Source organism: Nicotiana sylvestris, chromosome 2 (genome assembly GCF_000393655.2).
Source record: "Nicotiana sylvestris chromosome 2, ASM39365v2, whole genome shotgun sequence".
Classification (NCBI taxonomy): domain Eukaryota; kingdom Viridiplantae; phylum Streptophyta; class Magnoliopsida; order Solanales; family Solanaceae; genus Nicotiana; species Nicotiana sylvestris.
In genome coordinates this window covers 82,698,577-82,770,665 of record NC_091058.1, presented here as the reverse complement: position 1 = coordinate 82,770,665, position 72,089 = coordinate 82,698,577, and the positions used below count along the sequence as shown (strand labels likewise).

The 72,089-nt window shown below is 38.2% G+C and overlaps 2 protein-coding genes across 3 annotated transcripts; one reads left to right on the top strand and one right to left on the bottom strand.

The window, feature by feature from the left end:
- The first annotated feature begins 24,250 nt into the window (after positions 1-24,250).
- LOC104216385 (uncharacterized) lies at positions 24,251-37,478 on the top strand. 2 transcript variants are annotated; one of them, XM_009766413.2, is made up of 13 exons: positions 24,251-24,427; positions 24,576-24,734; positions 25,215-25,466; positions 25,570-25,689; positions 25,925-26,005; positions 27,461-27,556; positions 28,080-28,175; positions 33,701-33,754; positions 33,841-34,044; positions 35,007-35,132; positions 35,385-35,450; positions 36,127-36,426; positions 36,613-37,478. In XM_009766413.2, exons 1-13 carry the CDS (start codon positions 24,365-24,367, stop codon positions 37,087-37,089), a joined length of 2,094 nt encoding a protein of 697 aa, XP_009764715.1. In that variant the 5' UTR covers positions 24,251-24,364; the 3' UTR covers positions 37,090-37,478. The 2 variants fall into 2 exon arrangements, with proteins under 2 accessions (XP_009764715.1, XP_070024123.1); XM_070168022.1 differs by having other exon boundaries at positions 24,290-24,427; positions 25,315-25,466.
- Positions 37,479-38,271: 793 nt separating this feature from the next.
- Positions 38,272-41,099, bottom strand: LOC104216391 (serpin-ZX-like). Its single transcript, XM_070166060.1, has 3 exons — positions 40,600-41,099; positions 40,305-40,311; positions 38,272-38,758 (listed from the first exon to the last, which is right to left on the bottom strand). Exons 1-3 carry the CDS (start codon positions 41,038-41,040, stop codon positions 38,433-38,435), a joined length of 774 nt encoding a protein of 257 aa, XP_070022161.1. The 5' UTR covers positions 41,041-41,099; the 3' UTR covers positions 38,272-38,432.
- Positions 41,100-72,089: the final 30,990 nt, after the last annotated feature.

The window sequence follows — 72,089 nt, the reverse complement described above, 5'->3', positions numbered from 1 at the left end:
GTATGCGTCGACTATCGCAATCTCAACAAAGCAAGTCCAAAGGATAATTTCCCATTACCCAATATCCATATTTTGATCGACAATTGTGCCAAGCATGATATAGGGTCTTTCGTGGATTGTTATGCCGGGTATCATCAAATTCTAATGGATGAAGAAGATGCAGAAAAGACGGCATTCATCACACCATGGGGAACTTATTGCTACCGGGTAATGCCATTCGGTTTGAAGAACGCCGGAGCAACCTACATGAGAGCGATGACCACAGTGTTTCATGATATGATACACAAGGAGATTGAGGTATACGTGGACGATGTGATCATAAAATCAAAGCATCAGGCCGACCACGTTGGGGATTTGAGGAAATTTTTCTTAAGACTTCGCAGGTACAACCTCAAGCTTAACCCTGCCAAATGCGCATTTGGAGTTCCATCTAGAAAATTGCTGGGATTCATAGTCAGTCGGCGAGGCATCGAGCTAGACCCATCAAAAATCAAAGCCATCCAAGAATTGCCACCTCCAAAGAACAAAACTGAAGTAATGAGTTTGTTGGGAAGGTTAAATTACATCAGCAGGTTTATTGCTCAGCTCACAACAACCTGTGAGCCAATTTTCAAATTGTTGAAAAAGGATGCTGCGGTCAAATGGACCGATGAGTGTCAAGAAGCGTTCGATAAGATAAAAGGGTACTTATTGAACCCACCCGTGTTGGTCCCGCCAGAGCTAGGAAGACCTTTGATTCTTTACTTGACGGTCTTGGAAAATTCATTTGGTTGTGTATTGGGGCAACATGACCTCACTGGCAGAAAAGAACAGGCCATCTACTACCTTAGCAAGAAATTCACAGCTTATGAGGTTAAGTATACTCATCTGGAGAAGACATGTTGCGCCCTGACTTGGGTAGCTCAAAAATTGAAACACTACTTGTCATCCTACACTACTTACCTCATTTCTCGTCTGGATCCATTGAAATATATTTTTCAAAAGCCTATGCCAACGGGAAGACTTGCAAAGTGGCAGATATTGCTCACAGAATTTGACATCATCTATGTGACTCGAACTGCAATGAAGGCCCAAGCACTGGCCGATCATTTAGCCGAAAACCCGGTCGATGAGGAATACGAACCATTGAAAACCTATTTTCCTGATGAAGAAATAATGCACATCGACGAGGTGGAGCGAATTGAAAAACCTGGCTGGAAACTTTTCTTTGATGGAGCCGCTAACATGAAAGGAGTCGGGATAGGAGCTGTAATCATCTCTGAAACAGGGCATCACTATCCTGTTACGGCTCAACTGCGATTTTATTGCACCAATAATATGGCTGAATATGAAGCTTGTATTATGGGTTTAAGGCTAGCCGCAGACATGGGTATCCAAGAAATCTTAGTCATGGGAGATTCGGATCTTCTGGTACATCAAATTCAAGGAGAATGGGAAACCCGAGACTTAAAGCTCATACCATACCGACAATGTCTACATGATCTTTGTCAGCGGTTTCAATCAGTGGAATTCCGGCATATTCCAAGGATTCATAATGAGGTTGCCGATGCATTGGCTACTTTGGCATCAATGTTGCACCATCCAGACAAAGCTTATGTGGATCCACTACATATTCGAGTCCACGATCAGCACGCTTATTGCAATATGGTTGAAGAAGAATTTGATGGTGAACCATGGTTCCACGACATCAAGGAGTATATCAGGATGGGGATATATCCCGCACAAGCCACAGGAGATCAAAAGAGGACCATTAGGCGATTGGCAAATGGATTCTTCTTAAGCGGAGGAGTTTTGTATAAAAGAACACCAGATCTTGGATTATTAAGATGCATAGATGCCAGACAAGCTACAGCTGTCATGTCTGAAGTACATTCGGGAGTTTGCGGACCCCACATGAGTGGATATGTGTTGGCAAAGAAAATCCTCCGAGCTGGTTACTATTGGCTTACCATGGAGCGAGATTGTATCAGTTTTGTGCGCAAGTGTCATCAATGCCAAATACACGGAGATTTGATTCATTCTCCACCATCCGAGTTGCACACAATGTCGGCACCATGGCCCTTCGTTGCCTGGGGCATGGATGTGATTGGACCAATTGAGCCTGCAGCATCCAATGGGCACAGGTTCATTCTGGTAGCCATTGATTATTTTACCAAATGGGTTGAGGCCAAGACATTCAAATCAGTGACCAAGAAAGCTGTGGTCGATTTTGTCCACTCAAATATCATATGTCGATTCGGAATCCCAAAGGTGATCATCACAGATAACGGTGCTAATCTTAACAGCAACTTAATGAAGGAAGTATGTCAACAGTTTAAGATTACGCATCGCAACTCTACCCCATATCGGCCCAAGGCGAATGGAGCAGTCGAGGCAGCCAACAAAAACATAAAGAAGATACTTCGGAAAATGGTAGAAGGTTCAAGACAATGGCACGAAAAACTACCATTTGCGTTATTGGGATATCGCACTACTGTTCGCACTTCAGTAGGAGCAACTCCTTATTTGTTGGTATATGGCACTGAAGCAGTAATTCCTGCAGAAGTTGAGATTCCTTCCCTTCGGATCATCGCCGAAGCAAAGATTGATGATGATGAATGGGTCAAAACCCGTCTAGAACAGTTAAACTTGATTGATGAAAAATGATTGGCCGCAGTATGTCATGGTCAATTATATCAAAGAAGAATAGCAAGAGCATACAACAAAAAAGTGCGTCCACGGAAGTTTGAAGTGGGTCAACATGTGCTGAAACGTATTCTTCCACATCAGGTTGAGGCAAAAGGCAAATTTGCCCCGAATTGGCAAGGACCATTCATTGTGACCAGAGTATTATCGAATGGTGCACTATGCTTAACAGATATTGAAGGCAAATGCATAGACATGGCGATCAATTCTGACGCGGTAAAGAGATATTATGCATAACTTTTTGAATGTTTGTATTTAGCATTATTTCGAAGATTGGAATGACAAAGGCAATTTATTCTGCTATCCAAACACTATACCCTTTGTTTCCCCTTCGAGCCATATTTGTTTCTTTCTTACCCTCTCTTGGAATCAATGAAAATCAAATATGTAATAAAAAAAATCACTATTATTTAGTGAACTACGTTTGAATTGATTCCTCAAAGAAGGATACGTAGGCGCCTCACGGCTCGGTCATAGGGTGCACAATATGCATAATATGCACAAAAGAAACATCAAGAGACCCCAATCAAGAAAACTGGGGCAGGAGTTGTATTGGAAATAAGAAAAAGATTCCAAGAGTTGTAACTTTAAACCCATACCAAAACTGTTTAGTTTTTGATACTTTTCCATTTCCCACCACATACCAAAAAGACCTTTCGACCAATCTTAGAAAAATGCTGAGTCAAGCAAATGAAGATGGTTCATAACACTCTGGTACAAACAAGAAAAGAAAGTAAAAATGAGAGAGTCTTATAGGTGAAAACCCACACGGGCACCATAAGGCGACGGAAGTTGAGAGAAAAGTAAAATGAGAGAGTCTTATTGGTGAAAACCTTCGTAGGCACCATAAGGCGAAAAGGAAGTGAGAAATGAACAAATGAGGAAGGTTTATCGGTGAAAACTCTTTGAGATATTGCAAGTCCAACAGGTCTGTGAAATGAAAAATGAAGTTGGATTATGGAAATTTTGGGGAAAACGAAAATAAGACAATTGAGAGGAGATTGATTAAAAGACTGGGTTGATTAATCCGAAATGCATACCCTGATCATTGGCGCCAGTAACTCCAATCAGATAAGTTTTTATTCCTTCTCCAACAGTCATCCAAATTTGGATTATTTTTCTTTTCATTCTATAATTGTCGAAATCAGCGTGTTTCGTCACTAATAATCTTACTTTTCTAAAGTTTTGAGATAAGTTTTATTCCAAACAAATAAGAAGGAATGTCGAGGTATACTACCAAGATTCAAGGTTACATAATGCAAAATAAGGCCATGAAAGGCGGGAGATAAAAATAATAAGATATGGGAGGAAGAAAAGTGAAATCAAAAGTGGATCAACAATGTCAGGAGAGACATATGATTACGGTTAAAAGGGTTTGAAGGAAAACATACAGAGGGGAATCCCATAGTCAAGGATCAATTACAAGGACAAAACGGTCTTTTTCAACCATTCCAAGGCAATAAAAAAGAGACGAAGAGAAGCCTCACCATCGGCAAGAATACCCCAGTTAACCACCCTGCTTTAAACTAACGAAGTTTTCTTTGATTTAAAACAGGGGCAAAGACAATATTTGTGTCAGGAAATACTTGGTAAAGAAGGAAAAGCAGAAGTCAGGCGTCCACCTGGAGAATGAGGACAAAGAATTGAAGAAGTCAGACGTCCACCTGGAGAATGAGGATAAGAATTGAAGAAGTCAGGTGTCCACCTGGAGAATGAGGATGAAGAAATTAAAAAGAAGTCAGGCGTCCACCTGGAGAATGAGGATGAAAAAAAAGAAGAAATCAGGCGTCCACCTGGAGAATGAGGATGAGAAAAGAAGAAGTCAGGCGTCCACCTGGAGAATGAGGACAAAGAATTGAAGAAGTCAGGCGTCCACCTGGAGAATGAGGATGAGAATTAAAGAAGTCAGGCGTCCACCTGGAGAATGAGGATAAAGAAGGAAAAGAAGAAGTTAGGCGTCCACCTGGAGAATGAGGACAAAGAATTGAAGAAGTCAGGCATCCACCTGGAGAACGAGGATAAGAATTAAGGAAGTCAGGCGTCCACCTGGAGAATGAGGATGAAGAATTAAAGAAATTAGGCGTCCACCTGGAGAACGAGGACAAAGAATTAAAGAAATCAGGCGTCCACCTGGAGAATGAGGATAAAGAAGTTAAGAAGGAGTCAGGCGTCCACCTGGAGAATGATGATGAAAAAAGAAGAAATCAGGCGTCCACCTGGAGAATGAGGATGAGAAAGGAAGAAGTCAAGCGTCCACCTGGAGAACGAGGATGAAGAATTAAAAGAAGTCAGGCGTCCACCTGGAGAATGAGGACAAAGAGTTGAAGAAATCAGGCGTCCACCTGGAGAATAAGGACAAAGAATTAAAAGAAATCAGGCGTCCACCTGGAGAACGAGGACAAAGAATTAAAGAAATCAGGCGTCCACCTGGAGAATGAGGATAAAGAAGTTAAGAAGGAGTCAGGCGTCCACCTGGAGAATAAGGACAATGAGAAGAAGAAATCAGGCGTCCACCTGGAGAATGAGGATAGGAATTGAAGAAGTCAGGCGTCCACCTGGAGAATGAGGACAAAGAATTGAAGAAGTCAGGCGTCCACCTGGAGAATGAGGATGAAGAAGTTAAAAGAAGTCAGGCGTCCACCTGGAGAATGAGGATAAGAATTGAAGAAGTCAGGCGTCCACCTGGAGAATGAAGATGAAGAATGAAAAGAAGCAGTCAGGCACCCACTTGGAAAACAAGGGAATACAATTGAAGTGTTGGAATAAAAAACCCGCTCATATGAGAAAGGAGCACATTTAGAGTCAATAAAGCAGAAGAGTCCAACAAAGTCCCCAGCAGGAAACAACAAGAATCCCAAACAGATAAAGAAAATACGGGACATAATGAAAAGGAATACGGAATAAGCCAAATGCCCAAGAGTCACCAAGATATCAAGACAACAAGAAACGCAAGGGCATGATCTAGATAAGATTTTATAATTCATGTACCGTAGTCTAGTTTAGCTTTTTGTATTACCTTTGAAGTAAGGTGTAATAAGGAGGTCAGCAAGCAGTAAAAACAGCACGAAGCAGCAGTAACATCACAGTCCCATGGTAGTCCCAGCTACCCAAAACTTCCCGAACTACATTGACCTGATTCCTTTATAGCCAAGGATATGTAGGAAACCTTTGAAGCAGAGGTTCGGTCAAATCTTTCAAAAAATGCTTCCCACGGAGTATTTGAACGGGCAAAAATCGCTCGTATCCGCTCACTTTATCTTTGCACGAAAACTCTTCGAGTTTCCGCACAAAGAGGGGCAGCTGTGAGCACGTGATTTTTGCCTCACGAAAAACTACTCCAAAATAAATCAAAAATAAAATAAATTTCTTTTACTGTGCAATTTTTGAATTTTTGCGTGATGTTTGTTAAAAATTTGTCTTATATCCGTAAATGTTTACTTTGTCATAACAAAATAAAAATAAAATAAAAATATATGTTTCATGCATATCTAGGATTTAATTATGCATTTAATAATTGATTCAAAATAAAATCACAAAAATATGCATTTTTATTTTTATTTTTCGTCATATTAATTGTGTCATTGTGTGATTAATGTTTTATCTACGTGTTAATGGTTATTAAAAGGTAATTAGTATTATTGTAATGATAATTTTGTTTTTATAATTTTGATTAGGATTTTATTAATTAAGAATAAATTTAGGAAATAAAAAATAGGTTGAAAACATAAAAAATATCGGACCTGGATTAAAATCCAGGCCCAAACCAAGTTACCCCCCCACAGCCCAAATCAAACGAGCCCAGGTCCGGTCCAGTCCAAAGGAGTCAAAACGACAACGTTTGGTCATAGTTTATCATGGACCGTTGGATCAAATCCAACCAACGGATAAGATCTCATCACCCTAACCCATAATCCTTACCCGATCCAATACCCGGTTCAACCCGTCCCCCCAAACTTAAGCCAAACGACACCGTTTGGTTAAGTGGATAAATCCTGGCCTTCCATTCTGCTAGATCTAACGGTCAGAATCAACCCACCCCGTCCCTATATAAGGCCAAACCCCTACCCCGGCCCCCTAACTAAACACCCCCCTCCTCTCACTGTTCATCATCGTCCTCAGACCCACCCCTAACCCTAGCCGCCCTAACATCCCATCGCCTGAAACCCGGCGGCATCAACACCGCCGGTCACCAAAATAACACCCTAGAACCCCCTGAACATCCTCTATCCAGATATGCTAGCCACTTGGCTCGAATCTTCCTGAAGGTTCTCGAATTTTCATTTGAAGATTCGAGCCGAGCGTAGATCTAAACCAAACAACCCCTAGTTAACACCATAGTACCCCCTAGCATGCCTCGTTATGGATCTGGTGTTTGTTTGGCTCGAATCATTTCAAAGCTTCTCGAATCTTCTTTTGAAGATTCGAGCCAAACAAGAACAAACTCAGATCTGTTCTAAACTGACACCAAATCACCCCTAGGTTTCCCTCACCCTTGTGTCATTGTTGGTTCCCCTCGAATCTAACCAGAAATGGTTAAACCCCAAATCGAACCTTCAGAAACCCTAAATTTTCCAAGATTGGAATCTTTTTCACTTCAGATGAAAGATTGAGGTTTAATCGACCTTAGTCAAAGCATTTTCAGTAGAAAATACTTCGACTAAGGTCTGTTTGATTTCAAAAAAAGCCCGAACCCAAGTTGAGTTTCAGTCCGGTTGAATTTGAAGGTTCAGAGGTAATTTTTCTGTTTTCTTATGTGTATTCTACATGTATTCTATGTTTGTTTCATTAGTCTGATTAATTTTTCATAATTTTCTAGTCAATTCTGTTATACTGTCTCATACCCGTCTATATGATCAAAATATGAAACTGTTTCTGTTGGTTGTGATTATTTACAATGTGAGTAATCGACTCGATTAAGTTCGTCGATTAGTTATATTATGAATTCTCATTTATGATAATGCTGATTGAAACAGTCTGTTTCTATTGTTTTAGACTGATTATGGACCAATGTTGTAAATAGTCAACTGATTAATACTCGTCAATTAAATCATGTTTGTTTACAAATCAGTAAATTCAAATGAATGTTGTGTACATATATTGTTTTCTGAACAGGGCATTGTCAGTATATTGACAATGTTCCTGTGTGTGTTTGATCTTGGTTCAATGTTGAAGTTCAGTCTGAATTGTTATAATAATTTCAGTGATATGTTGTTATGATGTTAGTTCTGAATTCAAGTTTACAAAGGTTGGGTAAATACAATTGTATTAGGAGGTTAATCCTAGGACTGTTTATAACTGTTAAAACAGACTTTAAAATATGTTTTGTAACAGCTTATGATTTTTAGTTTAAAGGCTGTAATTACAGTAGGATTTCAGGGTTATTTTGGAATGAAACAGTAGGGTAATGAGATAGTGTGCTTATAATGGAATGTTAGTGGCTATAATTTAAGTAATAATGGGGAACAAGGGATAATGGGGCTGCTTAAAATCAGGATAAGATCATTTAAAGTATTCAAAAGCAGTTGTTAATGGAACTTTCTGATTTTAAAAGAAAAAAGGGTCCAGACAACACTTAAAAAAGATGGGGCAGACCTGTATAAAAGAGGGGATTGGGACTGACTTGAGAGAGAGTTTTTCAGACTGAAAGGAAAGAGAGAAAGAAAAAATCTGATTTGGAGGACAGATTTTAAAACTGAAGAGAGGAAAAATCAAAAGGAAATTAGGATAAAAGATCTGATTTTAAGGGAAGAAAACAGATTTTAGAGGAGGAGAAAGATCGGTTTTCAGAGAGATACATTTGAGAAAAACAGAAAGAAAGAAAGAGATAGAAATAAAATCAGAAACAAAAATTCAAAAAGAAAAAGAAACAAAAAAGGGAATACACACTCACAGTGGAGCTGAAACAGAGAATAGAAAAGAAAAGAAAATCCGAAACCTTGTTTTTCTTTTTGGAATCTGTCCGGATCTGCGTATTGATACTATTTGGTTTTAAAATCTGAAATTCTTTAAGAAGCTTTGCTCTTGTGAATCTGGGTTTCTCGGGCTCTGAATTATTGCTCAAATCTGTGGAAATACTGGTATTCTGTGGATTTTATTACTGCTGCAACTGCTGAAACTTACTTCTTCTACCTTCATTTCCAGGTACTTATCTTCTAAATTCTATGTTGGGAAGAGATTCAGCATGACAATAAATAAAGTTTGAATTATAATACTATCTTCTATTCATTTGAGTTCTTTAGTTAAAAATTTCAGCTTTGGTTTCATGTTGGTTAACCAGTAGTGAGTTCGACTCGATGGTTACAAGTTAATTGTCTCATTTTGAAATTCATATAAAACTTTGTAATAATGTTATCCATGTCAAAATTTCATTATTTTAGTTACCTTGAGTTGTGTAAATAGGAAGCAGAGCAGAAAGTTGGCTTTATTTACTCTATATGGTATTGTTAGCTAGGTATAGCATAACATGGAAATATCAAGGAAAAATACGCTATTAGCTTATTTTGTTAGTTAGTTAGTTAGTTGTTGTTTAAAGCTAGATGATGTTGGTTGCAATTTGTTATCTTTTGGCACAACCTTGGTTGTGTTTATAATCAATGGTTGAAAGACACGTTAGTACAATCCGCTATGTTCACGATGTCAAATATGGTGAGTAATATTGTATGCAATATCATTTTATTAAGTCAACAGGTAGACTTGTTCTCTTTCTTAATAATAAAGGGCCTAGGAACTTATACAATGTGAAAGTTAATGTTTATCAATAATTCATATAGATTGAGAATCAAATTGGCTTGATTATATATATATATATATATATATATATATATATATATATATATATATATATATATATATATCCCAACTCAATCATAAGCATTAAGTAAAATAATTTCGCCTATTAGATTAAAAATAAGTATATGAGAATAAGTTGAAATATACATGCACAAATTGCAACACTTTATATCAATGGTAATTAGAAATAGAATTTGCACTAAATAAATAATGAAAAATTATTCAAAAAATACGTCTTCCCTTCATAAATCATTTTTGTTAGTTTCATATACAATTCATTCTTTGGCATATATATATATATGTTGTATTTGCTAAAAATCCAATTTTTTTTTATTTTATTCTTTTCTTTGAATTTGAATAGTTGGGATGAATATAATTTATACTTGGAAATTATAACCGACGGGCAATATTTAATAAGTTGTGAATTCTTGAAAAGAATTTAAAGGCATCCCTTAAATGTGAATTTTTCAGGATTTTCATATAAAATGTGTAGATATAATAAACAATTTGTGGAAAATCCATAATATTATTACAAAGATTTTGCGCAATTAGGGATGCGTTCGCGCACCCTGATTATTTTAAAAAAAAAAATCAAATTCGGATTGTGCGTATGCGCAATTTCGAGCGAATATTTAATAAAAGGATTTCTCCAAAAATGTTAAAATAATTTCATATAACCCGGGATGTGCAGTTCACTGTTTAAATATAAGGGTGGTGACGTTCATAATTTTATTTTAAATCACGAACATATGAATTTGTAATAAGGGATATAATATGATCAATTATATTGCGTACACTTATGCGTGACATGATCCCCGTAATTATGAAAGGTATATAATACGAATATACGTACGCGTAATTCGTTTATATAATTGTAAAAAATAAGTAAAAGCGGTAGTAAAATCATGCAATAAAAACGTATTTAGTAAAATCAAGATAATTAAGCCAATAATAAAAACAGTTGAGCGACCGTGCTAGAACCACGGAATTCGGAAATGCCTAACACCTTCTTCCGGATTAACAGAATTCCTTACTCAGGATTTCTGGTTCGCAGAATAATAAACAGAGTCATATTCTCCTCGATTCAGGGATTAAAACCGGTGACTTGGGACGCCTTAAAATTCCCAGGTGGCGACTCTGAAATAATTAAATAAATCCCGTTTCGACTATCCTTCAATTGGAGAAAACTCCCCACGCGCCCCGCGAGCGCGGTATAAAAGGAGGTGCGACACCCGGTTGTTATCTTTGTGCTGAGCTGTGTTTCTTTCTGTGTTTACTTGGCTTCTATGGTAGTTGTTGTTGTCCTTCACATCCTGTGCTACTTTTACCATTACACTTACTTATACTATTTTTGTTTTAAACTATTGAACCTTATATTATATTTAACCTCAGTAGGGCTCTGACCTTCCTCGTCACTACCCGACCGAGGTTAGGCTTGGCACTTACTGAGTACTATTGTGGTATACTCATGCCCTTTCTGCGCATGTTTTTCATGTGTAGATCCAGGTACTTCGACTCTGTCCTATCACCCTTGAGGTGAGGCGACTTTCCCAGAGACTTCGAGGTATATCTGTCACGTCCGCAGACTGAGGAGTCCCTGTCAATTTTCTCTTTACGTTTAGCCCTTCTGTACTTATTTTTGTTAGACATTCTAGAGTTAGATACTTGTAGACATTCAATGGCTTGTGATCATGAGATTCTGGGTTTTGGGAAATGTATTTAAATTTTCAAGAGTTGTTATTGTTATGCCGAGAGTCACTTTTAAACACTATTTTATTTCACTATTTCATTTTTATTATTTCTTCAGCAAATTGGTTTATTTCCCGCATTGTTAGGCTTACCTAGTCATAGAGACTAGGTTCCGTCACGATGGTTTACGGAAAGTGAATCGGGGTCATGACAACATATTTTGTTTAATCATATAAGATATTACAGTGATAAAAGAAGAATATGAATTTTAATGTGTGAAAATTTGAAAGGATAAATCAAACAAAAAAAGAAATAAAAGAAAAAGTACCTAATTAATACGCAAAAAGTGACACCTGACATGCTCATCTCTCGTGGGCGTCTAGTTCTAGGGGAAAAAAGAAAAAACAATAAGATTTGACCTTGCAACCTCACTTAGAGAGGTAGACCCAGTAACTATCACATCATATAATACTTTGAGCATAGGTGCACACACATATATTTAAGTACTTTTGGAAAAACTATAACATTACTATACATGATTTGGGGGGGCATGGGTTCACATGCCCCATGGAACCCCCCTAAATACACCTCTGACTGGTCAATGTGCTTCTAAGTATGCGTTCATCCTCAAATTTAACTTTCGTCTTCCGAAACTAAAGAATATCCTTTTAAATTTGTGTAAAAATAATTTCAGTGAATTTATGTTTTGTAGAAATAATAAATAAAGCGCAAGGACAGACATCCTAAATATTGGACTATATTTATAACAATATATTTTCTTAGACGAATAACTATATGTTATACTTATCAATATCGACAACAAGAATTCTGGTTCTAATAGAGCAACCAAAGCATTAGAAGGAAACATATACAAAAAAACATCGTTTATAAAGAAGTGTTCGGTAAGATACCATCACATTAGATACCTTGTAACGACCCGACCGACCGTTTTGATTTTTAGAACCCTGTTCCCTTAAATAATACTTCTTGTACTTGCTTTTACTGATTTATGACTTGATGGGATGGTTAGTTCAGGATTTGGAAGAGCTCGGGTTGAAATCGAAATATTAGAATCCTTAAGGCTAGCTTAAAAGATTAAGTTTGACTTTGGTCAACCTTTTCAGTAAACAACCTCGAAATCAGGATTTGATGGTTTCAATAGGTTCATATGATTATTTCGTACTTGGTCATATGTTCGGAGCGGGTTTTTGACGACCCGGGAGCATTTCGGTACCTAATAGTGAAAGTTGGCCTTTTGAGCAAATTCCATAAGTTTGGGTTGAGATGGATTTATACATTCTAGATGTCCGTTTGGGATTCCGATCCTGGGAATAGCTCCGTAAGGTGATTCTGGACTTAGAAGCGCGTCCAAAAGTGGATTCGGAGGTCCGTATGTCATTTCGAAATCATTTGGTGAAATTTGGAAAGTTTGTCCGAGGGTGGACTTTTTGATATCTCGTTCGGATTTCAGTTCCGGAAGTTGGAGTAGTCTCATAATATCATTTAAGACTTGAACGCAAAGTTTGGTGTTATTCCGAGTTGATTTGATAGGAATCGGATGTGCGGAAGTGTTTTAGAAGTTTTTGGAGTTCATGAGTAATTTCAGGCGTTTTGGCATCCAATTCGTGGTTTTGATGTTATTTTACTGTTCATATAGCGTGAGCAAATTTGTATGATGTTTCTAGACTTGTGTGGGTGATTGGTATGGAGCCCCAAGGGCTCAGATGAGTTTTGGACGTTTGAAAGGGATGAAAAACACACGAGATTTCTGGTGTTTCTTGGCATCAGTTGTAGGTCTAGCAAATGCAAGAAATAGTTCACAAATGCGAACATCGCATTTGCGAGAAGAGCTTCGCAATTGCGAAGAAGCTCGACTGGGGAATTGTTCGCATTTGCGACACCTCACCCTTAATTGCGACCTCAACAATGATCGCATTTGCGACGGAGCAGCTGAAGCCAAGCTTCGCATTTGCGAACCTGGTGTCGCAAATGTGACATCAGAGGCATGTGTCCATATCTTTTACTGCGGGACTTAGGCCATTTATTTCATCTCACTTCATCTCTTGGGCGATTTTTGGAGCTTTTGGAAGAGGGTTTTCACCTAGCACTTTGAGGTAAGTAATTTTTACACAACATGAGTTAAATACATAAATTATGGGTAAAATAACATGTAAAAATTAGTGAAAATCAAGGGTTTAGATAAAAACCTAGGTTTTTGATAAAAATGAGATTTGATCACGAAATTGGTTATGGAACTTAGGAAAAATCATATATTTATGTTCCTAAGGTTATGTGTAACAACTTTCTTCAAAGATTTCCTGGATCCGGGCATGTGGGCCCGGGGGTAAATTTTAGGAATCTTACGATTTGGGTTGGGTAATAAATTTAATAGTGGGAGTATGAACTTTTGAACATATATTGATTATTTTTACACTATTTGAATAGTTTTGGATTGATTCTGCTCCGATTTGAGGGTTTGAGCACATTCTTAAATTTGGAAGTGGGCTTTGAGACGAGGTAAGTCTCTTTTCTAACCTTGTAAGAGGGAAATTTCTCCATAGGTGAATTTAATTAATATGTGATTATTTGTGGGCGCTACGTACGCACGAAGTGACGAGAGTGCGTACGTAGCTACTACTCCTGTTATGTCCGGGTAGTTTTAGGCTTACACCACGCATTGTGGACACCGTTATCTGATCATATTTGTTGATTTGCATTAAACGGAACTAAGTTGAGCGTTTTAAGATTTCAAAGGTTTCAAGTAAATTCTTATTTGAAAAGAATTGAGAAAAGTTATGTTATATTTATATTTAACCGCGCCGCAAGTATATTCCGCGAATGGGGTGACTATTTCCACTACTCTCATGGGAGCGAGCCATTCGCCTCTGCAGGTTAATAGATACATCTATGGTTTGCGTTGTTCGAGCCTCGGCAGTGCACCATTTACATTTTTTGTTGGATCGGGCCGAACGTCCTTGGTGGAATTTGTGTGCGATAATAGAACTGGAAGCCCCTTTTTATAATTGGTATAAATTTATTGTTTTAGAGATCATTTGCTTTAAATGAAGGAAATATTTTGGGTTCTTAAATATGATGAAAGAATTGTTCAGTTATTTCTTGTTATGAGTTTATTATTAGCTCTATATATCATGCTTAATTAAAATCACATATTATATTGTTGGCCCTAGTAAGTGTCGGAATCGACCCCTCGTCGCTACTTCTTCGAGGTTAGACTAGATACTTATTAGGTACATATTTTTATGTGCTTACACTACACTTCTGTACTTGATTGTACAGTATTTGAGACAAGTGCATCTAGCCACCAGTCCGGTGCATAGATTTGATTCCCCAGCTTGAGACATCTTGGTAAGCTGCCCCTTTTGAGCTGTTCTATAGCAGCTGGAGTCTCTCTTATGCTTTATTTTCTGTCTATTTCTTTTTAGACAATAGGCTAGCATTCTTTTGTATATTCTACTAGATTGCCCACATACTTGTGACATCATGTCTTGGCCCACACACTAGTAGGCTTCTGATTTTGGTTTGTTTACAAAATTTTGATTTGTACTCATTGCTCCCATTTATTTATGTTACACTTGCAAATTTCTAAATCTTTTAACAAATAAGAAAAAGTTAGCACGTACTAATTTATTTAAACGGGAAATCACTAGTTTGATCAGTGTTAGGTGCCATCTTAACCTATAATAGAATTGGGTCGTGACAACATGGTATTAGAACACTAGGTTCACGTAAGTCTTACAAGTTATGGGCAAACCCGGTAGAGTTTTGCGGATCGGTACGGAGACGTCTGTACTTACCTTTGAGAGGCTATAGGGTGTTAGAAAACTACTCTTTATTCATCATATATCGTGCAGTTGATGGTATACTAAGTTCTTTTCTCTTATTCTCTCACAGATGGTGAGAACGCATGCTGTAGACATTTCAGACACGGGAGGAGCTGCTCCCCCATTACTAGAGGCGGAGGTAGAGGCTGGGGGAGGGCACCGACCCGAGGTAGGGGACGAGGACGTCCCAAAGTTGCCACGGTTACACAACCAACGGATCTTGTAGATGACCCCATTATTGAGGAGCAGGGTGAGGTGCCCGCAGTAGAGCCTGCCCTGGTAGATTTCATGACAACACTGGGTTTCCAAGAGGTTATGGGCTGTATGTTGCGGTTCATTGATTCTATGATCCAGGCTGGTTTATTTCCAACAGACCCAGCCACATCCCAGACGGGAGGGGGAGCACATACCCCTACTACTCAGGCTCTTGGGCATGCAGATGCATCGTATTAGACTCTGGGTACATTACCCATAGACGATCCCCAGCCAGTTGTAGCGATTGTACGTTAGCCTAGACCAGCTGCGATCGATGAGCCGCAGAATCTCTTGGACATATGGATTAGGCTACACCCTCTTATCTTCGGAGGTGAGCAACATGAGGACCCCCAGGACTTCATTGATAGGTGCAGGGACAGACTGCACAACATAAGGATATTAGAGTCGCATGGGGTGGATTTCACTACTTTTAGTTGGAGGGCGCCCCGCAGATGGTGGCAATGTTATCTTCTCGGTAGGCCAGTGGGTTCTCCTCCCATGACTTAGGACCAGTTTACATGGCTTTTCTTGGATAGGTATATTCCACCTTCTCAGAGAGAAGAGTTGCGGTGCCAATTTGAGCAGCTCGAGCAGGGTCAAATGTCTATGACCGATTATGAGGCAAGATTTTCTGAGTTGTTTCGCCATGTACTCATGATACTTCTTACGGACGCAGAGAGGGTGTGGAGATTTGTTGTGGGGTTACACCCTAATATTCGGGCTAGCATGGCCAGAAAGGTTGAGATAGGTACTGATTATCAGCTAATGGTAGAGATTGCCCGGAGGATAGAGGGCTATCGCCAGAGGGGTAGAGAACAGATGCATCAGGACAAAAGGACCCGATTCTCTAGAGAGTTTAGAGGCGCCACAGCTAGGGGCAGAGGTCAGTTTGGGAGGGATTAGCCTAGTAGGCCTAGATATCCAGCACCACCTCCTCCTCGGGGTGCTCCGTGCGACCCTATTCCAGTGCTATGTCCGAGAGTTCTAATCGCCCACTAATTCATCAAGGTTCATCTGATGCCTATTTCAGTTCCATGCCGGAGAGTTCATACTGCCCACTAGCCATCTAGGGTCCTCCCATTGGGTATTCAGGCCATCAGGGTCAGACTTTGGGGCAACAGTCTATGGCACCGAGGGGTTGTTACGAGTGTAGGGATCTGGGTCACATGAAGAGATTTTGTCCCAGACTTCGGGGCAAGGTAGTATAGTAGGGTTATCAGCCCATGATTGCAGCACTAGTTATTCGACCACCTAGAGGTAGATGGTAGGCAGGTAGAGGTTGTCCTAGATGTGGAAGCTAGGTAGGGGGAGGTAAGCCAACGACTGTTCAGTTAGGCGGAGGCCAGCCAGCCGACGCTCCAGCTAGATTCTATGCTTTTTCGGCCAGACCAGATGCAATGGCCTTAGATGTTGTGATCACAGGTATTATTTCTGTCTGTGGTAGGGATGCCTCGGTACTATTTGATCTAGGGTCTACCTATTCATATGTATCATCTCTGTTTTCTCATTTCCTGGATATTCCTCGTTTGTCCTTGGGTACTCATATTTATGTGTCCACTCTTGTGGGCGATTATGTAGTTGTGGATCGGATCTACCGGTCGTGTGTGGTCACATTCTGTGGTTACAAGACTAGGGTGGACCTTCTATTACTTGATATGATCGACTTTGAGGTCATATTGGGCATGGACTGGTTATCCTCGTATCACGCCATCCTTGATTGTCATGCCAAGACTATTACTTTAGTGATGCCAGAGTTGCCGAGATTGGAGTGGAAGGGCTCCTCCGTTAGTATAGCTAGTCGGGTCATCTCTTTTCTAAAGGCTCGACATATGGTCGAGAAAAGGGTTGTTTGGGTTATTTATCTTATGTTTGGGACACTACCGTAGAGTCCCCAATGATTGATTCAGTGCCAGTAGTCTGAGAATTTGCCGATGTGTTTCCTTCTAACCTTCTAGGCATGCCACCATATCGCGACATTGATTTCTATATTGACTTGTCTCCAGGTACCCAGCCTATATCTATCCTACCATAATGTACGACTCTGAAGGAGTTGAAGAAGCAGCTTGAGGAGTTACCAGCAAAGGGGTTTGTCAGGCCGAGTATATCACCTTAGGGTACACCAGGTGCTACGAAGATGTATCGTGATCTGAGGAAGCATTATTGGTGGTGGCGGATGAAGAAAGACATAGTTGAGTATGTGGCTAGGTACTTAAATTGCCAACAGGTTAAGTATGAGCACCAGAGGCCAGGTGGCATACTTCAGCAGATGACTATACCTGAGTGGAAAGGGGAACGCATTACTATGGACTTCGTAGTTGGATTGTCGCGCACCTTGCGGAAGTTTGATGCAATTTGGGTCATTATCGGCAGGTTGACCAAGTCGGCACACTTCATTCCAGTTGTGACTACATATACTTCAGAGAAGTTTTGCCAAGATTTATATCTGGGAGATAGTTCGGTTGCACGATGTGCCTATTTCCATCATATTAGATAAAGGACGTCAGTTCACTTCACATTTATGGAGATTCGTACAGAGTGAGTTGGGGACCCGTGTAGAGCTCAGCACAACATTTCATCCACAAACTAATGGGCAGTCAAAGCAGACAGTTCAGATCCTAGAGGACATGCTTATAGCATGTGCGATTTACGTTTGAGGGTAGTGGGATCAGTTCTTGCCTTTAGCCAAGTTTACTTACAACAACAGCTATCAGTCTAGCATTGAGATGACTCCATTTGAGGCTTTATATGGTCGGTAATGTCGTTATCTCATTGGGTGGTTTGAGCCCGACGAGGCTAAGTTATATGGTATTGATTTGGTAAAGGATGCCTTGGAAATGGTAAAGTTGATCCAGGAGCGACTTCGCATAGCATAGTCCAGACAGAAGAGTTACGCGGATCACAAGGCACGTGATGTATCATTTATGGTCGGCGAGAAGGTTCTCTTGAAAGTCTCATCGATGAAGGGTATCATGAGATTCGGAAAGAAGGGTAAGTTTAGCCCAAGGTTTATAGGCCCATTTGAGGTGTTGAGGCGAGTTGGGGAGGTTTCTTATGAGCTTGCTTTACCTCCAAGCCTATCAGAGGTTCATCCAGTTTTTCATGTGTCTATGCTCCCGAGATACCACGCCGACTTGTCATATGTGTTAGACTTCAGCACTATTCAGCTAGACGAGAGCTTGGGTTATGAAGATGAGCCAGTTGCTATTGTTGCTAGGCAGGATCACCAGTTGATATCAAAGAGGATTTCTATGGTAAAGGTTCAGTGGAGGGGCCAACTAGTCGAGGAGGCGACCTGGAAGTCCGAAGAGGACATGTGGAGCACATATCCACACTTATTCAGTACTTTACGTATGAATCTAAACCCGTTCGAGGACGAACATTTGTTTAATAAGTGGAGAATGTAACGACTCGATCGGTCATTTTGCGTTTTAGAACCCCGTTCCCTTAAATAAAACTTCTCGTACTTGCTTTTACTGATTTATAGCTTGATGGGATGGTTAGTTCGGGATTTGGAAGAGTTCGGGTTGAAATCGGAACATTTGGTTCCTTAAGGTTGGCTTAAAAGACCAAGTTTGACTTTGGTCAACCTTTTTAGTAAACGACCTTGGGATCAGAATTTTACGGTTCCAGTAGGTTAATATGATGATTTCGAACTTGGGCATATGTTCGGAGCGGGTTTTGGACGACCCGGGAACATTTCAGCGCTTAATAGTAAAAGTTGGCCTATTGAGCAAATTCCATAAGTTTGGGTTGAGATGGATTTTTACATTCTAGATGTCCGTTTGGGATTCCGAGCCTGAAATAGCTATGTATGTTGATTCTAGACTTAGGAACGCGTCTGAAAGTGGATTCAAAGGTCTGTAGGTCATTTCAGAGTCAATTGGCGAAAGTTAGAACTTGAAGTTTTTGGAAAGTTTGACCGAGGGTGGACTTTTTGATATCGGGTTTGGATTTCAGTTCCAGAAGTTGGAGTAGGCCCATAATGTCATTTAAGACTTTCACGCAAAGTTTGGCGTCATTCCGAGTTGACTTGATAGGAATCAGACGCGCGGAAGTGTTTTAGAAGTTTTTGGAGTTCATGAGTAAATTCATGAGTTTTGGCATCCAATTCGTGGATTTGATGTTATTTTAGTGTTCCGATCGCACGAGCAACTTTGTATGATGTTACTAGACTTATGTGGGCGATTGGTGTGGAGCCCCAAGGGCTCGGGTGAGTTTTGGACGTTCGAAAGGGATGAAAATCACATGAGATTTCTAGTGTTTCTTGGCATCAGTTGCAGGTCTCGCAAATGCGAGAAATAGTTCGCAAATGCGAACCTCGCATTTGCTAGAAGAGCTTCACAATTGTGAAGAAGCTCGACTGGGGCATTGTTCACATTTGCGACACTTGAGCCACAATTGCGACATCAGTAGTGATCGTATTTGCGACCCCTGCGTCACATTTGCGACCTGAGCAGTTGAAGCCAGGCTTCGCATTTGCGAGTGTTTTGTCGCATTTGCGAACCTAGTGTCGCAAATGCGACATTAGAGGCCTATGCCCAGCTCTTAATGTGGGACTTAGGCCATTTAATTCATTCACTTCATCTCTTGGGCGATTTTTGGAGCTTTTGGAAGAAGATTTTCACCTAGCATTTTGAGGTAAGTAATGTCTACACAACATGAGTTAAATACATATAGATTATAGGTGGATCAACATGTAAAATTAGTGAAAATCAAGGGGTTAAATAAAAACCTAGGTTTTTGATAAAAATAAGATTTGACCACGAAATTGGTTATGGAACTTAGTAAAAGTCATATATTTATGTTCCTATGATTATGGGTAATAATTTTCGTCAAAGATTTTCGGGATACGGGCATGTGGGCCCGGGGATAAATTTTAGGAATCTTGCGATTTGGGTTGGGTAATCACTTTAATAGTGGGAATATGAACTTTTGAACATATATTGATTTTTTACACTATTTGAATAGTTTTGGATTGATTCGGCTCCGATTTGAGGGTTTGAGCGCATTCTTGAATTTGGAAGTGGGCTTTGAGACGAGTTAAATCTCTTTTCTAACCATGTAAGAGGGAAATTTTCCCATAGGTGAATTTAATTAATATGTGATTATTTGTGGGGCTACATATGCATGAAGTGATGAGACTCCGTACGTAGCTACTATTTTTGTTATATCCGGGTAGTTTTAGGCTTATACTATGCTTTGTGAACATCGTCTAATCATATTTGTTGATTTGTATTGAACGAAACTAAGTTGAGAATTTTAAGATTTCAAAGGTTTCAAGTAAATTCTTATTTTGAAAAGAATTGAGAAAAGTTACGTTATATTTATATTTAACCACGTCGCAAGTATATTTCGCGAGCGGGGTGACTATTTCCACTACTCTTATGGGAGCGGGCCGTTCACCTTGGCAGGTTAATAGATGCATCTATGGTTCGTGCCGTTCGACCCTCGACAATGCACATTTTATCTTTTTGCTGGATCGGGCCGAACGTCCTCGGTGAAATTTGTGTGCGATAATAGAACTGGAAGCCCCTTTTGTAATTGGTATAAATTTACTGTTTTAGAGATCATTTGCTTTAAATGAAGGAAGTGTTTTGAGTTCTTAAATATGATGAAAGAATTGTTCAGTTATTTCTTGTTCCGAGTTTATTGTTAGCTCTATATATCGTGCTTAATTAAAATCACATAGTAAGTATCAGAGTCGACCCCTCACCACTACTTCTTTGAGGTTAGACTAGATACTTACTGGGTACATATTTTTATGTACTCACGCTACACTTTTATACTTGATTGTACGGAGTTTGAGGCAGGTGCATCTGGCCACCAGTCTGGCGGGTAGATTTGACTCCCCAACTCGAGACTTCCCGATGAGCTGCCCCTTTTGAGCCGTTCTGCAGCAGCTAGAGTCTCTCTTATGCTTTATTTTCTGTCTATTTCTTTTCAGATAGTAAGTTAGCATTCTTTTGTATATTCTATAAGATTGCCCACATACTTGTGACATCAGGTCTTGGCACACACACTAGTAGACTTATGATTTTGATTTGCTTATAAAATTTCGATTTGTACTCATTGCTCCCATTTATTTATGTTACACTTTCAAATTTCTAAATCTTTTAACAAATAAGGAAAAGTTACCACTTAATAATTTATTTAAACGGGAAATCACTAGTTTGATCAGTGTTAGCTTGCCTAATAACGGTGTTGAGCGCCATCACGACCTATAATGGAATTAGGTCGTGACATACCTTTAAACTACACCACATAATTATCTACTTAAGATGAATAAAATTGATCATTTATATAAGTTCTGATGATGTCCTTTCATTTTGAATTCACGTATTATGCTAATGTAATAATAATTTTCGGCATTTAGATGATTATTGTAATATTAAATATAAAAATTCTCTCATTAATTAAAATTTATTTGTTCCTTCATATAAATAAATATTTAAACTATCATGTACCATTATTAACGTGTAACACACGTTTATAGATACTATTTTGTGAAAATAAGGAAAAACATCTCTTAGTGCGGTACAAGAAGAAATTACTCACAACAGTTTGGATAGATTGGTAAAAATTATTTTGGTTTTTTCAAAGAAGAATTGCATATTGAAAATGTGTCTGATGGTTATAGCAATTTTTTATTGGTATGAACTTCCCTTTGAAAAAAAGAAAAAAATGATACTGTATAGCCACTCTTAAAATAATTATCAAAAATTATATATATTTTTTGAATATATGTACATTTCGGTATGTTATATATAAGAAAATAAAAATTTAATACACTTTTACGGCTATCAAAAATAAATAATTTTGGTTGAGGGATAAAATTATTTTTTTGCCCAAAAAAAGCACCTAAAAGCAAATAAAAAAAGAACAAAAGAACGAGCCAAAAACAGAAAAGATATTATTGTAAGGTGAAATTTTTGCTGGTTGTCCATTTTTGTTTCAGAAAAACCGGGGAAGTGGCACAAATGGAATAAGTGTCAGAACCAGGGGTGTTCATAAAAATCCAAAAATCCGAACCAAACCGAAAATCAAATCAAATCGACCAAAAAAACCAATACTTTTTGATTTGGTTTTGGTTTTGAAATTTAAAAACCGATCAAATTTGGTTTGGTTTTGGTTTTTATTAAAAAACCCAAACCAAACCGAATATAGGAGTAACTATTTAAAATTTATTATTACACCTATATATATATATATATATATATATATACACACACTTTTATACAAAGTTTTAAATTTTTTATAGTGAATATTAATCGTTTGCACTTTTAGTACAATTCTTTACCTTTACATTCTAGTTTAATTGGTAGTTTTCTTTTGTTAAGTGTAAGAATCTATTTCATGTTAAAAATAATATATTTTTAATTGAGTCCTTAAATTATTTATCACTATTTGATTCAATTATCATCAATATATGTCGGTAAATAATAGATTTCTCAAAGGGCAATTGATTTGATAGTGTTACGTTGAAAATGTGGTCGTCGAAATGTGTGTTTGGTAGTGTATGTCTTATATTTAAGAAAAAAACGACAAATAACCCAAAAAATCGAAAAATCGACATAAATCGGATCGAGAAAAAACCGACTTAATTGGTTTGGTTTGGTTCTAATATTTGAAAAACCGACTTACTTGGTTTTGTTCTAATATTTGAAAAACCGACTTACTTGATTTGGTTTCTTTTTAGGGAAAAACCGATCCAAACCAAACCATGAACACCCCTAGTTAGAACAGAGGAACTTTTTCTGAATGACTAATATAAAGAATACCAATTCTGCCCATAAAACAATTCATATTTACTATTATACCCTCATCGTATCAAAGTCTTCCCTTATGATACAGTTAAAAATAGGAAAAATTTCACATAAGAATAATTTGGCTCCCTACTTTTCAATTTTATAGCCCATATTTCAATTTACAATCAACTAACCTAAAAATAATAGGTTCTTAAAATTACTATTTAATTTAAAAAAAAAGATTGCTCAAGCTTTTAAGTTAATTTTTGAATCAGTAACTATGATTCAAATATTAGTTCAACAAACCAAATCTATTTGAGTGGCGAAAATTAGATTTTTAACAAGCTTAAATATGTGGGTTTACATTCCGAATTTGATTTTATGAGAAATTTGGAGTGGGTGTTATTTAGACTTGTAAGAAATAATATAATGAGATTGTATATAAAATTTGAAGTCATTTAATGGAGATTTGGACTAGTTTTGAACGCGAATTGCAACTGAAAATCGTGGAAGAAATTCATCTACAAATGCTTGTAAAAAGGTGTATAAAAATGTATAAGATGTGTTTATACACGCATATACACTATTATACAAGATTATACATAATTATACAAAAAACTGACATCGTCTTCTTCCTTGCGTTTTTTCTGAAATATAACTCAAATCTTGCTCAAATCTACTCCAAATCACTTCAAATTTAAATTTTGGACTCCTTTTGATATTTTCAATCAATTGGAACAACACGCAATCCAAACAACTAACAAACTCAAAAAATCCTATTTTCGAAAGCAAAGATTTGAATGGCCTTCATTGCAACCAGATGACACAGGAAGAGAAACAGTAATGGTGGACGACCCCTTGAAGCATATGCAGAAAATGTGAGAAGAAGAGAGTGAAAACAATGGTTGTGAGAACTCATATTTAACTCCATAGCTTTTAGAAGCAATGATGGTAAGAACACATATTTTGAATTTGCTAGTGCTTTTAAAATATGTACAATATGGGGTAGGTGAGGTAAAACTTAAAAATATGAGTCATTTTTTTGATATGGTGTGAAATCACGTATATTTTCTTGTAGTTATTTTTATTTCTCTGCAATTTATGAATTTACACCTCCATCTTGCAACTTTTTAAAATAAGGATAAAATTTAAACAATGGTCTAAGAAGTACATTTGCGTAAATCAGCCCGTATCTTTTCAACCCAATTTTATTGGGTCCGATCAGTAGGCGGGTCGGGAGGAAGATCAACCCGTACGCAAACGTTACAACTCTGTTGTTCTGTCGAAGCTGAGAACGCTACAGCACTGCTTCGACTCAGTGAGTCCTTGATCAACAAGAAGAAGAAGAAGAGGCCGAAGATGAGGAAGCGCGATTTAGCTATTCTGATGCTATCTGCTTTCGCTATTTTCTTTTCTCTTCAGGTATTTTTTTTTCTCATCCTCATTTCTCTATTCAACGCCAGTCTCATACTGCCAAAAAATAGTCAAGAACCCTAGCTTCTTAAATATCACTTTTCCTAAAAATTCCTACTTTAAACTTGTATTTATTGTGTATGTATATAATTACCAGCACGAAGGTGATTTATCGTTCAAGGAGGCATGGTTTCATCTATCCGAAGAGTATCCCATCAAATACGAGGCTGAGCGTCTTCCTCCCCCAATTGTTGCCGATCTCAACGGTGATGGCAAGAAAGAGGTCCTTGTCGCCACTCACGATGCCAAAATTCAGGTAATTTTCTGAATTACAATCCCATAGGATCAGAGACTAGATATAGGATTTATAGTCAGTGAGTTCCAAATGTGCATATATAGACGATTAGGTTTGACTAATAAGACATAAAGGGTAAGCCAAATACTTTACGGATTATACAAGTATAGAGAGTCCGCAGAGGGCATTTTTGTTTAAGGCTGCTCACCTTTTTGAATACAAGGAACTGGGAGAGTAGAAGTTATTTTGATAAACCAATGCATAAGCTGAGGCTCCCTACCCTCTGGAAAAAGCTATGCGTGCGACTGCACTATTGAAGTAGTCTCAATCTGCCCTTCCATTCGATCTTTGGTTTATTCTGTGTGGCTGGACAGTACACTAGGCTTGGCAATTTCTGAGCAACATTTAGTAAATTTCTTAATCAGTTTTCCGATGAAGCTCAATCTACTTTGTTTGCTGGAAAGTTTCTTGTATGCCTTTTTTTTCTTTTTTTTCTTTTAGGTTTTGGAACCACATTCTAGGCGTGTTGATGAAGGTTTCAGTGAAGCACGTTTGCTCGCGGAGGTGTCCCTCTTGCCTGACAAAATTCGTATTGTCTCAGGCAGACGAGCAGTGGCGATGGCCACGGGTGTGATAGATAGGAACTATAATCACAGGGAGCCTCGTAAACAGGTCCTAGTTGTTGTTACCTCAGGTTGGTCTGTGATGTGTTTCGATCACAATCTCAAAAAGCTATGGGAGGTCAACTTGCAGGTGCTTTATGCATGGAGATTCTCACCTTTTGAATTACAGAAACTTCTGATATACTTTCTGATAAACTTATGTTCTATTTGTTCTTCCTGGTAAATTCGTACAGGAGGATTTTCCTCATAGTGCTCATCACAGGGAGATAGCAATTTCCATAAGTAATTACACTGTAAAACATGGAGATTCAGGCTTGGTTATTATTGGTGGAAGGATGGAAATGCAGCCTCATGTATGTAATTACTCCTTTCTAGAAGTGACCAACCCTATTAGAATGTTATTTCATTACGACTTAACTTAGTATTTACAAAGTAAAAAGGCCCAGAAAAAACTACAGCTTTTTGGGACTTCTTGACTCTTGTAGAATTTGTTAGCTAGTCTTTTACCCCTTTTTTGTAGTTTTCTTCGAGTAAGTAAAAGTTACGAAGCGAAATTTTTCTTATGTTACTTATTTTCTTCCTTTTCAGATGCATATTGATCCATTTGAAGAGATTGAAATGGCTGAGAAAAGTGCAGAGCAGCACAGAAGAAGTGCTGCTGAGAAGGAGGTAAATATTCATGCTGTTTGAAGTACACATTTCTTCTTGCTCTTAAGATCACTATTATGTTCCCTGTGCTCTATTTATTACTAGCTGTGCTCTTTTTCGTTCCCCAATTATCGCTGAAACGTAATATCACGTATCATAGTTATCCCTTGACTTTCTTCCGTTTCATATTCTCTTTCTTTCTCATGGGTTGTGTTCAGCTAACACACAATGTAATTCTTGAGGTTTGGGTTATGCTGACATGATTTTCTAAAGAAGACAACTAAATTCCCATATATGTAACTAAGAACAACCATTTACTTATTGAATTAGCTAAGAATATTTCTAGCATTTTAGGTGCCTAAAAAGGTTATCGACTATTGTTAGGTTGTTCAAAGGATGATGGTCTAGTAAATAGTTCTTTTGTTGCATAATTTTCCTGTATCAAAGCTTGAATTGTAATTCAGTAGCTAGTTAGGCATTTTTACAGTTCTCCTCCCTAGTTTTCTAAATGGAAAGCAATGTAGTCATGGCACGGTGCATCATCTCTATTGTTGTAAATAATTCTCAGTTATCTGGGAATTAGTGGGCTGTAGTATGCTTTCTGTTATCAATGTAATATCTTGAAACCTTATTTGTCCTCTTTCAGTTTCACTTGCCTTTATAGCATCTGGTCTCAATGTTGGATGGTTAGGAAATGGAGTTTTATCAGTTAAGTCATTGTTACCTTTTAAAAAAACATCAATTAACTCGTGGTTCTCACTTGCTTATACCGGTCAAGAAGAAGAATTAAAGAAAAGACTTAGTATCGTGGCTTTCACTCAAGGAGTCTGACTTGAAAATGACTTATATCAGTTCTGGTTGCCAATAAATTTGGGAACATGACGCCCTTTTTACATTCCCTCTTTCATATTTCGGCTCTGATCAAATAAGAAAAGTATTCTTTCTGCATCCCTGTTTGTCATATTAAATATAACTGAGACAAAGTCTAGATGCTTACATAGTCCACATGACTCTGTTCTGGTTGAAATAGTTAGAACTCTTACATGTGCACAAAGGGCTGAGCGTTTATCATTATCCTTTCTCGCTTCTTGCTGATTTTGTAATTTTGTGTTATTGAGGTCCTTGAAGTACTTATAAACATGCAACCTTTCTAGATGATAATGCTTATGATCTGCATGGGGTTGTTTGTATATATGTAGTTCGGGGGGGGGGGTTGGTGGTGGAGAAATCCCAATCAATATGCCTATTATTCCCTTTTATGTTTGTCTAGTTTTGCTTTCTTTTGGTGGTGGGGACTGGGGGGGTTGATGCTGAAAATGAGGAAACTGTTACTTTGTGTAGAGGCTGTTTAAATTCAGTTTTGTAGTTATCCTCTTTTTGCGAATTTGTTTTTTTTCAAAATATGCTTATGGTAATACGTTACTCCTGGATATCTTTTTTATTTGGTGTCTAACTTGATGTATTTGTTTAATGCAGGCTTCTGAGAATTCAGGAGCTGTTGATTTACGCCATTTTGCACTTTATGCACTTGCTGGTCGCACCGGCCAACTTCGCTGGAGCAGGAAGACTGAGGTTACTCACTAACTCTCCCTCCCCCAAAAGGAGCCTTTTCTGCTTCAAGTTATGTTTTTCCCCAAAGAATGAGGATGGTGTTAGTATTGTCGCTCATTTTCCTTTCAAGATTTCTTGGTGTAAGTTTGTTCTGGACTACCTTTCATGTCAAATATTTCATCAAGTGTGTATCCTAGAGGTATCTGTACCGTAGACGAATATTACAGTTTGCATTGCATCATTGCTGGTCTGATATTTGTTGAAAAAAGGTGTCATGAAGTTAATAGTGAAGAAAAATTTCAATTTGGAATTGAACATCCTGTGAGAGCTAGCTAGATTTAATATCTTTTCCATCCAATTCTTTGCATTAATCTCACATGTGCTTTTACGAGTTGCTGGTGTTGTTCTAGCATAGAGTTTGTGATGTGAACATGGTCAGTTTGGGCTTGGGTAAACTCGAGAAGACATCTTTTTGAAAATTTTTCTATTAATGATCTTCAATCGTTTCTAAGATATTTCTTTCTTTTTTGTCCTGATATTGCAGAATATTCAGAAGCCATCTTCTGATGAATCTCTTCTAATTCCACAACATAACTACAAGCTTGATGCACATGCTTTGAACAGTCGTCATCCTGGGGAGGTATAGAAACATACTAGCTCATTGAATGCATTTGGGGTGTCATCATTTGACATATTTTTTGCTCTGTTCCTTATCTTTGAAAAAAATCTACTTGAAACTTTTTCATTTAGGCAATCTCATAATTTTATTAAAAACTTAGGGGATACAGTAACACTTTCTTTTTTGTTTATATAAGTTAGAATAAAATATATATATATATATATACAGTTGACGAATATCGGGATGTCACTTTGTAGAAGAACGAGAAGCCTTTCTCTTATTATAAGTAATTTTTCCATGTTAGTTTTCTGTTCGCTTTCTTCCTGTCATAGTTGGTGTTGCAGTCCAATGTTTAAAAGTTCATACTTTTGCTTATTACCGTGAGAAAGCACGAGAGAAAAATTTATTATTGATATTAGTTGTAATACAATGAACCCTATTTATAAGTATACATAATATATAACCTACTCCTACTACATAAGGGACTGGGACTAATTACATATATATTCACATAGCTATTCTAATACTCCCCTCAAGTTGGTGCATACAAATCATATGTACCGAGCTTGTTACATATATAACTAATACGAGGACAAGTGAGAGACTTGGTGAAAGTATCTGCGAGCTAATCATTCGACCTCACAAACTTTGTAGTGATATCTCCTGAGGGTATTTTTTCTCTGACGAAGTGACAGTCAATCTCAACATGTTTAGTTCTCTCATTGGAACACTTGATTCGATGCAATATGAAGGGCAGCTTGAGTATCACACACAAGTTCCATTTGGCTAATCTCACCAAATTTTAACTCTTTGAGCAACAGTTTGATCTAAACTAGCTCACATGTTGCCATAGCCATTGCTCGATATTTTGCTTCTGCACTAGACCGAACAACTACATTCTATTTCTTGCTCTTCCAAGACACCAAGTTACCTCCTACTAAAACACAATATCCAGGCATAGAACGTCTATCAGAAAGTGATCCTGTCCAATCGGCATCTGAGTATCCAACGATTTGCTTATGGCCTCGATCCTCAAACAATAGTCATTTGCCTGGAGCTGATTTAATATACCGAAGAATGCGGACAACTGCATCCCATAAACTGACTTATAACACTCACAGGAAAGGAAATGTCAGGTCTAGTCATTGTGAAGTAATTTAATTTACCAACCAACTGCCTATATCTTGCAGGATCGCTAAGGCTCCCCCTGCCTTGGCTGAGGTCTACAACCTGTCATTCCTGTCTCCTCAAGAATGTTTAAGGCATACTTTCATTGTAAGATCACAATATCTGAGCTAGACTAAGCGACCTCAATACTAGAAAATACTTTAATTTGCCCAGATCCTTAGTCTGAAAGTACTGAAAGAGATGTTGCTTCAACTTAGTAATACCATCCTGATCATTGCCAGTGATAACAATATCATCAACATAAGCCACCAGATAAATAGCAGAATGCCGATAAAACACAAAGTGATCAGCTTCACTACCAGCCATGCCAAACTCCTGAATAACTGTACTGAACTTATCAAACCAGGCTTGAGGAGACCTCTTTAGCTATAGAGGGACCAACGCAACCGATATACAAGGCCACTAGACTCCCTCTAAGCAACAAAACCAGGTGGTTGCTCCATATAAACCTCATCCTCAATGTCACAATGAAGAAAAACATTCTTAATGTCCAGCTAATAGAGAGGCCAATGGCGAACATCAGCTAGGGGTGGGCGTTCAGTACTTCGGTACGATATTTATAAAGTACGGTTCGGTACTTCGGTATTCAGTATATCAATTATGGATACCAAATACCGTACCAATATAGTTCGGTACGGTTCGGTATTTTCTTGTTTGGTTCGGTACGGTTTCGGTATCATACCAAATCTTTGTATTTTTTTACCTTGTTTTTTTTCTAATCTTCGACTCTGAATCTTTGTAACTCTAAGGATCTCTCTTTGATACTCATATAATGTAGGATTGATGGGGACCAATTCTGTATTCTATTGATTCTCTCTTTAATATATGTTAGAATAGGATTCATCTAATCCTTGCTTCCATCAACAACTTCATTTCCTTTTAAAATTCTCTCTAGTCCTTGATTTAAAAAATAAAAAATAAAAGAGAAACCCCTTTTGCTCCCTAATCTATACATATATAAAAACCCTTTGCGTAGTTCATCCAATTCCAAACAAATTCACCAATCACGTCATTGTTCTTTCTTTCTTTTTCTCAACTTCAAAAGAAATCTAATAAATGAACAAGGAACCAAGAAAGTGATGTATAGTAACATGGAAGAAAAAACTTGCATAGTAAGAAGCACAAGTCGTCCATCATCATGTTCAGCACTAGGGATGAGCAAGAATTCACAAATAATATCCAAGGTGAAGCCCCAAACTGTGGCGAAATTAGCTCTTACAACATGAAGTACGTCACCTAAAGTAAGGCACAAATTTTACATGATAAAGATTGGAAGTGAACCAGCGTACTTAACATTAACTTAAACCTGGGTTGGGGCATTGGGCTTAGTCTTGTTGGGCTACTAGCTAAGGGTAACAACGTTGAAATTTTGGGCTGGGAATTGATAACTTGGGCTTGGTGGTAGTAAGGGAATGTTTACTTAAATGATTCGGTATTTCAGTATTTCGGTATACCAAAATATCAAAACCTCAATATCGAGGACCGAACCGAAATACCGAATAACCGAAAAATCGATACCGAAGTAGTACCGAAATACCGAACATACCAATACCGAATTTATTCAGTTCGGTTCGGAATTCGGTTTTTCAGATTTTATTCCCACCCCTAACATCAGTCATTGATAGAAAAAGGCGGACTTGTGCTATTTTAGCCACGAGAGAGAAAATATCACTATAATCATGCCCACATATCTGAGTATATCCTTTGGCAACAAGACGAGCCTTAAGTCGATCAACCTGACCATCTAGACCAACTCTGACTACATACACCCAACGACAACCAACAGTCGATTTACCCGAAGGAAGAGGAACAAGCTCCTAAGTACCACTTGTATGTACAATAGACATCTCGTCAATCATAGCTTGTCGCCATCCTGGATGAGACAGTGCTTCACTTGTAGACTTAGGTATGGAAATATATGACAATAATGATACAAATGCACAATGGGGTGATGACAGATGATGGTAACTTAAATCGACATAATGGGGATTAGGAATAAGCGTGGACCGTATACCTTTCTGTAGTGCAATCGGTTGATTAAGAGGAGACAAGTTTGCAGTATTAGCAGGGTCAGGTGCAGTACGTGAATCAGGTGGGCCTGATGCTGGGCGCGGACGACGATGATAAGTCAGAAGTGGTGGAGCTACAGAAGGTTGAATTGGACTAGGTGGTGGAACCGAAGCTATATATGGTGGAACTAGAGCTAGAGGTGATGGAGCTGCAATTGGAGCTGTAGGTGGTGGAGCTGGAGTTGTAGAGGAAGATGAATGGGAGATAGTGACTGAATCTCCAAAAGATGGAACTGGAAATATCTAAGTTATTACTTGGACCTGTGAAGTATGATAGGGTTTCAAAAAAGGCAACATCAGCGGACATAAAGTACTGTTGGAGGTCAGGAGAATAGCATCGATACCCCTTTTGTGTTCTCGAGTAACCCAAAAATACACATTTAATAGCACGAGGAGCTAACTTATCTTTTCATGGAGTAAGATTATGAACAAAACATGTGCTCCCAAAGACACGGGGCAGAAGAGAGAACAAAGGTAAGTGGGGAAACAAGGACAGTGAATGGAACTTGATTCTGGATAGCTGAAGATGTCATACGATTAATAAGATAGCATGATGTAAGAACTGTATCCCCAAAAACGCAACAGAACATGAGATTGTATGAGTAGGGTACGAGCAGTTTCAATAAGGCGTCTGTTCTTTCATTCAGCTACCTCATTTTGTTGAGATGTGTACGGACAAGATGTTTGATGAATAATCCCATGAGAGTTCATGAACTGCTGAAATGGGGAAGACAAATACTCTAGGGCATTATCACTACGAGTTGTTTGGTAATGTTAAAACTTCAACTTGAAAATACTCCATAATTTGAATGGGTAATTTTATTTTTATTTTTATTATAGATAATTGTAAGATATTTATATTTATTAATTCAAATAGAGTAACCAATTATTTCAAAATTTAAAATTCAAAATAGTTTTTAGTTAGAAAGGTAGTTTATTTTGTCTTAACAATGCCACTTGGCTTTTTGTATTTACGCCACTTGCCTTAATGAGATTGCTTTTTCTTCTACTTTTTAATTATAGATAGATATAATTATTTTACATCTTTTTCTCTCTCTCTCTCTATATATATAAACTACTATCCATTCAATTTGAATTTTTAGTTTTTTTTTTTTTAAATAATTTTAAAATTTCAACTTGAAAATGTTAACCCAATTTGAATGGGTAGTTTTTTTGTATTTTTATTTTTTTATATTTTCATTTTCTATTATATAGCTAATTATAAGATATCTATATTTATTAATTCAAATAGAGTAACCAATTAATTCAATATTTAAAATTCAAAAGGTTTTTTTAGTTAGAAAGGTAGTTTATTTTGTCTTAATAATGCCACTTGGCTATTTGAGGTTATGCCACTTGTCTAAATATTGTGCTTTTGCCTCTCCCTTTATTATATATAGATTCCTAAAAACTAAAATGGCTCTTTTTTGAATCTTTTTGCTTCTCTTCAACTCTCTTTGTTCAGTTACTAAAGCAACTAAATTTAAGTTATATACTCCAAATAAATTCTTTGTTCTATGGGTGATCATTGAAAATAAAAAATTATTTTTGCATTTGAAATTATTTTTCAGTGGCTTTGTTGAAGCAGTAGAGTTTCATTTGACTATTTGAGTTGTTTTATTGATATTGTCGTTACAGTATATACAGGATGCTGAATAAGTAATTTGCATTTCAGCTTGATGTTACAAGTACTAAGTCATATATTTTTGGTAATTTGTATTCACCATGAAATGTGCGCTTTACGTAGAAAAAGCTTGCTATTCGCTTCTTTCTTTTCGCTTAAAACACTCAGGCACTAGGGTGATTCACACATATAGAGGATAAAATGAGATAATGTCGCCTGAGCCTGCGTGGACCTCCAAATGCACACGTCTGTAGCTATACATTATAATGTTTGAAGGTGATAAAAGAGAATATTGCGGATTTAAGAAAACCCCAATATCTTGAATATTGAGGATTTAACTAAGAACACAACATAATTGTTTCAAACGATCCATATAAGTGTTACCAATTAGTTGGGTCTAACGCTAATTTGTTAGTGTTACACTTACGTTAGGTCTGGTGTTTGTTCTCGTATTTTATGGTGTAAGACTTGTTTGTTATGGAATGAAATCAACCTGAATAGAGCTAATGGATATAAAAACCTCTTGCAGCAGATTGGCCATTGATTGATATTCAATTTGTTGTTCCATCTTTTCCCACTACTTCTGCCTTGTTCGTTGAGAAATGCGTTATTCAACTCTAAAATATATTCATCACTAAGCTAACTTGAACTGTTTGCAATTTTAGTTCGAATGTCGGGAATTTAGAGAATCCATTCTTGGAGTTATGCCACATCACTGGGTGAGTGGCATCTTACTGCTCTATACTGATCGTCATTGCATTGCATGTTATTGGTGATGACACTAATGTGAATTCTTTCGGAGCAGGATCGGCGGGAGGACACCAGGTTAAAGCTGGCACACTTCAGGCGACATAAAAGGAAGGTGGTAAAGAAAGTACCTGGGAAGTCTGTCACCTACCCTTACCATAAGCCTGAGGAAAATCATCCACCTGGCAAAGACACTACTAAAAGAATCTCAAATGTTATTGGAAAGGCAGTAAATTATGCAAAATCAGCAAAACCCAAAAAGGTGATGGTTTACTGTGGGTTTTTAGCAGTTCCCCTGTTCTCTTCGTCCTCGCCCTTTTTTCTCAAGACTGTCTTGTATTATGTACTGATAACTATTTGCCATTACTTTAGAAGATGTGTTTCTGATATATCCTTAGCTGTGATCTTTAATTAATAATCTTAATGGCACAATATTCCAGGATTCTACAAGTGATGTACTCGTCAGATCTCAAATTGCTTGAAGTTCTAATTTTTTTTTTAACATTAATGTAGAAAAGCTAATTTGTGAATTGGTTGTTAGAGAAAAACTCTCTTACCAAATATGCTTTAATGGCGTTATGTTTTAATTGTTTGGTAACTCTCATACTCAAGTGTCAACCTATTTTGTAGAGTGAATGATTTGGCATATCGATCGAGAGGGGAGGGAGGGAAACAAAAACTGTCTTTCTACCCCTCTTAACGTGTAACATACTTTCCTAGTATAGACTGTGATGTGATTCCATACAGATTGATATCAATGAGAGAGCTGAAATCTGGAAAGGAAATTCTGAAACAAAAACTGTCTTTCTACCCCTCTTAACATGTAACATACTTTCCTATGCTTCAGTTAGCATAAAATGACTGATGTGATGCCATACAGATTGATATCAAGAAGCAGGTTTTAGGGAAGTAAAGGCATAGCTTTACTGCATCTACGAATGAGCAATTAAATCCTGGTTTTCATCTCGTTTAGACTGTAACATCTTTTCCATGGTTTTTATACTATATCACTATTCACTAACATAATCCCTGTTTTGTGATGGAAATTGCATTTCTGTAGGACCATCTAGTAGAGCAACATTTTTCTGCTGGCAGCTAATTTGAAGTTAGATCATGCATGGATAGTTAAGACCTATTCGACCATAATTGAGAATATTTTGACTATACTGCGGTCCTCAAACTATTTTAGCACTCAGTTACATTTTAAGCATTTTATTGGTGCAGCCGTTGCCCTATGTTCCTACTATCACCAATTATACCAAGCTATGGTGGGTCCCTAACGTTGTTGTGGCTCATGAGAAGGAAGGGATTGAAGCTGTTCATATAGCAACTGGTCGTACTGTGTGCAAGGTATGTACTGTCGCTATCACATATTTGGTTTAAAATACTTATGATTGATGATTCCAGTATTGCTGTGTGTATGTTAAAATATAAGGACATTGCCCAAGTAACAGAGGTCTCGAATAGTAGCTGTATGACAAATGCTAAGCATACTATTTTTTGTGCCAGAAAACCCTTTCGAGTGAACTCTGGACCCTTTTCATTCTCACTATCTCCTTGTCTGTTAGTTTGTGGTTTGATGTGAGTTTATGATTTCACCAGCTTCATCTCCTAGAAGGCGGGCTTCATGCAGATATCAATGGCGATGGAGTTTTGGACCATGTCCAGGTAAAGTATAAATTTTTGCTCTCTTTTGTCTCTCTCCATTTCCAATGTGAATTCTATAAAAAAATTGCGTACTAATATTGCGGACGGGATAAGCTCAATTAGCTTTGATATATGCGTCCTGCTTAAATGGGAGTAGTTATGGATAATGAAACAAAGAATAAAGCAGCAAATAGATTGCTCAATCAAGAGGAAAAAGATAGAACTAGCATCTGACGAAATGACCAGCTGCAGAAGATCTTTGGGACCCTAAACAACTGGCCTAAAAACTGAACTTCCACTTTAAAGCATTAAACTTTACAGTGGAGAAGTTTATTTAAAAAAGAGGATAAAAGATGTGCAGAGGATGAGATAATTCTAGAGACACTCGGTTTCTCTTGAGCTTATTTATCTTATGACTGACATGTATCTAGGATACTGGATGATAAAACTGAAAGTGGAAGGTAAGAACCCCTTCTTTTCTGAAAAGGTTAAGAGCTTTTTTAGGAGAGAAATTGACCTGTCATATTTTCAAAGATCACAGCACTGGCGGATTAGAAAGCAATGAAAGGTGCTTTAACTCTAGATGAATGATTAAGGTTAAATGTTGGTGACTTAACAGTACTGTTTTTGTAAGAAATCAATCAGCATTTTCACGCCTTTTTGTCTTCTCTTTTCTTTCCTAATATTTTTTTTGCAGGTTGTGGGGGCCAATGGTGCTGAACAGACTGTTGTTAGTGGATCAATGGAGGTGCTGCGTCCCTGTTGGGCTGTTGCAACCTCTGGTGTTCCAGTGCGGGAACAGCTTTTCAATGCTTCTATTTGTCGTCATTCTCCTTTTAACTTATTCCAGCATGGTGAATTCTCCAGAGGGTTTGGTCACACTTTTGATGCAACTTCTCTAGAGGTAGCAACGCCTATTCTCATCCCCAGAAATGATGGTCATCGACATCGTAAGGGAAGCCATGGAGATGTTATATTCTTGACAAATCGTGGCGAGGTATCCTTTTAACTTGGAACAAGTGTTTAGTTGTAACAGTAACACGCAATAGTTTCTTCACACTGAGTAGTTCGAATTCTGATAGAAATGATTTCTCATGCCATGGACATGCTTAATGTCTTATCTTCCATGAGATGTTGGGCACATTCATTTTATTCAATAATTTGAAAATGGATTACTTGTCAGGTAACATCATATTCTCCGGGCTTGCATGGACATGGTGCTCTGTGGAATTGGCAGATATTGACTGGTGCTACATGGTCAAACCTTCCATCGCCTGCGGGAATGATGGAAGCTGGCACAGTGGTGCCGACTCTAAAGGCATTTCCACTGCGTGTGCACGACAGTCAAGAATTGATCCTTGCAGCAGGAGACCAAGAAGCTGTAGTATTATCTCCTGGAGGGAGTCTGTTGACTACTATCGACCTCCCTGCACCTCCCACTCATGCCTTGGTGTCTGAAGACTTCTCAAATGATGGATTAACTGATCTTATCCTTGTTACTTCAAGTGGAGTTTATGGTTTTGTTCAAACTAGGCAACCTGGTGCACTCTTCTTTAGCACACTTGTAGGCTGCCTTATAATTGTGATGGGAGTGCTCTTTGTCTCACAGTATCTAAATTCTACAAAGGGAAAACCTAGGGCAACTTCTGGTCAGTGGTGACAAGTGAGGCATACTGATAGATTATAGAGTAGTGTAAGCCACAAGATCCCAGACTTAGTGCAGAAAAAGAACTACCGTGGGATTTCAGCCATATGCATCAGGAAGGGCTTCGGTTTGTGCGAATGGACCAGCTTGCAGAGAAAAAGATAAGGAACACTGTAAACTTTTAGAGAGCTCTTTTTATTCTTAGTCCTAATTCTCCTATACGATTGAGTTGTATATTACTGCAACACTTGTTGCATATGAGCTATGCCTGTATTTGGGGTTAGATTAAGGTAAGTTTTTCTGTCAACATTTCATCCTTGATGTCGTTTTTACTACTCCCCAAATGCTACAAGATTCTCAAGGTGTACTATAGCATGTTGCTCAAATTAGTGCAGTTTTGTATTCGTCGGCTGTTTTCATAGCTACATCTTTCCCAGGTCTAGCTAGATATCCCCTCGCCCCCACCCACCACAATAAAAAAAGAAGATATATTGTGCACTTGCTATAGCTGAGATGGAAACGCAACAGGAGAAGCTAAGGGAAGTCTTGCCACCATCCACGTATATGGTAGTAGTTTTGGTACAGTAAGTTGATTGATAGCAATATAGTTCCATTGCCTAACGTAGGCCTATGAACAGAGACTCCTGTGTGGGTTTTAGGTCGAAGTTAGCTCAGTTTGGTGCCCAGCTATCCCCTTCTGCTACTAAGAAAAAGGAACTTGGGATTGTCAATTGTTGCTGTCTCATTATACATCCCTGGTAGCCAAACAAATGATCAGTAAGTAAATAAGTGAATAAATAAATAAAATTAATCTAAAGGTGAGGGGACCTTGAAGTGGTTTATAGTTTACTTCACGAGCCTTCATTGCAAGTCTAGTGAATTACTTACCTTATTTTGTTTGTCCAATTTGAAAGGACAGATAGTTCAATTATTTTCTGGTTAAATTTCTCAAAACATCCTTCTGTGCTCTGTGTAGTTGGCCTAGCTTACATAACTATAGAAATTTGTGGAGTAGGTTCAACCTCTTTGTTTTATGAAGATGATGTAAATGCAATGGGTAGAGTTGAAAAATCCGCTATTGGTATATAATCTACTGTTAGTAACTGTTAGCGGAGCGATACTATATTATTTCTTCACTAGCTTATTGGAAAAATCTCTTTACAAAATTCGGAATAACATACCATCCAGTGATTGATAATGTAAACATGCATAACTAGTAACTATAGTATGGAATATAATTAAAAATCACTCCAGAGTAATCTAAACTTTCGGTTAGATTAAAAACTTTCTATATTCGCGATAATGTGAATTCAGAGATTTCCAAACTCATTCTCTGTTCCTTCCATTGGCAAAATAGCTTATGGATTCAACAAGATCCTTATGAATAACACCACACCAGTAGATTCGTCTCTTATACAGAACAAGAATGGATGGTCAGCAACAAAATATATTTCCTGCTCAATTGTGCAGCACATCATTTGATACCCTCCAAAAGTAACTGCTGAAGCTTCAGTTCCTTCCTCATTTATCTCAATAAAGGACTTGTGCAAAACCTCTGAAACAAACAATTCCGAGGAATCATCAGTCGGACTACCAGCACAGAAAGGCAATCTAAGGCCAAGTCCCTTTAGAAAGTCAAAAATTATTCTGAATTTTGGGATAAGAAATTTGTTTATAAGGTAACCTCAACACCATTGAGGAGATGGAATTCACGGTCTTTCGTTTTTGAAGCATTGAACTTCTCCTTTAAAATATACTCTAGTGCATTGGCCAACATGAGCCTTGTCATATTGTTTACTGAGCCATGAGGAAGAATCTCTTCGATGACATCATTTGTCTTCTTTTTAGCCCCATCTATTGACTTGATTGGCAACCTCAGCAGCCTTAATTATGTCAAACACAGAATGATAAGCGGTCGTTTGGTGCGTGGACAAAATATTATCAGGATTATCTAATTTATACCACATAAAGGATGGAATAATATAATCCCACAATTGATGGTATAAAGTGGGATAAGAAGGGATAAGTGGGATAAGATTTGGGATTATGTTTATACTTCGTTTGGTTAGAGGTACAAATTTATCTCAGGATAAATTTACACCTCCAACCAAACAAGGTACAAATTTAATCCCATTTCTTATCCCACCTAATACCTCATACCAAACGACCACTAAGGGGTCGTTTGGTTAGAATAAGATTTATACCGGTATAAGTTATATTGGGATAAATGATGCTGAGATTAGTTATGTTGGGATTGTTATTTATTCATTGTTTGGTTGTTGTATTAAGAATGACAATTGCATAATTTCTAAGAAAAAGGTATAGGTTATATCGGTGCTAATTACCCCATCTTATAAAGTATAAGTTATCCCGGTGTTAAAATTAACACCGGGCTAACTTATACCTAGTTTGCTAACCAAACAAGGTATTAAGGTGGTATTAAATTTTTATACCACTCTTATATTCAATCACAAAAATTTAAAAACAGCTCCAAATTATATTCATATCCAAATAGAACTCTAACTTTCAAATAATATTTTTCCTAGAAAAAAAATCATTTTTTTTTTCGTATTTCACAATTTTTATGTCCAAATGCCCACTTAAAATAGGATTTTTCAGTTCAACAATTAATAAAGGCCTATATATATACCTTGTGCCAAAAAATAACACTCTGAAGTAGCTTTGTAAACTTCACTAGGGATGGTAATGGGGCGGGGCGGGTTCAACTTAAACCCGCAATGACTCAAGTCGCCCCGCCCCGCATAAGTTTTTTTTCCTTCTATTTATCCTTTTTCATTTCTATTGATTAGTAACTTGTTTTAATGACCCAGTTATCTATTTTTCACTTAACATGTTGCACCAAAAGTTATTCTATTTATAAAATAATTTAGGACTAAATTTTCTATGATATTTATAAAATTTCACTTATTGATTAATCTATAAGGTAAAACTTTTACAATTTGACAACTAAACTTTATGATCTGTAAAATATTAGCACATCCGGATGGAAAAAATATACAACATCCCAAATAGATAAACGGGCAGTTGTAGTTATAAATAAGGTATTATAATATTGAAATAACATTATGATTTCAATAAATTATTAAGGTTAGTGTTGATACACTATGAACTAATAGTAACAAATGATTAACATAATTTATAAGCTGCTGAACTTTCAAGAATGTTATTACTCCTAATTAAAAAATATTACTAAAAATTTAGAATCAAACACATAATCTGGTAAATGTGTTCCGGCAAAAAAAAAAAAAAAAAAAAAAAAAAACAAAACAGAAAAAGCAACGATATGATTTTCCTACAGAATATGGTTCCATATGTATTTGAAGATTGTGATTAAACAATGAAATTAACTTCCAGTGTTAGCCTAAAGGCGTAAAGGCCCAAGACTGGATAAAGGCAATGGACCCGCAACCCGCCCCGCCCCGCATTGAGTTTCATTTTTTATATTAAAATCCGCCCCGCACCTGCATAAGCTTCAACCCGCCCCGCACCCACATAGGTTTAAACCCGCCTCGCCCCATTGCCATTCCTAATTACTTCACGCACAACTTCCTCAAGAGAAGGCTTAAAAGTGAGTGATTTGTCGACCCAAACACCATTAGCAACACACAAAAGCTGACCTCCATTGGGACTGCCATCAACAAAGGTAGAACTGAGAACATGAGCATAAAGAGAGTTGAGTTCATTAATGGAGTTGGGCTTGAGGAAACGGAGCAGCTGATCCTGAGTAGGTCCTTTGGAGCCGGCAGCGATGAGGCCAAGAAATATTTGAATTGTGAGAGGAGAGAACGCCATGTTTCTATCGCCTTTAACCTTTTTGGAGAAAACGTCTTTAGTCAGCTTGAAAGAAACGTTGGTCTGCTTGCTGATTGACTCCCGAAGATCATCCAAATCTGAAGAAGATGATAAGTTATACACTAGTTTTGTGTAAAATTGGATTGCCAACATAAAGTGAAGTGAGTATTTATTTTGATAAGGAGGTACATATTATTTAACTGACGCGGTTATAGAATTTTTAGTAGACGAGTACACTACAAAAAAAATATATATTAAGTGATGATTGGTTCCTATTCCTCCTATTAAATAACTCAACCTTCAACCAAGTGCATCATTCAACCTTCTTGGAGCATTGATGCCATCGTGCCAACAGTTAATATTATACCAATTTTAAAAAATATGTCATAAAATACCGAATTTTGCGGAGAATATGGGTTCACGTGCCCCATAATATATGTTGTCCAATCTGTATTGCTGTAAAATTAATAAAACAATAAACTTTCTGAAAAACAGAAACAAAAAGAAGTAGAACTAGAACGTCAAAATAAATTTTGAAAACAATATAGTAACTTCAAAATAAATTCTGAAAATAGTATAGGAATAAATCGAGCCCACTGAATACACAGTGTGTCCTTAAGGAAATTATTCCCCTCAAGTACCCGAGGTTGTGGAATATATCCTCCCCAGGATAGAACGATTTAACTCACCGGAGTGTTGGTACCAAAAACGCCGATGATCAGCGAACAACTCGAAGGTTGTAAAACACACTGGAATTTTTATGTGCAGAAGAAGAAGAAGATAATCAAAAAATTTCGTAAGTAAATATTTTGAGATTTGAAAGAATATTTATAGTCAATTTGGTACTATTTCTGAAAAGGTTTGAAACCTTTCAGAACAGCCATAGCTGTTGGAACAAGTTTGACATTGTTTCAAAACAACCATAGCTGTTGGAAATATTGCAGGGAAATTAAACGAATTTAGAATAATCTGGGAAAGAAAATGGACCGGACCGGATCGCGGGTCATGGGTGTATATACAGATTCAAATATTTGAAAAGAATTTTGTCCAAAAAGATTAATCAATCAATCTTTGACCAAACCCGAACCCGAACCCGAGCCGAGCGAGCGACGACGACGACGGCGCGAGGCTTGCCTTCTTCTTAACTCTTTAAGAGCTAAAAGATGGGCTTCTCTATATATACACAAAGATTTTCTTTCCTTCTATCAATGATGGACAAAGTGCATTAGTAAAGTGAACTCATTCAAAAATTTTACTTCCCTCCATTTCCCCCCCACCATTTTCCATTAACACCTCTTTTGTTATTAATAACAAAATCCAACAATCCCCCACATGAATGGGGAATGACTATAAACTTAAAGGAATGCACGGACATGTGTGTGTGTGTTTTATATGCAAGAATTAATTGCATCTGGATAAGTAGGTTTCCCTTTAAACTTTCCGTAGTGAACTTATATCGGATATACTCGGTCAATTGGTAGATTTGATATCTTTGAACCGTCGAGCTTTGTTGTATACCTAGACAACATAAGTCACACAATCAATCCTTAACCATCTATGGTTCTCACGGTTGTGTTCGTTTCAGCCATGAACACCGCCTGATTTCATGAGTGCTTAGAGAATAGGCCTTTACTTTCATTCCCCTTAAAGTAGCTTACACTTCACACTCACATAGGTGATTCCTAAACGTGTAATCCTAAAGACACACTATCTGGTCATATCCTGCCAGACTTAGCAAATCATTAAAAAGCTTTAAGCTTTATTGACTCATCAAAAAGCCTTAATGCTTTGCCTCGTTCTTGAACATTCTCTTCATCACAAGAATGGGTTGAGTTATTTGACAATGTTGAACCGTCATTCATAACTTTGTTTGATCTCTTTGAACCTAGCTCTTGGGATCTCCAGTCTGCTAGGTAGAGTTACCGCCATGATGATTTGTCCTAGGCCTTTAATCCCATTCCCTTTGATGATCTTTCAACTGCCTCTCTAGATAGTCCTTTTGTAAGTGGATCCGACACGTTATCTCTTGACTTTACGTAGTCAATTGTGATAATACCACTAGAGAGTAGTTGTCTAACGGTATTATGTCTCCGTCGAATATGATGAGATTTTTCGTTATACATAATGCTCCCTGCCCTACCTATTATCGCTTGACTATCACAATGTATACAAATAAGTGCCAAAGGTTTGGGCCAAAATGGAATATCTTTCAAGAAATTCCGGAGCCATTCAACTTCTTCACCGGTCTTATCTAAAGCTATGAATTCAGATTCCGTTGTAGAACGGATGATGCACGTTTGTTTGGATGATTTCCAAGACACTGCTCCACCCCCAATTGTGAAGACATATCCACTCGTGGATTTAACTTCAGATGATCCGGTGATCCAATTTGTATCACTATATCCCTCGATCACGGAAGGATATTTGTTATAATGCAAAGCATAATTTTGGGTATGTTTTAGATATCCCAAAACTCGTTTCATTGTCATCCAATGTATTTGATTGAGATTACTTGCAAGACGACTCAGTTTGCTAATAGCACATGCTATATCTGGTCGTGTACAATTCATGATATACATCAAACTTCCCAATACTCTTGCATAGTCCAGTTGTGAGTCACTTTCATGTTAATTCTTTTGAAGTGCATAACTCACGTCAATTAGAGTCTTGGCAATTTTGAAATCTAAATACTTGAACTTGTCAAGTACCTTTTTAGTGTAGTAAGACTGTGATAATGCTAGACCTTGTGGAGTGTTGTGAATTCTGATTCCTAAGATCACATCAGCAACTCCTAAGTCTTTTATGTCGAATTTGCTAGCCAACATGTGTTTTGTAGTATTTATATCTGTCATACTTTTGCTCATTATCAACATGTCATCAACATATAAACAAACAATGACTTTATGATCTGGAGTGTTTTTAATAAAAACACATTTGTCACACTCGATGATTTTAAATCCATTTACCAACATTGTTTGGTCAAATTTTGCATGCCATTATTTGGGTGCTTATTTAAGTCCATAAAGCGACTTAACAAGTTTGCACATTTTCTTTTCTTTACCATGAACCACAAAACCCTCAGGTTGTCCCAGGTAAATCTCTTCCTCCAATTCTCCATTTAAGAAAGCTGTTTTAACATCCAATTTGATGGATTTCAAAACCATACACGACCGCTAGTGCCACTAACACCCTAATAGATGTTATCCTTGTTACTGGCGAGTAAGTGTCAAAGTAATCAAGACCTTCCTTTTATCTATAACCTTTGACAAAAAGTCTTGCCTTATATTTGTCAATACTGCCATCAGCTTTAATTTTTCGTTTAAAGATCCATTTCGAACCTAAAGGCTTATTTCCCGGAGGAAAATCAACCAATTCCCATGTGTGATTATCCAAAATTGATTTAATCTCACTATTTACTGCCTCTTTCCAAAATGCTGAATCAGAAGATGACATAGTTGCTTTAAAAGTTTGTGGTTCATTTTCAAGCAAAAATGTCACAAAATCTGGTCCAAAGGAAGTAAATGTTCTTTGACATTTACTACACCTTGGATCTTCTATACTTGGAGTATTTTCCTTTGGTTCTTCTCGAGGTCATTTAGGTCTTTCACTTAACGACTCGCATTCAGTTTTATACGGATAGATGCTTTCAAAGAATTCAGCATTATCCGATTCCATTATCGTATTAACATGAATCTCGGGATTATCGGATTTATGAACCAAAAATCGACATGCTTTACTCTTTGTAGCATGTCCAATGAAAACGCAATCTACTGTTTTTGGTCCGATTTTAACCCTTTTAGGTAAAAGAACTTGTACCTTTGCTAGACACCCCCACATTTTGAAATATTTCAAGTTGTGTTTTCTTCCTTTCCATTTTTCATATGGAATAGATTGCGTTTTGCTGTGGGGTAATCTGTTGAGTATTCGGTTAGCTGTAAGGATAGCTTCCCTCCACAAACTCTGCGGTAATGCGGAACTTATTAATAAAGAATTCATCATTTTTTTTAAAGTCCGATTTTTCCTTTCCGCAATTTCGTTGGATTGAGGTGTGTAAGGTGTAGTAGTTTGATGGATAATTCCATATTCCGAACATATTTCTGCAAACGGAGATTCATATTCTCCACCTCTATCACTTCTAATAATTTTGATCTTTTTATTCAATTGATTCTCTACTTCATTCTTGTATTGCTTAAATGCTTCAATTGCTTCATCCTTACTATTAAGCAAATAAACATAGCAATATCGAGTGCAATCGTCAATAAAGGTAATAAAATACTTTTTCCCACCTCGAGATGGTGTCGACTTCATATCATAAATGTCAGTATGAATTAAGTCTAAAGGATTTGAATTCCTTTCAACAGACTTCTAAGGATGTTTTACAAACTTAGATTCGATACATATTTGACATTTCGATTTATTACACTCAAATTTAGGCAATACTTCTAAATTAATTAACTTCCGCAAGGTTTTATAATTGACATGTCCTAAACGAATATGCCATAAATTATTTGACTTCAATAAATAAGAAGAAGCTAAAATTTTATTCATACTGTTAACAACCATTACATTGAGTTTAAAAAGGCCCCCCGTGAGTTAGCCTTTTCCAACATACATTTCATTCTTGCTTACAACAACTTCATCAGAAACAAATACACATTTGAATCCATTCTTTACAAGTAAAGAAGTAGAAACTAAATTCTTCCTAATAGTAGGAACATGAAGAATGTTGTTGAGCGTTAACACCTTGCCGAAAGTCATATTCAGGAATATCTTCCCATAACCTTCAATCTTGGCTGTTGCATTATTTCCCACGGAAATCTTTTCTTCAGGACCAGCAGTAGAGTAAGTCGCAAATGCTTCTTTGACATCACAAACATGTCGAGTGGCTCTAGAGTCAATCCACCACTCCTTTGTATTTCCAGCTAGGTTGCATTCCAAAAGCATTGCACAAAGATCATCAATGTCATCATTCTTCTCCACTATGTTGGCTTGTCCCTTCTTCTTATCCTTTTTTGGGAAACAACAATCAGGGCTTTTGTGACCAACTTTTCCACAATTGTAGCAGTTGCCCTTGAATTTCTTTTTGTTCTGCTCCTTAGTCTGTCCAGAAAACCTCTTCCTCTTCTTACTTTTTGGAGCAGTCTCCTCAACGATATTAGCTCCCATGATCGTTGAATTTCCACGAGACTTCTTCTCGATTGTTTTGTTATCTTCCTCAATTTTTATACGTATCACAAGATCTTCCAACTTCATTTCTTTGCGCTTGTTCTTAAGATAGTTCTTGAAATCTCTCCACGAAAGAGGTAATTTTTCAATCATTGCAGCCACTTGAAATGCTTCATTCACGACCATACCTTCAGCAATAAGGTCGTGAAAAATAAGTTGAAGCTCCTGAACTTGGGTTCCCACAGTTTTGTTGTCTATCATTTTATAGTCTGGAAACTTGGCAACCACGAACTTCTTTAAGCATGCATCTTCCGTCTTGTACTTCTTCTCAAGTGCGTCCCATAATTCTTTCGAAATATTCATTACACTGTACACATTGTAAAAGTCATCCTCTCAAGCGCAGATATAGCCTTTGCAAAGAAAATCTGCTTGCTTCTACGCCTTAACAATCATGAACTTCTCATTGTCCAATATGTCCGCAACAGGCATTGGAGACTCTTCACTAGTGAATTTCTGCATACAAAGTGTGGTAAGCCAGAAGAACACCCTTTGCTGCCATCCTTTGAAGTTGGCTCCAAAAAATTTCCCTGGTTTCTCGGCCGGAGGAATAGCAGTGCGACTTGACGAGGCTATCGTTAATGCAGCAACAGTCGCAGAAGAATTTTTGTTATCAATTTCCATTTCTCACTATCAACAACAGAAGAATTCAATTAATGGCAAAAACCAGAATAGTAAACAATACTGTAATCAATAAATAGTACTGTTACACAGAAAAGTGATGAAGCTTTTATGTTCTTCAAATCGTTTTCTGAATTTCAATATTCTGATGAAATTTTTATATCTTCAAATCAAAATGGTAAAATTCAGACGGAGTAGAATACCACAAAGGTTTTAATCTCCACAAACAGAATATAGAATATAATAATATAATTTCCTTAAAATTGTTGTCGACTCTGTATTGTTGTAAAATTAATAAAACAATAAACTTTCTGAAAAACAGAAACAGAAGTTAGTAGAACTAGAACGTCAAAATGAATTTTGAAAACAGTATAGTAACTTCAAAATAAATTCTGAAAATAGTATAGGAAAAAATCGATCCCACTGAATACACAGTGTGTCCTTAAGGAAATTATTCCCCTCAAGTACCCGAGGTTGTGGAATATATCCTCCCAGGATAGAACGATTTAACTCACCGGAGTGTTGGTACCGAAAATGCCGATGAACAGCAAACCGCTCGAAGGTTGTAAAACACATTGGAATTTTTATGTGCAGAAGAAGAAGAAGATAATCAAAAATTTCGTAAGTAAATATTCTGGGATTTGAAAGAATATTTATAGCCAATTTGGTACTGTTTCTGAAAAGGTTTGCAACCTTTCAGAATAGCCATAGCTGTTGGAACAGGTTTGACACTATTTCAGAATAGCCATAACTGTTGGAAATATTGCAGGGAAATTAAATGGATTTAAAATAATCTGGGAAAGAAAATGGACCGGACCGGGTCGCGGGTCATGGGCGTATATACAAATTCAAATATTTGGAAAGAAGTTTGTCCAAAAAGATTAATCAATCAATCGATCTTTGACCAAATCCAAAACCAAATCCGAAGCCGAGCTGAGCGAGCGACAACGACGACGGCGCGATGCTTGCCTTCTTCTTAACTCTTTAAGAGCTAAATGATGAGCTTCTTTTATATATACACAAAGATTTTATTTTCTTCTACCAATGAGGGACAAAGTGCATTAGTAAAGTGAACTCATTCAAAAATTTCACTTCCCTTCATTTCTTTTCCCACCATTTTCCATTTTCACCTCTTTTGTTATTAATAACAAAATCCAACAATATATACTTGTTGCATAATTAGACGTTGTAAAGGTGTTGCTAACATCGGTAATAATAGAGAGATGCATGTGTGAGGCGCAACTTATAAAGCCGGTCGGAGATGGGGCATTTAGCGAAATCAGCAGCGTTTGTGCATGGCTGAGAAAAAGGTGGCAAGGACGTAGCTGCGGGCGAAAAGTGGTGGGGGAGAGTCTCGATGGCGATGATACATATGCCATAGTCGGGTGCCAACTCAGAAGCACAGTGGCAAGTAAAGGTGAAGCAGCAACAACTTTTAATTAGCCTTCAACCGGATATTTCGAAGCCATTTGTTGAAACGTGATAAACTAAACACATTAGATTGACATGTAAATTGTAAAACAAGAACTTACTTATTTGTGTAACGTAAGCAGAAGGAACGGACGAACTGCAGATGGAATTACTGATCGGCGGTGGTTGTCACAGTATATCAAATCAACCCCCTAAATCACAGTCTAAACCCTAGATTAGTTTAAGGAGAAGACTGAACGTCAGAATAACACTGCGTATTCAGTATTCTGTATCTTTAGAAGTACACTGTATATGTACTTATAGAGGGAATAACTAGAGTTACAGTAATTACTAAAATCACTAGGCTTTGCCCTAGTGGGCCCTAAGAGCATCCTTATGGGTGGACTCTATTTCCTATATCTCCCACTAACACATAATGGGAGTACTCATCTAGTATGAGAAACATATTCTCATCTCATCCTCCTCAATCATTTATGCAGGGAAGTAGACCGTGCAACGAGCATACAGTGAGAGCTAAGTGCTATACATCCGTTAGGAGTATATAGCCTCTCATCGAGTGCAGAACTGCAAATAGATCATAAAGTATGCAGTATCCTAGATCATATGAATCACATTTGATATAGTATCAAAATCTCATATATCATTATTTTTTGTATTCACAATCATAACTCATAAGTTATAATTGGTGCAACAGTGAACACAAATAAATGAGATTCCATCAATGATCTTCCTCCTCTCACAATCTACTTAACATTAGTATGACTGCTTTTCTAGTAGGCTCCGTTAGACTGAATTTGTGTACATGGTATTTTGGAAACACACTAAGATAGCTAACATCACACTAAATCTCAAGTCTCTGATCAGAGTCTCTGAGGGTATAAAATCTTGAGCCATCGTAAAAGCTCTGGATCTCACTCAATAATAAGTTGAGAATGGACTTATGTTAATTCAATTGGTCGACACTAGCACACATGGTATGAAACACGTGCTATAACATTTTATCTTGTTTCCCAAGGAGTGTAAGTGTTTATCTCACAAAGAATGTTGTGCAGATGATATTTAGACACCAAAAGTATCTAAATTTGAGTTTCTTGATCTACAATATCATTTTTATCTCATATCTGGCTCACAAAGTAGACAAGGTTAATATTTTCCCCCTAATGACCTTATGTCATTCTTTAAGCGACATTCTGATTTTAAGCGAATAGCTCTTAAATTATCCTTATGATAATTTTGCTTAAAATCATGTCTCATCTTCTCACATTACTAAGATAAGGAGGCGGTTGCCTATGTGAAAATGCCAATCTCTTGTCCACTCGGCATATTTATAAAAAAAAATTAATGAACAAGGAATGCACATAACATTCAACACTATAAATATGTATGTATGTAAATCAAATTTACTGATAATCAAAGAACATCAATTTTGTGAACACGAAAAAATGAATAACAAAATAAAGTATCTCAGAGTCTACGCAAGCCTTGATACCTAGTGTGTCTCACAAATACATCTCTAGAAAAAGGATTGGTCAATGGATCTGCTAACATATCTTTTGTAGACACATACTTCACATTCAGTACCTTGCGTCTAACCATGTCTCTCGCATAGTTATACTTGATATCTATATGTTTGGTTTTACAATGAAATTTAGGGTCCTTGGTGGAGGATATTGCAGCCTCACTGTCACAGTAGACTAACACGAGTTAAGTATTTTTAGCAATATCCAATAAGTGTTCCAAGTAATTTTTCAACCAAACAACTTCTTGTGTTGCTGATACGAGAACCACATATTCGGCTTCCATAGTAGATAGTTACACACATGATTGTTTCTTACTACTCCATGATATGGCGCCATCATTGAGTACGAAAACATATCCTGAGGTAGACTTCCTCTCGTCTAGATCTCCTCCATGATCAGCAACATTGTATCCAACTAATTACAGATCCTTGCCGCCTTGGTAACAAAGCGCATAATCAACATAATCAATAATGATATCACTATTTTATATCATCCGGGCAAGGCCAATATGGTGACCAACACCTTGAGTCATCGGGAAGAGAGTTTGGTGAGTTTGGCTTATTTACCAGCATCGGAGAGGCCTATAGCGATGGATGTTCAGGCCTTAACCAGCCAGTTTGTGAGATTGGATCTTTCGGAGCCCAGTCGGGTTTTAGCTTGCATGGTTTCTCGGTCTTCCTTATTTGATCGTATTAGGGAGCTTCAGTATGATGACCCTCATTTGCTTGTCCTCAAGGACAAGGTTCAGCATGGTGATGCCAGAGATGTGACTATTGGTGATGACGGGGTATTGAGGATGCAGGGTCGGATTTGTGTACCCAATGTTGATGGTCTTCCAGAGTTGATTCTAGAGGCCCATAGTTCGCGGTATTCCATTCATCTAGGTGTCGCAAAGATGTATCAAGATTTGAGACAACGCTATTGGTGGAGGCGGATGAAGAAAGACATAGTTGGGTTTGTAGCTCGGTGCCTCAATTGTCAGCAGTGAAGTGTGAGCACTAGAAACTGGGTGGGTTGCTTCAGCAGATAGAAATTCCGGAGTGGAAGTGGGAACGGATCACCATGGATTTTGTAGTTGGGCTCCCACAGACTTTGAGGAAGTTTGATATCATTTGGGTGATTGTAGATCGGCTGACCAAGTCCTGGCATTTCATTGCTGTGTGTATTACTTATTTTTCGGAGCGGTTGGCGGAGATTTATATCCGGGAGATTGTTCATCTGCATGTATTCCTATTTCCATCATTTCTGATAGGGGCACTCAGTTCACATCGCGGTTCTGGAGGGCCGTTCAGCATGATTTGGGTACTCGGGTGGAGTTAAGCACAACATTTCACCCTTAGACGGATGGACAATCCGAGCGCACTATTCAGATTCTTGAGGATATGCTCTGTGCGTGTGTGATTGAGTTTGGAGGGTCTTGGGATCAGTTCTTGCCACTGGCGGAGTTTTCCTACAACAACAACTATCAGTCCAACATTTAGATGGCACCATATGAGGCTATATATGGTAGGCAGTGTAGATCCCCGGTGGGTTGGTTTGAGACGGGTGAGGCTAGATTATTCGGCACAGACTTGGTTCAGGATGCTTTGGAGAAGGTTAAGGTGATTCAGGATAGACTCCGTAAAGCGCAGTCCAGATAGAAGAGTTACGCGGACCGAAAGGTTCGTGATGTTTCCTATATGGTTGGAGAGCGGGTTCTGCTTCAGGTTTCGTCTATGAAGGGCGTTATGAGATTTGGAAAGAAAGGGAAGTTGACTCCGAGGTTTATTGGCCCTTTTGAGATATTGTGGCGTGTTGGGGAGGTTGCTTATGAGCTTGCCTTATCTCCCAGCTTGGCAGGAGTTCATCCGGTATTTCATGTTTCGATGCTCCGGAGGTATCACGGGGATCCGTCGCACGTGTTGGATTTTAGTTCAGTCCAGTTGGACAAAGATCTATCTTATGTTGAGGAGCCAATGGCGATATTGGACAGGCAGGTTCAAAAGTTGAGATCAAAAAATATTGCATCAGTAAAGGTTCATTGGCGGGGTCAGCCGGTCGAGGAGGCGACCTGGGAGACCGAGCAGGATATGCGCAACCGTTACCCTCATATTTTCACTACTTCAGGTATATTTCTACGCTCGTTCGAGGATGAACAAATGTTTAAGTGTGGGAGGATGTAACGACCCGACCGGTTGTTTTAAGAATTAATGCCCCGATCCCCTATTAACTGCATTCTCCGTGTTTGTTTATGCTATTTTGATTTGCTAGGATGCTTGGATTTGAGTTTTAGAGAGTTTTGGGATACTTATTCCCTAAATGAGAGCTTAAGTTTTGGAAATTTGAGCGTAGTCGGAACAGAGACGGCCACGAAATGGAATTCCGATGGTTCCGTTAGCTATGTTGGGTGATTTCGGGTTTATGAGCGTATTCGGATTGTGTTTTGGAGGTCCGTAGCTAATTTAGGCTTGAAATGCCGAAAGTTGAGTTTTTGGAAGTTTCTGGTTCGATAGTGAGATTTTGATCTGAGGGTTGGAATGGAATTCCGGAAGTTGGAGTAGCTCCATAGTGTTGAATGTAACGTGTGTGCAAAATATTTGGTCATTCGGACAAGGTTTGATAGACTTTTTGATCAAAAGCGTAAATTGAGAGTTTTGGAGTTCTTAGGCTTGAATCCGTGGTTGATTCATTGTTTCGATGTTGTTTTAGGTGTTTTAAGGATTGGTATAAGTTTGGATAGTGGTATTAGACTTGTTTATGCTTTTGGTTGAGGTACCGGAGGCCTCAAGGTGATTTCAGAAGGTTGTCGAAAGAATTGGGAGATTGTTTGAGCAGCTTCGGCTGCCGATCTTCTGTCATAACCGCAGCTGCGGTTGGGTCCCGTAGGTGCGTAGCTGCAAAAACGGTGGTATCATTGTAGAAGCAAAAATGGGATAGACAGCAGGAGCCACAGAAGCGGGAGCTTCACCGCAGAAGCAATACCACATCTGCATATGGGAGGCCACAGGTGAGGAAGTTGGACTTTAGTGAATTGTTCCAGATGTAACTTTTGTTCCGCAAATGCGGGACCGTAAAAGCGGATTAGCTGGGCAGAACATATAAATAGTTGCCTTCGCGAATTTGAGTTATTTTTCACCTCTTTTCAAATGGGAAGAAGCCTTGGGGAGCATTTTCAAGGGAGATTTTCAGAGGAATTCATTGGGGTAAGGTCTTTGGTCCTTAAACTCATTATTGAGGTGTTTTTTATCATTGTAAGCATGAGAATTTAAGGAAAATCAGTGGTAATTTGGGGGTTAGGGCTTGATTAATTAGAGACCTTTAAGTGATAATTTGGGGGACCATTTGAGGTCTAATTTTGGTACTTTTGGTATGGCTGAACTCGTGAGAGTGTGAGGATTCTGAAAATATAAATTTTACCCAATTCCGAGACATGGTACCGAGGGGCATTTTGGTCATTTTACATAATATCGCGTATTAGCTTAGAATTCTTTGTAGAATCAGTTACTTGAAGTGTTATTTACATTATGCAATTGAATTGAATAGATTTGGGCCATTTGGAGTCGAGTACTCGTGGCAAGAACGTGGTTTCGAGTTGACTTTGAGCCGGTTCGAGTTAAGTGGCTTGCCTAACCTTGTGCGGGTGACCTTCCCCTTAGGATTTGGTATTATGATAACTAAATTGCCTTGTACGTGAGGTGACAAGTGCGTACTTGTGCTAATTGTTGAAAATTCGGTTTTCATTAAGTAATTACTAGTATGTTTCTCTTCCTGTTTATACTACTTGCAATTTAAGCCTGTTGTTAGTTTAGGAAAACATGTCTAATTGACTTAATTGCATTAATTGCCTTACTTGCTCAAACTGCCTTATTTGGATTACGTGCAACATGCTAGGTTAGAAATACTTGTTTTACCTTGGTAGGGAACTTGAATTGAACTGTGTACTCTTCTTGCTGTTGCTGTGTGTTTACTTTGGGACTACGGGACAGTATCCCAGAAGATCCCCCTGTATGTTTACTTTGGGACTACGGAACGGTATTCCACGAGATCCCCCTGCATATTTACATTGGAACTATGGGACTACACCCGGTAGATTCCCCCTGTACTGAGTGTTTACATTTGAAACTACAAATCGGTATTCCGGGAGATCCCCTCGCATTATGAGTTGTACTACGGGATGGTATCCCGGTAGATCCACTGGATATTTATATTTGGGACTATAGGACGGTATCATGGGAGATCCCCGGTTGCTATCTTTGTGCTGAGCTGTATTTCTTTCTGTGTTTACTTGGCCTCTGTGGTAGTTGTTGCTGGCCTTTATATCCTGTGTTACTTTTACTGTTGTACTTGTTTATACTGTTTTGTTCTATACTGTTAAACCTTATATTTTATTTAACCTCAGTAGGTCCCTAACCTTCCTCATCACTTCCCGACCGAGGTTAGACTTGGCACTTACTGAGTACCGCTGTGGTGTACTCATGCCCTTTTTGCGCATGTTTTTCACGTACAGATCCAGGTACTTCCACTCAGACTTATCACGCTTGAGTCGAGGCGCTTGTAGAGATTTCGAGGTATATCTGCCGCGTCCGCAGACCGAAGAGTCCCTTTCTACTCAACCTTTTTTTATATTAGCCCTTTTGTACTTTCATTTCTTTGCTAGATGTTCTGGAGTTAGATGTTTGTAGACATTCAGAGGCTTGTGATCATGAGATTTCGGGTTTTGAGAAATGTTATTAGTTTCGAGAATTGTTATTGTGTATGCTGAGCGACACTTTAAACTCTATTTTATTTCACTATTTTGGTTTTTAATTATTTCTTTCGCAATTGCTATTTATATTCCGTATTGTTAGGCTTACCTAGTTTTAGAGATTAGGTGCTGTCACGATGGTTCACGGAGGGCGAACCGGGGTTGTGACAATTGGTCTTAAGGAAAACCTCTTTCGATTATTTTCCTAAATAGGTTTAATCAACGATTCAACTAGCCTCTTTGGATTAACTTGAAGAATCTATGAACTCAACCACAAATATAATGCAAAGATATTACAAGTTATGCCTCTTTCGATTACAAGAATAAGTGAATATAGATGCAACAATTAAATCCTCCAAAACAATTCAAATACATATAAATGGAGTTATAATCCACAAACAATCATCAATACACCAGATTCATCAAAACCCAAAAGGAACTACTCTATAGACATGGAGAAGTTCTTTACTAATGTATCTAAAATATAGGAAAATATAAATTCAATCCAAACCCGGATCTTGAGTGAGGAAGGAATAATGAAATCCTTGAGCTTGTGTTCTTCCCATGCCTCATTAGGTCAAGAATATGTCAAAAGTCTTTCTAAAATGGTGTTTTAGTTATTTAATCTACCCCCAAAACAAACCCCGGACGAAACTAGCCTTTTTAGCGGAAATAGGAAGTCACTCTAAATTTTTGTGCTATCGTATCGGGCCCCGCGGCCCACGCCGTGCCGTGCAGTGCGCATGTAGGGAATACCAGAGCGTGGCAACAAATCATTTCTAGCAACTTTTTGCATTTCCGCGCCGCCCTATGCAGCGCGACTGTGCAAATTTAGCCAGAAAAATGAGTTTTCTTCATTTTGCTGGAAAATTGCACTAGCACTATGAGGCCCGCGGGGTGGTAGTGCAATTTTCTTAGAGTGAATTCCTTTTCTCATTTTTTGATGTCCAGACTTGGTTTTCGACCCCCGAACGTGATCCCAGCTTAATTGCTTGGGCTTCAACTCAGACTTCAAAGTTCCAAATAGCTCGAATTAGCACCACAACATCTACATAACTGGGAAATCACTCCTATACGGCATAAAACGCAAAATAAGTGCAAAATACTACGAATTAAAGCTCAACACAAGTAAAGTGAATTAGAGTGTAATAGGCGACTAAAACACGTAATTATAGCCTACCATCAACACCCCACGCTTAAATCCATTCTCGTCCTCGAGCAATCAAACTACACTTCACATAGACACAACCTTTTAAAACAACTCTCCTAACTCATTACACCAAGAATAGTCAAAACAGATTAAGCACAATACTGTAACATCCTCGTCTCAAGATTCGACTCAAAATCACCATGCGTTTTTCACAACCCGCTCACTTGCTCTAACACAGAGGTCAACGACATTATCTTTCCTTCATGAATCAAGTGCCCTCACAAAATAATAGAGAGTAGTTCTACACATAATAAACTTTAAGAACACTTAGGAACTCAAGATAGAATGAATTCACTCACTGTCAGAAGTGATATTCATGTGACACAAAAGACGTACCATAAGCTTGCCCATAATGTATTACTCTACTAATTAAGCTCATTCAGTCAAGAATCAAGTAGGACTTTATTTTGTTGTAATGTAAGTTGCGGGATTCGTAGGATATATTTGGATATAAGCGTGATTACACCTTCCTAAACACTTTAATACATACAATTTACCTTTTATAACCCAACACTTATTTCAAATCATAACTCCACTTTCACATCAATATACATTAACTCCCTACTTCTTGAAGCACAATTATCTCAAGAGTTACCACTGTCAAGGAATATTTTTCACAACAATTAACTATAATTTTTTTTCCTTTTCCTTTTAAATTCAAGTGGCTCTTATTTTTTTCAAAACATTGCGCCTTTCTCCTTATTACAATAGTTCCACTCAAAAGCCAAACCAACCACCTCACACTTTAACTTTTAAAAAGTTCAAAACAATTTTGGTGCTCATGAGAGGTGAAAATGTTCAAATAGATGGTTAATTCAAAAAATGGGTAGGGCTTGTAATGTGGTTGCCAAAAAAACAAGATTACAGGATCAAAGGTGTTAACTACGATACATAACAACTAGATGGGTACAAGCATATCATTGGCTCAACAAAGAAATGCCTATATCACTTCCAAGACTGAATGAAACTACTATTTCGCTTTGCAAACACACGGGACAAGTTCTAGACATCAAATGCAATGCACAGAATGAACGAAACCTCATACACACATGGCACATAACTCACTCTGGATCGGACTCATCAAGACACTCTAGTCAAAACAGTTAAGCAGAGTCGAGGTCATACGATTTAAGGTACTTATACAAGAGTCAAAAACTGAGCCTAAGCATTACAACTAAAGCACTTTCTATTCTCAAGGCATAATACCGTCAAGAGATATTGCCTCCATTTTAAATTAAGCACAATGTTTCCTACTCCTAAAAAAAAAAATTAAAACTACCTACACCCTGTTCAAATAAGACCCTTGGAAAAGAACGCAGTACAAAGAAAAACCAAGAGGGATTTATTACACCATCTAAGGAAAACATATTTTTTTTTGACTTTTAAAAATTTCAATCAAAATAAAAAAAACAAACACACATTAACATATTTACACATCCTCACCCCACACTTTAAAATGTGGCATGTCCCCATGGCACATAATATAAAAAGCAAGAGCTAAAGAAAACTCTCCTGGACTTTTTCCGTTTCCGAGAATTTGTGGACTCCACCCCTAATTTTGAGTTCATTTTTTTGTTTTTGCTCCTCAGGGTTCTTTGTAGAGTTCTTTAGGCCAAAGTCCTTTAAGGAATTTTGAAAAACACTATCTTTTCTTTCATTCTTGGCCTCCTCTTGAGTGGTGGATTGTTTTTGTAGATTATCATCAACGTGTTTCTGCATTCATTCACAAGATCAATCCCAGCATATTCCTGCAAATCCCCAAAATAAAATCCACATGATCAGGTTAAGAATAAGAAAATGAAGAAGAAAGGTCATGTGAGTACTCCACTATTAAGTCCAAGACCATTTGTTCCTCATTTTCTTCTACTAAAAAATGCAATTGTGTATAGGTGGATGGGGGTTTGAACTCTTCTTGTATTTCTTTATAATCAACCAAAGCCTCATTTTAAATCATTTAAGTTGAAACAGAGTCCTCTCGCAGAGTGGACGACTCTCACTCTGTAGATGTTTATCATCTCGGGTAGGCTCATTTTCACAAGGTATCTCTTCCATATATTCACCATTACAATGCAACGAGCTTTCTGAATGTCTAGTTATTAGTTGATCCACTTGCATTGTCAGGTTGTTAGAGGCTTCAACATCTTGTGTGAACCTCTCTTCCTTTAACCTTTCATCCACCTTATTAATGAACTTATGCATAAGCTCTTCTAAACTTACATTCTTCTCTTGATGTGGGTGTCTCACTTTGCTTGCATTCCAGTCATAATAAGGGTTTTTCATCCCAACCAGAGTCAGAATTGTACCCATATGAATCCTCATACCTGTACAGACTAGAGACAAAGTGAGAGTGTTCAAAAGATGAACCATATGAAGAATATCTACCTGCTTGAAAATCAACCCATAGATGACATCCAACACATTTAAAACACGTAACTCACTGCTGATAATATTCAGATGCTAAATCTTCAACCGTTTTCTCAGGCTGGTTGTACTCCATCTTCACATCATTTAGAGTTCAATCTCAAGAATATGCTCTTCGAGATTTCTTCAACAAAAGAAATCTTGAAGAGCAGTTAACCAAACAAAACTAAAAATAAAAGAAATTAAAAGCTAATTCCTGAATTAGCACTACAAACTATTTCAAACACTATTGATTACCAATCCCTGGCAACAACGCCAAAATTTGATGAGCGCAAAATACACACTTAATTTATGCTCGCTAGTCAAAGATAGTATAGTATAATATCGTGTCCACATGGATTGAATTTAAATAGTATTCTTGTAGTTTATAGCTTAATTGTTATCCAGGAGAATCAACAATTGGGATTTATATCGCTAAGAACTAAAATTAACTAAGAATCTAAATTCTACAGCTATTGACAAGTGACTATCGAGACAAGGAATAAGCAATTAAGGTTATTAGTGGGAGAAGATAGGGTCTTGACTGGATAGGTGCAAGATAATTGTTCAGAATATAACTCTAGATAATTCACTTCCAATGTTCAAGTGAGTCTCTCCATTTCACTCTGTTATTAGTTCAAACGTTCAGAAAAAAATCCTCTCTCGATTAAGTATTAATCTCACGAGATGAACCAATTTAAGCACTATGAAGATACACAAGAATGCGTGGTGGATTGGTCTTTTGAAAAACCTCTTTAGAATGTTTTCCTAACTAGTTTTAGTGAACGATTCAACTAGCCTCTTTGGATTAACTAGAAGAATCTATGAACTCAACCACAAATATAATGAAAAGATATTACAAGTTATGCCTCTTTCGATTACAAGAATAAGTGAATATAGATGCAACAATTAAATCCTCCAAAACGATTCAAATACATTAAAATGGAGTTATAATCCACAAACAATCATCAATACACCAGATTCATCAAAACCCAAAAGGAACTACTCCATAGACATGGAGAAGTTCTTTACAAATGTAAGTAAAGTATAGGAAAACATAAATTCAATCCAAACCCAGATCTTGAGTGAGGAAGGAATGATGAAATCCTTGAGCTTGTATTCTTCCCAAGCCTCCTTAGGTCAAGAATGTGTCAAAAGTCTTTCTAAAATGGTGTTTTAGTGTATTTAAGCCGCCCCAAAACAAACCCTGGACGAAACTACCCTTTTTTAGCGGAAATGGAAAGTCACTCTAATATTTTTGTGCTATCGTGTGGGGTCCCGCGCCGCGTCATGCGGTGTGCTTGTAGGGAATATCAGAACGTGGCAAAAATCAACTCTTTGTACTACCACGTTGCGCCTTGCGCTGCCCTGTAAGTCGTGGCTGTGCAAATTTGTCCAGAAAAATGAGTTTTCTTCATTTTGCTGGAAAATTACACTAGCACTATGAGGCCCCGCGGGGTGGTAGTGCAACTTTCTCAGAGTGAATTCCTTTTCTCATTTTTTGATGTTCAGACTTGGGTTTCGACCCCCGAACGTGATCTTGGCTTAATTGCTTGGGCTTCTATTCAGTCTTCAAAGCTCCAAATAGCTCGAATTAGCATCACAACATCTACATAACTGGAAAATCACTCTTACACGACATAAAACACAAAATAAGTGAAAAACACTACAGATTAAAGCTCAACACAAGTAAGGTGAAGTGAATTAGAGTGCAATAAGTGACTAAAACACGTGATTATAGCCTACACATTAACATATTTACACATTCTCACACCACACGTTAAATTGTGGCATGTACCGATGGCACACAAAATTAAAAGCAAGAGGTAAAGAAAACTCCCCTAGACTTTTTTCCGTTTCTGAGAACTTGTGAACTCTACCCCTAATTCTGAGTTTATTTTATGTTTTCGCTCCTCGGGGTTCTTTGTAGAGCTCTTTAGACCAAAGTCCTTTAAGGAATTTTGAAATACCCGCTCTTTTCTTTCATTCTTGGCCTCCTCTTGAGCGGTGGATTGTTCTTGTAGGATTATCCTCAACGTGTTTATACATTCATTCACAAGATCAATCCCAGTATATTCCTGCAAATCCCTAAAAATAAAATTCACATGATCAGGTTTAGAATAAGAAAATATAAGAAAGGTCATGTGAGTACTCCTCTATTAAGTCCAAGACCATTTGTTCCTCATTCTCTTCTACTAAAAAATTTAATTGTGTATAGGTGGATGGGGGTTTGAACTCTTCTTGTATTTCTTCATAATCAACCAAAGTCTCATTTTCAATCATTTCAGTTGAAACAGAGTCCTCTTGAAGAGCGGACGACTCTCACTTTGTAGATGTTTATCATCTCGGGTAGGCTCATTTTCACAAGGTATCTCTTCCATATATTCACCATCACAATGCAACGAGCTTTCTGAAAGTCTAGTTATTAGTTAATCTATTTGCATTGCCAGGTTGTTAGAGGCTTCAACATCGTGTGTGAACCTCTCTTTCTTTAACCTCTCATCCACCTTATTAATGAACTTATACATAAGCTCTTCTAAACTAACATTCTCCTCTTGAGGTGGGTGTCTCACTTTGATTGCATTCTAGTCATAATAAGGGGTTTTCATCCCAACAAGAGTCAGAATTGTACCCATATGAATCCTCATAGCTGTACGGACTAGAGACAAAGTGAGAGTGATCAAAAGATGAACCATAGGAAGAATATCTACCTGCTTGAAAATCAACCCATAGATGACTTCCACCACATTTAAAACACGTAACACACTACTGATAATATTCAGATGCTAACTCTTCAACTGTTTTCTCAGACTGGTTGTACTCCATCTTCACATCATTTAGAGTTCAATCTCAAGAATATGCTCTTCTAGATTTCTTCAACAAAAGAAATCTTAAAGAGAAGTAAACCAAATAAAACTAAAAATAAAAGAAAAAAAATTAAAAGCTAGTTCTTGAATTAGCACTACAAACAAAACAATTGATAAGAGCTCAAGTCGGGTTATTACTATCTTTAGATTGAACTCTTTAATTGAGTTAATCAATCTCTCAATTTACCCAATCCCTTGTTAGCTAAGTTATCCTAAACTAAGTCCATCTTTCTCAAGTAAAGACTAAGTCAAATAGGCATGAATCAATGTTTGCAACCACTAATTCTAAAATTGAAGCATGAACTAAGCTAAATAATTAACACTCAATTATAAACAAGCACTAAATTAGATACCCATAAGGTTTACACACTAGGGTTGAGTCAAAACCCTAGTAAAAGTCTAGCTACTCACAATGGGATTACAAGAAAATAAGGAAGCAAAGTAAATTAAACTCATAATGGAAGGTTAAAGTAATGAAATCTAATGAAGATACACCAAAATAATGTAAAACTTCCTTAAGTAGTAAAGAAAACGGCTACACCAACTTCAAATATTCAAATTTGACCTAATTTTATGAAACACGTCTATTTATACATGGCTAAAAATATCGGACAAAAATGCCCCCCAGGAGGTTCTACGGTCGCACAATTCCATGTGTGGTTCGCAAATTTCTTCAGCTGGCAGGAAGTGGAGTTCTACGGACACACATTTCTGAACTGTGGCCTCGAGGCAGTCTTCTGCGGCCGCACATTTTTGGACTGCGGCCGCGAGGCACTCTTTTGCGGCCACATAATTCTTGTGTAGTCTGCAATTTACAGAGGCTCTTGGACTTGGTATTTTTGCATACTCTCTGATCTTTGACTCTTAGCTTAGTTCTGCAGCCACACAATTCATTTTTGGGTCTCACATTGCTGAAAGTTTTTCTAGATTTTCCTACTTGGTTTTGCGGTCGCAGATGGAATTCTGCGGTCCGCAATTTCTTCTGCGGACCGCACTTTTTTGCTTCTACGCCCTTTATTGCCTTATGCTTCAGAACACTTCTTTTTGAGTCAGATTTCATCTTGGGCGACCAAACTTCCAGTATTCCTGAAATTTGCACAATTTCATTAGTTTTGGCAACATAATTCAATACTTTCGAACTGAACCAGGTGCTAATAAGCAGTCAAAATTTCCACTTATCAACTCCCCTAAATTTATGTCTTTGCTTCTCCTACAACAAATAAATTAGTTCCCACCTCCAAAAGTTAAGGGTTATCTTAGCGAGTCAAAGGTGAGCCTTCCACAGACCAGTTGGTACCAACAATTACTCATACTACTCATGTATTATCTACAAGGCGACGAGTAAAATATGCATGCACATATAGTTCTAATGTGACGTTTGAGCTTCAAGAATTGACTTTACTCATCAAGGACTCTTGCTCTATCATGTAGGTCATGGTGAACTCCAAACTCTTCCTCCTCTACTTTTCATTTTCCAAGCTCACTTAAGAAATTTAGCACTCGATCCAAAGATCTATGGAAGGTTCACTTATCTCTCTCAAGAGAATGACACAAGTACGTCTTCAAGTACCATAGGCTTGGCCCTCATGTAGATCGCCACTAATATAAGCTCACTCGGTTTGAAATCAAGCAGGACGTCTTTCGAGATGTAATGAAGGCTTTTGGGTTAGGATAGGATACCGTATGGGTAAGTGATTACACCTTTCGTTAAGCACTCCATCTTTTATTTCTCGGCTCACACCTTGTCAATTCTTAGAGACACTTCCTTTTCATTGGGAACTTAAGAGACTTAGCATCACTATTTCTTGATCATTTCATTCTTTTCTCCCTTTATTGATTTCTCCATGTTTGGGATAATTACCTCTTTTTGAATCCTTTCATCCCTTCCACTTATTCTCTTTTTGTATTATTCTTTTTGTTCTTTTTCTTTTCTTGCCTTCTCTTCTCATAGAGATCATTTCTTTTCTCTTTTTGTGCCTTGATATCTTTTTTGACTTTCTTATATCTCTCCTAAACTTATGTTTTAAGCTATTTGTTTCACGATAGTGTTAAGGAAAGCTCAGTTGCCATGAGAGGGTCACGACAAAATGGGTAACGACTTGTAATATGGTTATCAAATGAGAAGGCTAGAGGCTCAAAGGGGTTGACTAGGGATAATAACATTGGTTGGCATAGAATACTCAAACGGGCCAAGGAGAGCCTACCATCACTTTTCAAACCAAGCAACACATAGGATTTCTCTTTGAAACACATTCGGGGCAAGTTCTAGATCTTTCGCACAAATACTTGGGCTAGCAACAATTCATCTCACCTCTCACACAATTGGATTGTTAAAGAGGACAGAGTCGAGTACCCACAATGACCACATTTACATTTAAAGATCACTATGGTCCAATTAAACCGCTCGATGATTTCTAAAGTCAACACAATAGTCACAAAGTCACTAACTAGAGCTATTTCTTTCAGAAACCTTATCTCTAACCATAAGATAGTAGTTAAGTGTGTTGGTACCATTTGAAGCATGGTTGACTCTTCAAGCATGACTTAATTAAGTCTTTTATTCATTACTACTACTATTATTATCTAAACACAAAAACGGACTCATTCCTTTAAGAAGGTTGTCATGCCATCCATCGTTGGGACGAGTCACCCGGTTCACACAACAATTACATTTGAAAAGAACCGTGGCATTAAGAAAACCAAAGGCTTATTATCTAATAAAATATGAAAAGAAGCTACTAAATCAAACCAAGAACTAATAAAGAAACAAAAATAAAGAAGCTAATAAGCAAAAACTACTGAATATAGAATGAATATACATAACAAGAGAAATAGAGAGAATATATACATAATAAGAAAAGAGAAAATAATATCAAGTTATTACAAGAAAAATGTCTCAGAATGTATCAAATATAATCAATAAGCTCCACCCCCCAAATAAAGATAAGCATTGTCCCCAATGCTTAACAAAATAGGAGAAAAGAGGGGAAATAGTGAAGAAAACTTCATATGGAACCTTGGACATTTATGTGTCACCAACAATGTCACCACCCTCAGGCTCATCCAACTGAATCTCATCATCCTCAACTTTGGGAGTGCCTAGGTTGGTGAACATCTCGCGCAGTGCCTTAGTAGTGTCGGTAGCAAGGTCTGGCTCCTCATACTAGCCAACTAGTGCCACCGGTGCAGATGGTGCTGAAGGATCTGGGCCTGAATGGCGTGGGTCAATCAGCATGTCAACGAGGAGATCTCCGGCTGTAGCAAATTCTTTTCACTTCTCTTCGGAGCTTGTCCACTGACTTCTTACTAGCCTGGGATTTCCTCATCTTCTTTACTTCTTTTCCTAGATCTTTGATCATTGACCCATGTTGTACTAATGTAGCCATAATAGTGTTATGGTTTTCTAGGAGCTTCTTTAATAATTCTTCCACGGTCGAGGGAAACTGAGGTGCATGAACAGAAGACTTTGCTGCAACAGTACTGGATAAGTTAGACAGCTTTGTAGTGGCTATGTGTATCTAGTTGTTAAGGCTCGCTAATGTATGGGAGACTCGCAGCCAGAAAGTGGGACAATAGGAATAGGAACTGGATTTAAAGCTGAGGTGGGAGATGTGGCAGGAACTTCAGTAGGGACTAAAGATAATGGTGAAGGCATAGCTGCGACACTAAAGGAAGGCTCGACCAAAGTGGATGGAACATCAAATGCCTCCGCAACTACCACGGCTAGCTCATCATACTGGCCTGTGTTAGTAAAGGGCTGATCTTTTCTATTTGGGTTGTTCGCATTTATCATTGAGTACCAAGAGAAAGGCGTTTTCAGCCACACCTTTGTATCATAATCCCTCGCCTCTACCCTCGCATCTGTAAGATATTCTGTAATGGTGTTGGGATACGGGTAGGACAATTCATCGTGCCGAGCAATCACTGAGATGTTGGTCAATGTCACAACACCCACATTGATAGGGTACCCGGCCATAATAGAAGCAACTAGAACTGCTCGAGGAATCAGAAGGTAGGTCTCATTCTGGCTCGGGTCCAGTAGCTACAAACAAAGGTTTGCCACCCCTTCGCCTCGAAACTCAGAGTGCTCCGGTGGATAGGAACCCTAGCGGTAATCCATGGTGGTGGTGGCCCTGGTGCTTCTAGAATCACTGCTAACCACAACCGGTTTGCATCTCCCATTTTGTACTTCTCTAAATATTCCTTTGGCTCAATATCTTCAAAGCCCAACTAGTGTCGAGTGTATGCTGATCAAATCTCACTTTGAGGTTACACCCTTTGGTTACCTTTGTCCCCTTTTTGATATGTGCCACATTGGCATAAAATTCATGGACAAGGTACTTTTTGGCATCCACGACACTTTGAGTGAACCACATCCACACGTTGCGTTCCCTGAATTGCCTCAACACTATTAGGTTGTACCTCTCCAAATCTTTCAATTGAAACTGTCAGTCAAGTGTTAGAGACCTCACTGGCCACCATGTACGAAAGATGGTGAAGGTAGCCAAGCTAACAAATTGGTCCTCCCAAAAATCTTTCTTCTTCAATCTTTCAAGACCGACAGTTGTAGCATCTCCCCATATACCATCATCGGGGATATCCTGAACTTGTGTATCTTGTGCCTCAGGGATAGTTGTAGTCAATGGCTTATAAGCATGACTAGAACTTTCCGATCCCTCGAAAGTGCTATGAGATAAGGACGACTCGTCCCTGAGTTGGTATCTCCCTTGTGGCCTTAACTGTACGGACGACTGCTTCTGAATAGAGGCTGAGTAGCCCTCTAATGCTTCCCTAGATGGGATATAAGAGCTCGTCTCGGAGAGATCTGCACCTCTCCATCTACCGGTTGTAGCTTTCTTTGTAATTGTCGTTTGTTGGCCGAGGGGTAAGGCACTCTTGACTCGACCCCAAGAAGGTTCACCCCTCCCTTTAAAAGTGTCACCTCTGCCTCTAGATCGAACCGTTGTCTATATCAAGCAAAGGCAGTTGTTAGTTATAATTCATTGTTCAGACATACAAGGAGATATGCAAGTATACACCAGAAAGCATAGTGAGGTTCACAGTTAAAGCATGCTTGTAGGATAAGGATTTACGGTCTGCACAATTTTTTTGCAGCCGCAGATAAGGCCTTGCAGACTGCACAATTTTGTATTGTGTCCGCATCTCAGAAACCCAAATATATGCCAAATCTCTGATGACAGAAAACTGTCTGATGTGCGGCCGCAACATGATTTCTGCGGTTTGCACAATTAGACCTGCGGTTGCTCATTTGAGTCACAAAGTGTAAACTATCTGATAACAGTAAAAGGGTTGTTCTGTGCTGCAATGGGAATTCTGCATTCCGCACATTCTACCTTGCGGCAACATATCCCTTCTTCACTAATGATGCCCTAGAATCAATTTCTGTGGACCGCACAATTTTAGGTGCGACCGCTGAATTTAGAAATTACGAACAGTTCAGTTAGGTCATTCGAGGTTTTGCAATATTTTGCACAATTTTACATGGTAACATCATAGAGGCATGAAAATATGTTTACCTAGTCCCCATAGAGCATGTATTAGTTGACCTACTTCATATTTACCCCCACATGGGTATACAATTGAATTCTATTGACAAATGGCCTAAAAATGACTAAAAATCTACAAATTAAAAGAAAAAGATTAACAAGCAATTGAAACATACTAGATGAATGAGTGTGATGAGTGACTGATCAAAGATGTTGTGTGTGTAGACAGATAAGTTCACCAAGAAATTTCAAGAGATTACTGTGTTTGTGCTCAGAGAGGCAAAAAGACGTAACAATGGCCCCTATTCCACTATTTATACTAATTGGTTTTCTAAGGGAAAGAGGGGCGAGTGCGGCCGCATAATTTCATGTGCATTCCGCACTCTGTTACCTGGTGACCTTAACTAGGCATCTCATCTGCGGCTCGCACAATTTTTGTGTGTTGGCCGCAGATAACCTTTTGTGGTCGCACATCGACCTTTTTTCTGATAGATCTAAACTTCATAGAGTTAACATTTTCCACCTTCCATTTATGCGGTTCGTAGAATAATTGTGCGGTCGTAGTGCACTTTTGCTGCAACAACTATAAATTTGCAGTCCGCACAATTCAACTACGGTCTGCATTTCTTGCAACACTTAGCTAGATTTTTGTCCACAATTCTTGTAAGTCACACTCAGTCCTGTAGCACACTTCAAATCAAGTTAGCACAAAAATAACACCTAACTACAAAAAAGAAAAGGAAAAGAAACATGGGTTGCAAGAATACCATCAATTGAAATGAATACCATCAATTGAAATGAATGACCACCACGACGTGGCTATCTCCAAATTTTCCCAAATAGTGCTTCACCCAGTGATCATTCACTCGGAATACTTTGTTTTTTTTTTGTTCTTCAAGTCCAATGCACCAAAAGGTATCACACCCATAATTTCAAAAGGACCACTCCATTTAGTCTTTAACTTCCCGAGAAACATCCTCAACCTTGAGTTGAACAACAATACAAGATCGCCACCTTGAACTCTTTGTTCCAAATGTATTTGTCATGAAGACATTTCGTCTTTTCTTTGTAAAAGGACGAACTTGCATAAGCGTGGTACCAGAACACATCCAATTCATTCAAATGTGCAACCTTCAAATTAGCGGCTACCCAATCAAGATTCAACTTCTTTAGATCCCACATGGCCTTTTGCTCAAGTTCCACTGTAAGATGACAAGATTTTCCAAACACCAACCGGTATGGTGAAATTCTGATAGGTGTTTTGTAAGCCGTCCGATAAGCCCATAATGCATCATCAAGCTTCTTGGACCAATCCGTCCGGTTAGCATTCACTACTTTGGACAAAGCACTCTTTATCTCCCAGTTGGAGACTTCCACTTGACCGCTAGCTTGTGGATGATAGGGAGTCGTGACTTTATGAGTAAAACCATACTTTCCAAGTAAAGCGTCGAAAGCCTTGTTGCAAAAATGTGACCCACCATCGCTTGTAATAGCCCACGATGTACCAAACCTTGTGAAAATATTCTTTTCAATAACGCCACCACACTTCTCACATCATTGTTGGGTAGATCAACAACCTTAACCCATTTGGACACATAATCCACCGCGACCAAGATGTAGGTATTTCCACAAGAACTCATAAAAGGACCCATGAAGTCAATACCCCACACATCAAAAATATCGATCTCCAAATAGTAGTGAGAGGCATTTCATTTTTCTTTGAGATCCCACCGCTCCGTTGACATTCATCACATATTTTCACTAACTCACTTGCATCCTTGTAAAGCCTAGGAAAATAGAAGCTGCAACTAAGTACTTTGGTTGCCATTCTTGCTCCTCCATGATGACCACCACATGGTAAAGAATGACAAGTCCCAAGAATTTCACTTTGTTCTTCTTCTGGTACACATCTTCTAATCACCCATCCATACAAATTCGGAAGAGGTATGGTTCATTCCAATAATAATCTTGACTATCCCGTCTGAGCTTCTTCCTTTGGTTTGAAGAGAAATCATCTGAGATGATTCCACACACGAGGAAATTTGCTAGATCCGCAATCTATGGCACCTCTTTCATTGAAATAGCCAAGAGTTGCTCATTAGGGAAGGAGTAATTAATTTCAAGGCCATCATGCGGCCTCCCCTCCTCCTCCAAACAGGACAAGTGGTCCGCCACTTGGTTTTCACTCCCTTTTCTATCTTAGATGTCAATATCAAACTCTTGCAACAAAAGCACCCATCTCATCAACCGATCTTTAGAATCTTTCTTGCTCATAAGATAACAAAGTGCTGCATGATCCGTGTGGACAATGATTTTTGCACCCATCAAGTGCGGGCGAAACTTCTCAATTGCAAACACAATCTCAAGGAGCTCTTTCTCCGTAACGGAATAGTTGACTTGGACACTATTCATGGTCTTACTAGCATAGTAGACCGGATGAAAAATCTTGTTGATGTGTTGCCCCAAAATAGCCCCAACCGCTATGTCACTTGCATCGTACATGAGTTCAAAAGGGACACTCCAATTTGGAGTGGTAATGATGGGAGTAGTTGTCAACTTGAACTTTAACAATTCAAAAGCTCTCATGAAATCATCATTAAAGTTGAACTTAGCATCCTTCTCAAGAAGCTTGCACAACGAATTCACCACCTTAGAGAAATCTTTGATGAAGCATTGGTAGAAACCCGCATGGCCTAATAAACTCTACACACCCTTCGCTGAAGTTGGAGGTGGAAGTTTAGAAATCACCTCAATATTTTCCTTCTCAAGTTCAATTCTATTCTTAAAAATTTTGTCGCCAAGGACAATGCCTTCCTCGACCATGAAATGACACTTCTCCCAAATGACCACCAAATTTGTTTCTTCACATCATGCCAACACTTTATCCAAATATAAAAGACAATCATCAAACGAATCTCCAACTATCGAGAAGTCATCCATGAAAACTTCAAAGTAGTCCTCCACCATGTCTATGAAGATAGCCATCATACACCTTTGAAAAGTCATCGGTGCATTGCACAAACCAAATGGCATCTGCTTGAAGGCGAAAGTACCATAGGGACATGTAAAATTTGTTTTCTCTTGATCCTCCGGAGCAATAAGAATTTGGTTGTAGCCCGAATACGCATCAAGAAAGCAATATAAAGCACGACCGGCCAATCTATCGAGCATTTGATCTAAGAAAGGAAGTGGAAAGTGATCCTTCCTTCTGACTTTATTGATCTTGAGATAGTCCATACAAACTCTCCAACCGGTCACCATTCTTGTAGGAATAAATTCATTCTTGTTATTGGTGATTACCGTCATGCGCCCCTTTTTTGGGACACATTAAATCAGAGAATTCCACGAACTATTGGAGATGGGATAGACCATCCCGGCATCCAAACACTTGATAATCTCCTTTTTGATAACCTCTTGCATATCCATATTGGGTCCCTTTGATGTTCAATATATGGTTTGGCACCTTCCTCCAAGTTGATCTTATGCACGCAAAATGCTAGGCTTATTCGTAGAATATCCACTAAGGTCCATCCAATAGCCTTCTTCCTCTTTTGTAGAACCGCCAAAGTGGAATCCACCTGCACCTTAGTCAAACAAGAGGAAAGAGTATCCGGTAACGTAGAACAAGGACCAAATAATTTATACCGAAGATGTGGTGGCAATGGCTTTAACTCTAAGGTAGGAGGTTTTTCAATGGAATTCTTTATAGGAGGAGTTGTCCTATTTTCAAGATCCAATAACAATTTTCGGGGTGCATAATTGTACGACCCCATTCCTTGCAAAGAGTTCACACATTCCATGAAGCCAACCATCTCGTCATCATAAAAATTGAGCAAGACGGCCGCTAACATATCACCCACGTTGATCATTGCACTTGTTTCATCAACTATGACATCGGTCACCAAGTCCACAAAAGAGCACACCTCATTGCTATTCGATTGCCACATGGACTTACAAACATGGAAAATCACTTTTTCATCACCAACCCGGAATGTAAGTTCTCCGGCTTCAACATCATAAAGAGTCTTCCCCAGAGCAAGGAAAGGTCTCCCTAGAATAATCGACACCTCATAATCAACTTCACAATCGAGAATGACAAAATTCGCTGGAAGAATGAACTTATCAACACGAACCAAAACTTCTTCAATCACTCCCAAAGGTCTCTTCATAGTACGATCGTCCATTTGCAATCTCATAGAGGTGGGCCTTGGTTGCCCAATTCCAAACGTCTAGAAAACCGAATAGGGCATAATATTGATGCTTGCACCAAGATCACAAAGCTTTAGCAAACTTGGCACTTCCAATTGTACAAGGAATCGTGAAAGCACCAGGATCCTCCCACTTAGTAGCCATTGAATGCACAATTGCACTCACTTATTGAGTGACTTTGATGGTTTAAAAATTCATTGATCGCTTCTTTGTCACTAGATCCTTCATAAACTTTGCATAGCCGGGCATTTGTTTCAAAGCTTCAACGAATGGCACATTTATTGAGAAGCTCTTCATCATTTGAATGAACTTCTTGATTTGATTCTCACCATTTTCTTGGAAAGTCTTTGAGGGTATGAAGGCGGAGGCTTAGGCAATGGTGCCTTAGCTCTTTGCACTACCGGTTCCGGTATGTCAATAATGTTATCCCTAGATGGGTTCACCTCCCCTTGAGTCTCTTCCACACTTTCATCAACATCAATCCGAACCTCGTCATTAGGTTGCACCACATTATTCGGGATCTCCTCTTTTTGCACCACTTGCTCATCATTCACAAGTTGCCTTTGACTTGAGGTAGGTGCATTCCCACCTCTTACACTTCTTGTAGTAATGGCTATGGCATGACCCATGTTGTTTCCACCCTTTGGGTTTACCACCGTGTCACTTGGTAGTGCCCCCTTAGGACGAGAATTTAGAGCTTCAAAGATTTTCCCCATTTGAACTTCTAAGTTGCGGATTGATGTGTTGTGTGAGGCAAGTTGGGCATCTGAATCAACATTCTTTTCTATCATTTGCTTGAACATATTCTCAATACACCCCATTTCATTGTTTGAAGAACTTGGACCATGGGAAGGATAATGAGGTGCGTTGCTTGGTTGTTGATACATCGGGGGCCTTTGAAAACATGACCCTGATTGCCGTGATTATTGTTCAATCCGCCTTGATTGTTACCCCCTCCCCCTCCCCAATTTCCTTGATTATTGCCACTCTAATTTCCTTGATTGTTTTTGTTATGCCAATTCCCTTGATTGTTGTCACCACTCCAATTTCCTTTGTTAACAGAATTCCAATTGCCTTGATTGTTTTGAGGTCACCATTGTTGTTGGTTTGAGCCTTGGAAGTTGTTTCTTTGCCCTTGAAAATTGTTCACATATTGCACCTCCTCTTCTTGTTCATTAGAAAAATCATCTTGATCAAACCCATTATCCTCTTGCACATAATTCTCCACTCGATTTTGCACTTGTGGACCCTTAGTCCTTCTCTTGTTTACCATCATGTTCACCCCTTCCATGGCATTGAATTGCTTAGGATTTTGCACTTGATGAAGTTGAGCCTTTGCTAGTTGATTCGTGGTAGTTGTCAATTAGGCAATGGCTTGCCCATGGTCATGCAACTCTTTATGAAGGTGGATCATATTCGGATCACCTTGTAGAACATTAGCCCAGAATCGCCACACCGATGATGTTTCTGCCATTTCATCCAAAATCTCAC

Coding starts and splice junctions, on each gene's coding strand:
- LOC104216385 (XM_009766413.2), top strand. CDS start 24,365: ATGAGGAAGCGCGATTTAGCTATTCTGATGCTATCTGCTTTCGCTATT. Junction 24,428..24,575: donor CTATTTTCTTTTCTCTTCAG/GTATTTTTTTTT, acceptor TATAATTACCAG/CACGAAGGTGATTTATCGTT. Junction 35,133..35,384: donor CTGGTCGTACTGTGTGCAAG/GTATGTACTGTC, acceptor TGATTTCACCAG/CTTCATCTCCTAGAAGGCGG.
- LOC104216391 (XM_070166060.1), bottom strand. CDS start 41,040: ATGTTGGCAATCCAATTTTACACAAAACTAGTGTATAACTTATCATCT.